Source organism: Chaetodon trifascialis, chromosome 23 (assembly GCF_039877785.1).
Source record: "Chaetodon trifascialis isolate fChaTrf1 chromosome 23, fChaTrf1.hap1, whole genome shotgun sequence".
In the NCBI taxonomy this organism is placed as follows: Eukaryota; Metazoa; Chordata; class Actinopteri; order Chaetodontiformes; family Chaetodontidae; genus Chaetodon; species Chaetodon trifascialis.
Window position 1 is genome coordinate 19,532,440 of NC_092078.1, and position 72,089 is coordinate 19,604,528.

The 72,089-nt window shown below is 40.9% G+C and overlaps 2 protein-coding genes across 3 annotated transcripts; both read right to left on the reverse strand.

The window, feature by feature from the left end:
- Nucleotides 1–9,912: 9,912 nt before the first annotated feature.
- On the reverse strand, nt 9,913–44,717 carry ap1s1 (adaptor related protein complex 1 subunit sigma 1). The gene is made up of 5 exons (XM_070993495.1): nt 44,538–44,717; nt 30,711–30,889; nt 24,230–24,338; nt 12,039–12,176; nt 9,913–11,136 (listed from the first exon to the last, which is right to left on the reverse strand). The coding sequence occupies exons 1-5, from the start codon at nt 44,538–44,540 to the stop codon at nt 11,089–11,091; spliced, it is 477 nt and encodes a 158-aa protein (XP_070849596.1). The 5' UTR covers nt 44,541–44,717; the 3' UTR covers nt 9,913–11,088.
- Nucleotides 44,718–45,870: 1,153 nt separating this feature from the next.
- On the reverse strand, nt 45,871–52,761 carry LOC139351601 (coiled-coil domain-containing protein 106-like). Of its 2 annotated transcripts, XR_011603581.1 has the most exons (4): nt 52,402–52,695; nt 49,474–51,699; nt 49,253–49,325; nt 45,871–49,135 (listed from the first exon to the last, which is right to left on the reverse strand). XR_011603581.1 is itself a non-coding variant. In XM_070993557.1 (3 exons), exons 2-3 carry the CDS (start codon nt 52,562–52,564, stop codon nt 51,389–51,391), a joined length of 474 nt encoding a protein of 157 aa, XP_070849658.1. In that variant the 5' UTR covers nt 52,565–52,575; nt 52,699–52,761; the 3' UTR covers nt 48,837–51,388. The 2 variants fall into 2 exon arrangements, 1 of the variants encoding a protein (XP_070849658.1); XM_070993557.1 differs by adding an exon at nt 52,699–52,761 and having other exon boundaries at nt 48,837–51,699; nt 52,402–52,575.
- Between the last annotated feature and the right edge of the window lie 19,328 nt (nt 52,762–72,089).

A 72,089-nucleotide genomic window follows, 5' to 3' on the forward strand; every position in this document is an offset into this window, starting at 1 on the left:
GTGGTGAGCATGCAGAGGCCATGGCGGTCGAGTGCATTACTTATTGTGTACTTTGAAACAAGAAAACCTGCTGATTCCAGGTCTTACTGAAGCTCTTGACAAGTGGGGTTTTTTTTTTTTTTTTTTTTTTTGGTATTTGTAGATTACTTGGGTTGTTACTGACATCTGGTGAAAAATCCTTTTCAATAGCCCCATTAGAAATATGTTTACTGACAAAAATGGTAACACTGGCTTTTCTAAAGTGCAGCCTTACACTGTATTCTGGAAGCACAGGCTAAATGTTATGAAAATTGACATCTAACTCCACCACTGTTTGTCATTTTTTCTCATCAGCACCCATTGGGGCTGCATTTTCAAGTCCTGGCACTAAACCTGGAAATTTAATTGAATTAAATTTTCTGGCAAATCTTTTATCAGCAAAATTGACACAAAATGGAAGAGTTATACAGCAATATCTTCTTCCAGGTACAAAAAATGAGGTTATATCTTTCAAATCTCTGTGTTGCTCTCAAGATGTGACTTGCATCACGCTTGTAAGCTTGCAGGTGTTACATTGCCTCAATCAGCTGCCAATTGTGACTAGCAGGTCTAATTAGTGATACAGTGCTTTTGCCCTGAACCACTATTGTTCTTCTGTGCGCTTCTTCTTCTTCTTCTTCGCCCCTGCTGTGTTCAGGGCAAAAGCACTTAACCACTATTGTTCTTCTGTGCGCTTCTTCTTCTTCTTCTTCTTCTTCTTCTTCTTCTTCCGTACAAATTTCGGTTCGCTACTAGTCCTACAGTTTTGAGAGTACTCAGGCGAATTATATATCAAAACGTGCGGCTCAATCGGGAATGGTGTGCTATTATTTTTCTCGACAGAATACGCGTTCGCGTCGTAAGACAAAAAACGCATGAAAAAATCCCATAAGAAATGAATGGGACGAGCCGAAAAATGCCTTTTTCAAGGGGCTACTACTCCGGCATACGTTGACATAGAGACGCCATTCTAATTTTAGAATGTAGACACAAGTCTCGTCTATTGGTGTATTAAATCTCATTTTGATAGGTCGTATAGTTTTTGAGCAGTCGCCGTTCAATTACCGTGAGCGTTTTGGGAGAAATTGTGAGTTTATAATGAGTGTGTATTGCACGGAATGTTCGCGCTAGAGTGGAGGGGATTGACTGCCAGAGTGGAGAGAAGGTCTGAAAATTGTCTGAAACTTTCGTCTTTCCACGCCCCTCCAAAGCACAAATTTCACTCTACGCACGTCAAAATTTCCAGTTGTAGTGCCGCTTGCACTGATTCTCACAATGTGCCCGGCTAAGGAAGGAGAGCGCCTCTGACCTCGCCCATAAGGTCCAATACAAATCAAAAACAGGAAAGACAGAAACCAACCGTTTTTTAACTCGCTCTAAAATCTGCATTTTTGAGGCCAGCGGAAAAAGAAAGTGATCAGCTTGTACAGCAAAGCTGTGGCTTGTGGCTCTCATGGTGAAAAAATTTCTGGAATAGGAGTTTCGGTCTTCGCGTGAGAAGCGTTTGTTCGGGGGGTGCGCAGAGGCCAAATTCAGACGTTTCTCAGACTCTTGCAGACCAAAGTGGCTCGTCACCATGGTGACCGGTGGCCTGATCTCAAGTTGCCGTGGCAACCTCTGAGCCTAAGTGCCTCTCCCACACACACACACATAATGCAGCTTTAGCTGCAGCTGTGCAGGTGATTCAAATGAGCAGCTCCTCATTAAGCTCTGCAGTGGCTTGCTAACCAGCCACAGCAAAGCTGAAATGTAATGTAATGAGTGATGTTGGCCTGTTAACGTTAGCCACAATGCTAACATGCTAATGCTAACATGAGGTCCTATGAACTTGTTGGTGCATGGAGGTTTGACTATTGATGTCGGGTTGTTGTGCTAACATGCTAACATACGTTAAAATGAATGTTCATTGCGTTCTAATGGTGGTTCAGATGTTTTTAATGTGTTATTTGACATGCTAATGTTAGCATGCTAATGCTAATATGCTACCACGTTAAAATGATTGGCAAAGGCATTCTAATGGTGTTTGCTACCTTCTCAATGTGTTTTTTGACATGCTAATGTTAGCTTCGCATTGTGTTTTTAGTACTGGACACTGACCTCTGTCAGCAACACAGCCCGGCGTTTGCGCAATGTATCACTCTCCAAATTTCCTGCCGAGGGAAATTTGTCTAGTTATTATTACTTTTCTGCCTGATGGAGCTGCTTCCTTTTGTTGAAGGACACTATGTAAATTTTAAAATGTGCTATATAAGACTGCTTTGCCCTGCGATTTTGTCTGCTTTCACTTACATTGAAATCACATTAAGTACAATACAACTGATAACTTTTTTTAATTTATTGATGGACATGTCAGTGTTGTTCTAAGACAGACTTGGAAAAATGTGTACCTATCCCTTAAGATCCTGAAACCTTGTTTTTGTTAGTGGTTCAACTTCTCATTTTGCTGCAGTGATGTGGAACTGTAATTCAGATTTCATGTCAGGACACAGTGACATTGCTGGTGGATGTGGTTATGGGTCCAACACAGCACGCTTATTGGTGTAGATGGCAAAGTATGTCCCTCACTGGCCAAGTGAGTTGCACCATTTGTTGGTTGAGTACTGGCCCAATGGCCCTTGCTCTGCCCTATACTCATTGGGAGTGGGTATCGGTATGTGCTACTTTTAAGGTATCAACTGAAATAACCCCACACCAAGTAGCAACAAAACTTTGTTCTGTAGGAAATTGCAGGATACTGGCATTTGATTCTATTTTGTCCCCAGGTCTAGAGAAAAAATACTATTGCAGCAGCAACTCCTGCAGTCTGTGGAATTGGACAGAGTTGTCAGTTTAGTGCTGGGATCTCGCCACTTGGATGAAAGGCTTCAACCAAAACCCTGACAAGAACCCAGGACAAAGTACAAAGGAATACCGCCAAGATCATGTCAAGCTTTACAAATCACACCTGAGTGTCAAATTTGGTCTAAATACAAATTTTGGTTTCCCTTAAGATGTGAGTTACAAAACCCATGTCACTGCCATGACATCATGAATATAAGAATCAGCACACCTCACTCCTCTGTTGGGTGGTTTGCTGTTTGCGTATCTGGCAACCAGATTTTACCTGCAGAAAGAAGACATGGATTAACTGTTTCTTCAAGAAGGATACTTCTATGCCTCGAAGGAACACTGTACGCACTGGATGGACTAAAACATACGTTAATTGCTCCAAAAGCGATCTCAAGTAGGTTAATGATAGTGTTAATATAAGCATCATTGTTGTATAATGAATGAATGAAGGCTTTATTTCAAGCATGTAAAAGCAATGTAAAACAGCAGAATCAAAACAAACGAAACAATATTAGCATGTTCGAAAAGGAGTAGGAAGGAGCAAAAGCTTATTTAATCCTACCTTTTTAATTTTTTTGTGACCACATAGGGCTCTACTTTCGATTACGCCGCCACCATGGCGCAGGGTGCATACCCCGCGCAGTGGTATTTTCGTGCAGCGCAAACTAATCCATTAATGTCACTGTGCCAACCAGAAACATCCTACAGAGCATATATACTGCATCTATCTCAGAACACTCGAGAGACAGAGAGAGGCAGACACACGGAAAAAACATAAGGGATGATCATTGTCCGCTGTTACCCACATCATTTCAAATACAAATGTTATCTTTGTAATGCTTGAGGAGGATGAGGAGGAGGAGGAGGAGGACGAGGATTTACCATCTGTGGACCTCATATTTAGTCATGAGTGATGTCAGTCTCCTCCTGGGAGAAGTTTGGGCGTCGGACACTTTCCTGTGCGGGCTCAGTCATCCTCAAAACTTGCCATGCACCTCGCCAGCAGCGTTTTTAAAGGTGAGGCAAGGAGCTGGTGTGATTGGTGAAGATTAGACTCGGCTGTGTCAAACCCACTTTTGTTGCGCTGCTGGGTGGGACTGAGATGAGAAGGGGGAGTAGTTGCGCCGGCAGCGCAGTGCACGAAAATACCAAAGTCTGCGCTGCCATGCCCCATCAGCAAAGCGGATGGGCGCCGGCGGCAGAATTAAAAAATAGAGCCCTATATGTTTGTACTGCTGTTTGAACTTGCTCATTCTTGGACTTTACAGATGTCATTTAGATAAAGGATGAACCATTTTGGACCCAGTACTGAACCCTAGGGGACGCCACAAGCAATGTTCATGTATGAGGAAGTCTCCCAACTTCACAAATTGTCTCCTGTCCGTTAAATAACTCTTCACCCAGTGCAAAACTATCCCCCTGATCCCATACCGTTCCAGTTTATTGATTAATATGTCATGACTGATAAGCTTTTCAGTATTGTGAAATTAACGGACTACCGAGTCCTATTACTGATGTCTGAGAGACCTCATTATTGCAGTTGCTACTTTTCCTTGTGTACTCAGCAAGCTATATTGATTGTTATGTTGTGTATTAGTTTTCTGGCATCGCCATAGTAAATGAACTGAACTGACTTCCCACACCGAATTTCTGTATGATAAAGAGACTGTTATTGTGCCTTTCTGAAGCAATTAAGATCTATTTTTGGTTCGTTTTGAGCATCAGTGTTTACTGACTGAAGGATTATTGAGTGTTGGTCCGTACTGCTGGAGTTAAATAAATACTATCGTACATTTAAAGAGCATTCATCTGTGATTATTGGTGCATAGGGGTTGTGGTACCAGCCGGTTGCAAAGGTCAGTGCTCGGATTCAACCCTTCACTGTGTCACTAAAATTGGCTTTTTAAATGAACAGCCATTTGTAAGACTGTATCCATTGTTTGGTTGTTGGTCCCTGATCTCAGGGTGCTGGCCCGTTATTATTAATTCACATAAATAATTTTATTGATATTAATATCTCCTACCTACCAGATCCTAACATCACTATGCCGAGATGCAACCAAAAACACTTTAAAGCATGGCTGTATTTGTATGGCGCTTCTCTAGTCTGACGACCACTTAAAGTGCTTTTATAACAAGTCTACATTCACCTGTTCACACACACATTCGTATGGTGGCTCGCTCATAGTAAGCTACCTGCTTATTACAAGCGTTACCCATTCAAACACACACACACACACACACACACACACACACACACACACACACACACACACACACACACACACACACACACACACCAATGGCACAGCATCAGGTGCAATTCTGGGGTTCAGTATCTTGACAGGGATATGTCAGCATGTGGACTGCCAAGGCCAGAGATCAAACCACTCCACTTTGCTTTTTCTTTACAAGTCACCTTTTCCAAGTCATCAGGAACACATTGTTTATCTTGAAATCTTTTTCTTTATAAATTACATTCACACATTGAGTCCCTATAGCCTTTGCGCGTAAAACATTAGATTGAAAAAATGAGTTTCTGCTTTCCTACACTATCTGCCCCACTACAGCTCTCTCAACCATGCACTGTTTCATTTTCTCTTCCTTGAAGGAACCAAACAACTTTTAACTAAATTTTTAAAATCAAAATCTTCATTCACTTTTTACATGGATTAATTTATGAACAAGACAATCACCAAACTGATTAAGACATTGCATATGATGAGTTGATTGAGCAAAGACAGAGTTCAAACTGGGTATTAAAATCTTATCCAGTGGGAAAGAAAAATATTATTTAACACACATGAAAAGAATGCCTCTTTGAAAGAGAAAAGGGGCAGCAAAGGTCAAGGTTAATGATAAAACATTTAGAAGCAAAATAATTGCTTGATTTTTTCATCAGCCCACTCAAAAAAAATTCAAGTCGGTGCATGCTAAACTTACCAAACAATGTGAGGGCGTCAGTATTGTGAGGGAATTTTCTATCACAGGCCTTCTGTGGTAAGGCGCCCAAAAGTCTCAGGGTTGGACAACACAGAGGCCTCAGACAGAGACACATTAACGTAATATTTGGAGGCCATTCTAGCAGACAGTAGATAGGAAGTCTCTCCTCATGAGGTAGCCAAGGTCTTACAGATAAACTGTATAGACTGATATCGGACCAATTCAAGGAGGAATGCTCGAGGAGACATTTTAAGAGAATTAGGTCAAAAGTGTCCTCAGTTAGAGGGATGGATGTCAGGGCATACGTAAGTATGGTATGAGCTATTGTTTGGGCTTTGACTATCCAATAGAGTACCAGAAATGTAGAAGGAGGGTGCAGAATATCCATAATAAGGAAATAGTTCAAGGAATAAAAGGGAAAACATGTGACATTGGGGGTATTAATACACCCCATTAGATCAGACATCTTCAGAATTTGGTGTGGCACTACCTTGGTTCACTTGTGGACATTGTGTTGCTCATCAACTTCTCCTTGATGCATCAAGCCTGCAATAAATACCTCTGCATAACACATCTGAAGTCTCCTGGTGAACTCCCTCCTTCAGCTCACAAGAATTTCCACCACAAGTATGCTTCAAACAAAAGTGCCTGTCGGCACACTGAACATCTGGATGCCACTTTCTGAAAGCTAAATCAGGGAGCTATGTCCAATTTTTTTTTTAATTTTCTGAAACAAACAACCTATGCCCACCTCAAACAATTGGCCAGATGCATGGAGGTGTTAAGTAGGAAGGGTTTGACATTGACCTCTATCATTTCATGTGTACAACAATACAAATGGCATCAAAAACAGACTGAAAGTGCAAGCTGTCATGGCATCATGTATCATCATGCCAAGATATGCTACAGAAACAGAGAGATGACAGAGGCGGTGACTGCAGGCTATTTATCCTGCCCTCCAGTGTGGGCAGTGAGAAGAGCTAGAAACATGTTCGCTTTTAGACGTAGTCGGAGAAGTACGAACTAAATTGTTTGAAGCATTCTAGGACTTCAGGGCCACAGAAAGAGAATCAATTTTAACTCTGAGATTGTCAAAATTCTGAGATTTTCTTAAAAGTCTATAGAAAGAACATAAAGATTTTTAATCCCATCCATCCATCCATCCATCCATCCATCCATCCATTTTCTATACCGCGTATCCCTTTCGGGGTTGAGGGGGTTGCTGGAGCCTATCCCAGCCGTCAACGGGCGAGAGGCGGGGTACACCCTGGACCGGTCGCCAGTTGATCGCAGGGCACACAGAACCATTCACACTCACACTCACACCTAGGGGCAATTTTACAGTCACCAACTAACCTAATGAGCATGTTCTTGGTCTGTGGGAGGAAGCCGGAGTGCCCAGAGAGAACCCACGCATGCATGGGAAGAACATGCAAACTTCACACAGAAAGGCCTGACCCGGGAATCAAACCGGCAATCTTGTTGCTGTGAGGCACGTGCACTACCTGCTGCGCCACCGCGCAGCCATTTTTAACCCCATTTCTCAGAATATTGGTTGAATGGTTGAAAGTGAAATGTGGTGAATATCTCTGCTTTATATAAAACACAATATGGTATATAAATTCAGCACATACTTTAAATATGTACCAATCACTTCAGGAGAGGCTACCGGCAAGTGAAACGACTGGTAGAAGAGGGTGATTACAAAAACAGATGAAACAGATAGTATACATGCATTCATTGGTGTAGCATGTTTCTGCCCATTTGGCGCTCTTATGCTTGGCAGATTTGTTACGTTTCCTTTCGTTTGATATACTAAAATCTGTGGCATAAACAAAAAGCAATCTTGCTTTTCATTATGTACATCGAGCCTCCTCCTATTTTTGGAGATACTTACACAAAGTTTCAGCCTTTTTTGGTCCTCCATCCTTCTCACATTTCTTCTTCTTCTTCTTGCGGGTACTGTTTGAGTGAACGACTTCTCGTCACTAGATGTTGCAGCTTATTTTTTTTACATACTGCCACCTTCTGTAATAGACATGTCTGTCCTAAACTGACAAGAAGTTAATGCGATATTGCCATGAAGTGGTATTGGGTGCATCTATATTGGAATAGTTTTACGAATACAAGTACATGAGCACAGTAATAGACCCAATACTGGTATGAATGCATCCCTTATGGGAACCTTTGTTATTAGTGCCTAGTGCCACTGAGCAGCAATTAGTTCAGCCAAGCATTTTCTGTTATGGTGGACCAGTCCCACACATTGGCTTGGAATCATTTTGGCCCATTCCTCCTTAGAGAACTGTCTCAACTCAGTGATATTGCTGAGGCAACGACTACAAACCTGTATTTTGTGGAAAACATTTTCAGACTTTTGCCTGTGCAGGTGAAGTACTGTTTGAGACATGAACTTTGTTCAAATCAAATGACAGTTTACAGTTTACAACAACGCAAGCACCACTTACAGGAAAAGCCTTTATATGTGCCTTTATAAGATACACCAAGCTCCTCTGTCCTTCTGTCCCTCTCCATCCACACGCTTTCATGTCCTACCATGGCGTGTTACTAACTTAGCTCCTTCCCCGGAGTCTCTGTGCTTTGTCGTCTTGCAGGTTCCCATGGACAGTGGCTGAATCTGGATTGTGGATTGCAGCTGCGTCTCCTGCCTTGGCCCTGCCTGACATCCACTGCAACTGCTACTACATCCACTGTCACTGTTACTGTGACTGCATGTCTGTCTCTCTCTCTCTGACTGCATTTCTGTCTGTCTGTCTCACTCTCCCTCTCTTGCTCTTCCTCTCTCACCCAACCACTCGAGGCAGATGGCCGCCTTCCCAGAGTCTGGTTCTGCCCGAGGTTTCTGCCTGTTAAAAGGAAATTTTTCCTCGCCACTGTCGCCAAGTGCTTGCTCATGGGGGAATTGTTGGTTTCTTTGTAGATAAAAGAGCTTGGTCTGTACCAGCTCTATATGGAAAGTGTCCTGAGACAACTTCTGTTGTGATTTGGCGCTATACAAATAAAATTGAATTGAATTGAATTGAATTGAATTGAATGTGTGTTCTGTACCTGTCTAAAATTCAATTTAGTCTAATAATAATAATTCTAATAATTATCTAGAGAAAATCCAAGTGGGATGTGATTCTCATTTGCACTTCGTTAAATTGCATAAGACAGACTTGATATTTCCATCTCATCTGGTAAATCAGTCCACTGACAGTACATATTAATGGCTCATATGTAAGCAAGAGTTTGTGAAGCAAATCTCAAATGTCTTTGGTTCATTATTGACAATCCACAATGCAGTTTTTCACCCTGTGCCTGTTGTGTTAGGTAAGATGTGCCAATCACAAATACAGGACTGAATATCAAACAGTACAACTATGCCTTTATGAGAAAATTCAATAGAAATTACTTAAACATCAAGTGCATTCAGATAATTAGAATAATAGGCTTTATGTATATGTTTTGACCGCACCTCTGGATTATGTAGTATATACACATATAGAGCGCAGAGCCTGAAAACACACTAAAATTCTGTTTTCTTACGCCCTCAATCCTATTGGTTGTGATTATCCATCATAACCACCTTATATATTCATTGCTGAAATCTGGAGACGCAATGCCTCCACATGGCTTTAATGCATGAGGCATCAACACAAGCCATCAAACATCATCTATAAACATCCATTTCATATTTCAGACCTACTTCCTGTTTCAAATTTGACAGTAGACCTTAAAGTGGTTGTGTGCTCATGCAGTTTTACAACACTATGTATGACAATATACATTTCAGTTTCAGTCAGTTTCGGTTATTCCTCTAAACTGGGTGATCACATGATATGATTAAATTGGGGACCTGTTAAGTTGGCAAGTAGTAGGAACAAGAGACCAAACTACAAAGAAATGTAATTTAAGTGAAATTACCCTTTACACAAGAGAACATCAGTTTGAACACAGCTTTAGCTGTCATGACTTGAAATGTGTGAGAATGAGGAAATCCATAAAAACACAGTTCAGTGGAGGAACAGACATTCTGTTAGTGGTTTTCACATTGCACATTATGTTATTTTCCCACATACATAACCAATAAGAATAATGACAAATTCTGTGAAAAAAGGATTGCATAAACACAGCATTTTAATTAAGGTCTGGTGATCTATATTTTTCTGATTGTCACCAAATCTGATGTGCTTAGCCAAACCAACACTGAATGTCTCTACTAACAAAATTTGTACGGGATATTCCTGATATATTGAATTCCTCTGTGCCACAGGGCTCCATTGTTGTTCAAATACTATCAAAAACACATCAGTGAGCCATATTGTTGCAGTGTTCCTTAATTACCATGAACACACACTAGTTTTTTTTAGACTCAATCCCCACATACACCATCCTGCTGCCCCAAATACTCACTACAGCACATAATCTGCTGCAGAAAATAGTCCCAACAAATGCACTTCCATTTCCTCCTGTTAAAGTTTGGTAAAAACTACAATGTCCAGCTGTTTTAGGAGATTGCTGAACTGTTGTTTTGTTTTTTGTTTTTTAAATTGTTAAAAATAATTTTGTTTTGTTTTTTATTTTTTTTTATCATTAGCTGTTTTAAAATATGTACGATCCTATGTGCTTGGAGCTGAGTACCACAGTAACAGTAGGGAAGTCACAAAGGAATGAGAGATGGACTAGCACATGGTTTATATTCGGTCTTTTCAGGAGAGTTGTTGTAATTACAAAAAATGTAGAATAAGATTAGACTTGTCATTTTGTCATTCAAGTGTTTTTCTGTCCAACTGCCCAAATCTGTGACCAAGTCTCAGTCCACATTCACTACCTGACAAACCATGACACGGTATGACTGTTTGACTAGCTCTTTGCATCAATCAAACTGCCACCCTCACTGTGACTCTAACATCAGCATCCACTGTGTGTGCTTATTTTAACTCTCTGATAAGCAAAGCTGGATTGAGCCCTTTAAAAATCTCAAAACACAACCCACCCAGCAGCCACACATGTAAATGTATCTGATTTCCTCTATTCCCATGCTAAGATCACACACACAAACTTAGACACAAAGACAGACACACCCACACACAACTAAAAGGCTTGTCAATGCAAGGATCCGTTCTTCATGAAGTGTCTTCTCCAGTTAAACACTGTACATCAGTCCCCAGAGCCACAGATACACAGAACCAATGCTCAGTCAGTCCAAGCATGTTCAATACCAGCTTCTGCCCCACCCCCTCTCATCCAGCCCTCTGCCTTATTATCTATAGTCTCTCAGAACGTTGCTGTGTACTACGCCAAGCCCATTTCCTCCAAAACACTCCTGGGTGACTCATCCTCCTGTAAAGGAAAACACAGATATGTTAGAATGAGGAAGTCAGTTACACTTACAAAATAACAAATAGACACATAAACACATTTTTCAGGGCTGCAAGCTCTCAGGGGTACCGACATGAGTCACTACAGTTAGACCTTCTTCAATCACGTACATTATGATATTATGCAACCCTAAAACATAAAGTCACATTCAGTGTTTCTGATGCATTAATTTATTTGTGGTGGCCCACCATAATATTAACACTGACAGCCACATCCATCCATCCATTTTCTATGCCGCTTATCCCTTTCGGGGTCGCGGGGGGCCGGAGCCTATCTCGGCTGTCAACAGGCGGGAGGCGGGGTACACCCTGGAACAGTTGCCAGCCGATCGCAGGGCACCAACACACAACCATTCACACTCACACCTAGGGGCAATTTAGAGTCACCAATCAACCTAATGAGCATGTTTTTGGTCTGTGGGAGGAAGCTGGAGTGCCCGGAGAGAACCCACGCATGCACGGGAAGAACATGCAAACTTCACACAGAAAGGCCCAACCTGGGAATCGAACCTGTGACCTTCTTGCTGTGAGGCATGCGCACTACCTGCTGCACCACCGTGCAGCCTGACAGCCACATAGCGATTTTTTTTTCTTCCATTTTTTTACGTTTTAAAATGGTTAAACTCGTATTTCATTGTAGACCTGTGTTTCCCATACTTAGACAACCCTAAAATGCACTAGAGAATTAAGTAGAATTAAAATGGTGAAATAAGAAATAACCCAGGGCATGGCATAATTCCTACCAGATTTCATGGAAGTATGTTCCATCTTGTGATAACCAGCTAATTGATAAATATAGAAGCAAGACAAGAAACCCAAACCCTAACCATCCTTGGTGGAGGTGAGAGGTGAAGCCCAGGTTACCTCCTGCAGTAGGTCTGCTTGTTCAATAGCCTTGAGGACGCTCTTCTTAGACGTGTCCTGGATCTCTCCTCCCATCAGGAACTCATCTAGAATGAAGTAGGCCTTCTCAAAATTAAAGATGATGTCCAGCTCACACACCTGCACAAACAAACACAAGCTGTTTTCTACAGCCAGGGAAATATGCTCTTGAGCGTGGAACTTCTCACTTAACTCTGTAACATTGTATAAACACTAATAATAAAATTGAAAATAAAGTATTTTTCAAAAAAAAAAAAAAAAAAAGCATTTATCCTTTTTCGTTTTAGTATTCTTCAACCTTCAGTCATCCTCCTCATCTAGTTCCTCATCATTATCTTTTGCTTGGCTGATAGTAGTGTTGTTTTTGGCGGCCTGTTCTAATTTTTGTCTTAGTCTAGTCTTTGTGTCAAGCTGTCATTTTAGTTTTTATTAGTTTTAGTCACGTTCATACTTTTTTTAGTCTAGTCAAGTTTCAGTCAACTAAAAGTCTGAGCATTTTAGTCTTATTTTAGTCAGAATTATCTGTGACTATTTTTGTCTAGTTTTAGTCAACGAAAACTGATGACATTTTAGTCTAGTTTTAGTCAGTGAAAATTGTATTTTAGTCTCTTTTTAGTAATGCAATTCTATTTAACCCAGTCAATATAGTATCTAGTAGTATAGACGAAACCAAAATTTTCTTTCAGTCAAACCCATTTCACAATTCAATATTTCAGGCAGCCGCCATGAAAATGAAGAGGACGACGACAACGAACCGAGCACAAGTGCTAGCGGCTACTCGAGAGGTGCCACTGAAGTATCCACAGCACCCACTAGCACCAAGTGCCGCAAAGCAGTCAGGAAATATGACTCCAGTTACCTCAAATTTGGATTTAGTTGGCACGGGACCGACGAAGAGCCAAGGCCCCAGTGTGTGGTATGTGGTGAAGTCCTCAGCAATGAATCCATGAAACCAGTGCACCTCAAACGGCACCTTTTAACCAAACACACAGCACTGAAAGATAAACCATTGGATTTTTTTCTAAGAAAGTGGCACGAGCTGAAGAAGTCCACAATGCATTCCTGTGTTACATCCACAGCCAAAGCATAGGCACCTTCAAACTGTGCCAGCCTCCGTATAGTGAAGCCACACACGATTGGCGAGCAACTGTGTCTGCCATTAGCCAAAGAAATTACACACATCATGTGTGGGGAAAAAGTTGCTAAACAGTTAAACTTGGTGCCACTTTCAAGGGCACAGTGTCACGGAGAATACGGATCATGGCAGATAACGTTAAAAAGACAATGACTGAGCGCATGTTGCAGATTTGGCTAATTTGCTTGTGTACGTCAGATACGAGTGCGATGGTGCAGCTCAGCGGGATTTTCTGTTCTGCCAACCACTGGAGACCAGAACTACAGCCGATCACATATTCCAGCAACTGAACACCTTCATGCAAGAGAACGGACTCGATTGGAAAAAGTGTGTCGGAGTCGGAGACCAATGGCGCCAGGGCGATGACAGGCCACCACAGCGGAGTGGCAGCCCGGATTCAGGAGGTGGCACCTAAGATGCAATGGACACACTGGAGCATCCATCGGGAGGTGCTTGCAGGGAAGAAGACGCCTGATGAGCTGAAGTCAGTGCTTGACTTTATTCTTTTTTTGACTTTTATATAGAACATTTTGTCTCGTTTCGTTTTAGTCAACGAAAATGAAGAGACATTTTACTAGAGTTTTTGTTTTGTAAACCACATTTAGTCTCGTTTTTATTCCTCAATGATATCACATTATATATTTAGTTATGTCATGTGATAAAGGTTTGTTGACGACGATATTTAGTCATAATTTTCGTTGACGAAAGCAAAGCTGAGAGACACTGACTTGAACCTCAAGAATGACTTTTGGAGACAGGCTTCACGATTAGAGCTCCTGTTTTGTTAATCAAATGTATATCCAACTTTGGAGTGTTTCGACATTCCAGCCCCGGCAGCCTCTTCCTCGCTTTTCTAGTCAGAATCATTTTACTGCTGGATCCTTCTTGAGACCCCTTGTCCAGTCGGCCGCTTATTTTACTGACAGCGTGCCTTACCACCATTGAAATGATGTTTATGGCAGCCAGTTTTAGTGATGATAAAACATTTTTTTCATTTTGAAAATACAGATGCTAGCTTTGGGTGACCCTTAATAAGGGGAGAGTGCTGCCCACTCCATTTTCATAATAAGTCAGATGTCGACAAGGATTCAGCCATTGCTGCATGTGCATCATTTTGTCACAGAGGTGGCAAAGGTTTCTTAAGGTATGAAGTGGAACTTCACAATAGTCTTCCTAAGGTAAAATTTAAGGGTTAAGTGTGTTTTGATCAGTTTTAGTCTGAATATGAATGTTTTCAATCAGTTTCTTGACCACAGGTCAGTTAGTAGGGTTAAACTACTGTGTCATGACGCCACCATACGTCCCTTGTATAACCACAAATCTCAAGAACAGCGTGCATGTGTCCCCTACCAGCTGGTGCCTCACCGCCTGTGTCGCTATAGCAGTAGAGGTGATAAATCTCCACCTTTATATCCGCTGAATCAAACTTCAAACTTTGATTCTTCAAACTTTCTCCTGGTTTCATGCCCAATATAAAAGCCATAGGTGAAAAAAAAAAAGGGTACATGACTTTGATCTCCATCCATCCATTATCTATACCGCCTATCCCAGCTACAATGGGCGAGAGGCGGGGTACACCCTGAATCGGTCGCCAGCCGATTGCAGGGCCACATGCAAGGACAAACAAACATTCACACTCACACTCACACCTACGGACAATTTAGAGTCATCAATTAACCTAATGAGCATGTTTTTGGTCTGTGGGAGGAAGCCGGAGTACCCGGAGAGAACCCACGCATGCACGGGAAGAACATGCAAACTTCACACAGAGAGCCTGACCCGGGGATTGAACCGGCAACCTTCTTGCTGTGAGGCATGCGCACTACCTGCTGCGCCACCGTGCAGCACTTTGATCTCCAGTCTGAATTAATTTTCTCTTTTGAAAATAAATATATATAATATTGTAAATTATATTTATCACTAACATTTATTGACCCAGCTGCTTATAGTTTTTCCAACTATTAAAATCTGTTTTTCACCCTTGATGGCTCAAAATGCTTTGCAACTGTGCTTTGTAAAGCGTCCAATCAATAGGGTCTCCATCATAACCCTGTTGCAGATGGGAAGCTTTGAGTATCCCGGTTAGATATTTATGTATCTATGGCTGTTTTTAGCCATAAAGTACCTCCACATTTGAGTTTTCAGTATAATTATATCTTTCGATCACAGACAGATTGCTGGCTGTTGAAAAAAGATGAATACTTCTTCATCAACACCTTAAAACTCTTGTTAAAGAATTCTTTGCCAGCATTGGTTTGTAACTTTTCAGGTCTGTCTTTTAAATTAGAGGCAAAGGCCTTACAGCCTTAGAGAATGGGATTGAACGATACCCAAAATATCTTCTAGTCTACTGACTTCAACATCTCTGATAAAAAGTTGGCTGACAGATAACTACATGTTCCTCCATATATGTGTCTTCTACAATAATTACCCATTTTCAATCATTAATGAATTCCCTTCCAGAAGTCCTCAGCTTCTTCCAATGCCTTGATCTAATGTATTCTACGATCAATAAGTTATTTATTTTTATGATTTTCTCTCTGATGCATCTCGTCATTTGAGATGGCGAAGAAAGGCCTCGGAAATGCCATGCACCCTGAGAACGCTGTAGAAGAGGACAATTGCCATTTGGCTGAGGACAGTGGAAAAGGAGGATGATACATATCCCACTAAGGAGTACTATCCAGGCTCCCAGACTGGACAGACTATGACGGCATGGGACGAGACAAGTATGTGGACTCCAAGCCTGCAGTGATGATGGGTGGTGTAGAAGGGTAGGAGCCATTCGCTGCAATAGTAGGGAGAGTCAGAGGCTCTCGCGTGCTTCCAGCTGGTGGTGATGGTAGAATAAAGGGGGAAGACATGGTTTTTTCACAGTCTGTCAGCTGTCTCTTGAGATCTGACTCCTTAGGAACAGAGCCTTAAGCTTTGCTACTTTTTCACCTATGATTTTCAACCAAGAGTAACTGAAATAGTCGACAAGACAATTTCGTCCGAGTGTTCCTTTCCTGCAGAAAACCTGACGGCTTGACTGGTCGTACTATCTGGGGTCGAAATTCCACTCCTGCAGGATTGTTTGCGTCTGTGTTTCTGTTGTTGCAGGTTCCTTTTCTGTGGATGTGCGAGTTTGTTTGTTTGTTTGTTTATTTGTGTCTGCTCAGCTGTTTGCTTCTCCAGTGCATTCAACACCATCCGGCCTGCCCTGCTGGGGAGAAAGCTGGAGGCGATGCTGGTGGACCCTCCCCTGGTTTCCTGGATTACAAACTATTTGACAGATCGACCACAGTATGTCAGACTGCAGGACTGCGTGTCTGACACTGTGGTCAGCAGCACTGGGGCTGCCCAGGGAACTGTTCTTTCGCCCTTTCTGTTCACCCTGTACACCTCGGACTTTCAGTTCCTCTCTGAGTCCTGCCACCTGCAGAAGTTTTCGGACGATTCTGCAATTGTTGGCTGTGTCAGTGAGGGGAAGGAGGAGGAGTACAGGGGCGTTGTGGACTCCTTCGTCGAGTGGTGCAAGACTAACCATCTGCATCTCAACACCACCAAGACAAAGGAGCTGGTGGTGGATTTCCGCAGGAGGAAATCGGCCCCCACACCCATTTCCATCAACGGTGTGCCTGTTGATGTTGTGCAGGATTACAAATACCTCGGAGTACACCTGGACAATAAACTGGACTGGGCCAAGAACACTGAGGCTGTCTACAAGAAGGGCCAGAGTCGACTCTATTTCCTGAGGAGGCTCCGGTCATTCAACGTGTGTAACATCATGCTGAGGATGTTCTACCACTACTACTGGTTCTACTGGTCGGTGGTAGCCAGTGCCATCTTCTATGGTGTTGTGTGCTGGGGCAGCAGGCTGAGGGCAGCAGACACCAACAGGATCAGCAGGATCATAAGGAAGGCTGGCTCTGTCCTGGGGGTACAATTGGACTCCTTGGCAGTGGTGTCTGAGAGGAGGATGCTGTGTAAACTGCATAGTATCCTGGATAACAATGCTCACCCTCTCCACAAGGTGCTAACTTCGAGTAGAAGCACCTTCAGCAACAGACTCATTCCCCCCGGATGTAACACTGAACGCCAGAGGAAGTCTTTCCTTCCTATGGCCATCAGACTGTTCAACTCATCTACCTCTGGCCGCGGGAGGGACTGTAGAGACTCTGTGTCACCTGTCACCTTACCATTATCTTCACTGTCACTTTATTCAGAGACTGGGTTCATTATTGAGAATAATGACATTCTGTCTTATTGCTGCTGTATTTTATTTTTATTTCTTATTTTTATCTACTACCATATTTTATCACTGTCATCACTTTAAACAATCACTCACTCACTTTAATTCTTGCTCATCACATCACTTTATCACTTAATTTTATTCTACTGTGGTTACGCTGCTACATGTTTAGACTGTACTTGTTATATTTCATTTATATTCAATTTTCATATTTCAGTTTATATTTCAATTCATGCAACTACTGTCACAGTGCGTATTGTTGTATATTATATATACCTACGTTAACTGTCTTTTGTTGCATTCAGTGTTGCATTTAGTGTGTTTAGTTACTCCGTTATTCTTCACCTTATTCATGCTATATTATTCTAATTGTGCCTTGCACTTTGTTGCATTTAGTTGTGCGTTTTATCTATCCTCTTACTCGTACTACTTCTCCACTTTGTATCGCAACTGCTGCACAGCAATTTCCCTCGGGATAAATAAAGCTTCTTGAATCTTGAATCTTGATTGTTGCTCTAAGCCAGAGTAAGCCACATCAGTTAATACCACCCAGTCCGATGATGTGTACATAGATTTCACAGTGAGAGGTCCAAAAACTTCCCCATCCTCCAACTAGTATAAACAGTTAATTTGCACTATTGTTGAATATGTACCCCAAGACACAACCCGCTTCTAAAGCCCATTCCTCCTGAAGAGTATCAGCCGAAGGTGTCTGGATCCGGCACAAATTCAATATTTGTTTCTTGAGTGTGTCCCCTGGTGTTGGTTCTTGAGAGCTTGTCACAGGCATCTCACAGATCACCAGAGAATTGGCTGTTCTCTTGGTCATGGTTAGATTTTTCAGACTAAAAAATGGTCTCATTTTCACTTAATCCAGTCATTGTTTTGGAAAAACTCTGCCCATGCCCTTTGGTTCATGCTAACTCCACCCTCTCCTCCCTTATTGCTTCACCATAACTCCACTGTCTCCTCTCTAACTGATTCACCATAATTCCATCCTCTCCTTTCTCATTGGCAGAGAAATGGGGATAGAAAAGTCAAAAGTCATAATCCATCAAACTCACATCAAAGTCCACATTCCTAGTGACACATAGTGTTTCATTTATCTTTCTATGAGGTTAGAGGCAGAAGGTGAAGGCTTTGCCATGGCCCTCAGAGTTCTCTGACCTAAACATTGTTGAAAATCTATGAATAGACCTCAAAAGAGCAGTGTATGCAAGACAGCCAAAGCACCTCACAGAACTTGAACCCTTTTGCAAGGAAGAATGAATGTTGGTCTTATGTAGTGACAGCATGCTCAAACTTTTGCTTCAGACTCTTTTCCTTTTTTGTTATTTTGTGCTATTTTATTTATTTATTTATTTTATATTTTTATTGGCTTTTTCAAGAAAAAATAACAGCTCAACATAGAAGGACTGTACAAAAAAACAAGTACAGAAATAGACATGGTAACAAAAACAAGACAAAACAAACAAACAAGCAAGCATTTACATTTTGCAGATACGTTGTGGAAGTTCATTACATCTGGGGAGCTTTTAAGAAAAGGGGAATTAAAGCCTAGTTCTAATATAGTCCAGGAAAGGCTTCCAATTTTTCTCAAAGTTAACCGAGGAGCCAACTGTGGACCTCAACTTTTTGAGTTTATGGAACTGTATAATCTCCCACAGTCACTGAGTCCAGCTCAGTGGCTGAGGGTTTTTCCAATTAATAAGAATCAGTTTTCATGCGAACAAATTTTGTTATTTTCAGGTTGGTTCCAGAAAGATTTTTATTCTCTCCCACTATGCCAAAAATGGCTATCATGGCTGAACCACCATTTTGAAAACTTCTGATAGTGTATTAAAAATTGAGCTCCAGTAGGTATGTAAATTAGGAGCCAGAATCAATGTGCCAGCGGCTGCATCAGGTCGCACTGCACAGTCACATGCGATGTCACAGCATTAGTTCCCACTCGCGGCATTATTTAGAAGATGCAGCTGCGGTAGGTTAACGTTAACGACAGACAGTTGACACAGAGAACGGGACCAATGGCCGACCAGCTGGTTGGTAAAATAAATATGTAGTGAACTCAAATCAGAGCGTCTTCGTGTCTGGAATGGATGTATTCTTGAGTCTATAAGGTAACAATATAATAATAATAAGACAACCTTATTTGAATTGTGAAATGGGTTTGACTAAGAGAGAATTTTGATTACATCTATACTACTAGATACTATATTGACTGAGTTAAATAGAATTGCATTACTAAAAAGAGACTACAATTTTCATTGACTAAAACTAGACTAAAATGTCATCAGTTGTAAACTAAGATGAAAATAGTCATGGATAATTCTGACTAAAATAAGACTAAAATGCTCAGACTTTTTGTCGACTGAAACTTGACTAGACTAAAAAGAGTATGAACGTGACTAAAACTAATAAAAACTAAAATGACAGCTTGACACAAAGACTAGACTAAGACAAAAATTAAAACAGGCCGCCAAAAACAACACTAAATGAGGCCATGTTGGGCACAGATTGAGGCTGTGTGCACCCCTTCTTGGGCTCTTTTCCATTGCTCCACTGTCAACGTCATTTCCAAATCACCCTCCCATGCAGACTTTATAAATTCTAGTGATAGGCTTTGTTGATCGGACAAGAAATTATAAATGAAGGAAATAGCTCCCCTCTTTGAGGGTTTGAAAGGGGTTTCCAAAAGGGACTCAGACAGATTGGGATAAGAGAGTGTGTTCGTTTTAACATAACTACGAATCTGGAAGAACTTGAATAAATGTGATTGTGGTAAATGAAATTTCTTCCGTAATTCTAAAAAGGTGGGAAATATTTTATCTATGAATAGAGCTTTCATATTGATTCTGCCATTGCATTTCCAAATGTCAAAAGAATCATCCGTAATGAACGGGGATAAAAGGTGGCTTGAATAGACAAGAGCAAGCAGGGAACCATTATGCCAACCATACTGTTTTCTCACAGCAGACCATATTTTCAAAGATTGGGTTACAACGGGGTTGTTCTTAACATAGTGCAATGATAAAGGCATTAGAGAAAACAAGAGGGCAGTCAAAGATGTCAAACCACAGCAATTATGTTCCATTTGTGCCCAAAAAGGATTCTCGTCCTGCTTATCAAACTGAACCCAAAATGAAAGCACAAATATTACACGACCAATAATAAAACTGAAAATGAGGTAGTCCCAACCCTCCACCTGATTTCGGCTGCTGTACATAATTCTAAGTATCTTTTTATTCCATATGAAATTAGAAATAATTTTGTCAAGGTTTGTGAAAAAAGACTTCTGTATTACAAGAGGACTAGTTTGAAATAAATAAAATAAAATAAAAATAAATAAAAATTTTGGAAGGCTAAAGTTTAGAATAGAGTTTAAAATTCTCCTCCTTACTTACAAAGCCATAAATGGCCAGGCACCTTCTTATCTTAAAGAGCTCATAGTACCTTATTGCCCTACTCGAACACTGCGTTCCCAGAATGCAGATCTACTTATGGTTCCTAAAGTCTCAAAAAGCAGAACAGGAGTCAGAGCATTTGGCTATCAAGCTCCTCTCCTGTGGAACCATCTTCCAGTCTTTGTCCGGGAGGCAGACACTGTCTCTACATTTAAAAGTAGGCTTAAAACTTTCCTTTTTGATAAAGCTTATAGTTAGGGCTGGCTCAGGCTTGTCCTGGACCAGCCCCTAGTTATGCTGCTATAGGATTAGACTGTCGGGGGACATCCAAAGATACACCAAGCTCCTCTGTCCTTCTGTCCCTCTCCATCCACACGCTCTCATGTCCTACCACGGCGTGTTACTAACTTAGCTCCTTCCCCGGAGTCTCTGTGCTTTGTCGTCTTGCAGGTTCCCATGGACAGTGGCTGAATCTGGATTGTGGATTTCAGCTGCGTCTCCTGCCTTGGCCCTGCCTGACATCCACTGCAACTGCTACTGCTGTTATTACATCCACTGTCACTGTTACTGTGATTGCATGTCTGTCTCTCTGTCTCTCTGTCTCTCTCTCTCTCTGACTGCATTTCTGTCTGTCTGTCTGTCTGTCTGTCTGTCTGTCTGTCTGTCTGTCTGTCTGTCTGTCTGTCTCTCTCTCTTGCTCTTCCTCTCTCACCCAACCGGTCGAGGCAGATGGCCGCCCACCCAGAGTCTGGTTCTGCTCGAGGTTTCTGCCTGTTAAAAGGAAGTTTTTCCTCGCCACTGTCGCCAAGTGCTTGCTCATGGGGGAGTTGTTGGTTTCTTTGTAGATAAAAGAGCTTGGTCTGTACCAGCTCTATATGGAAAGTGTCCTGAGACAACTTCTGTTGTGATTTGGCGCTATACAAATAAAAAAATTGAATTGAATTGAATTGAATTGAATTGAATTGAATTGGAAGGACACTAATTTTTATAGCATTGGTTCTACCTGCCAGGGTGATATAGAGATGGGACCACATTTCCAGATTATGAACAGTACGTTCAAGCAGCGGCTCAAAGCTTGCAGCAAAGAGACCAGCCATACTCCTTCTCACCACCACACCCAAATACCTAAAAGAGTTTGTCATTATTTTGAACGGGAAGTGAGAATATGAGAGGCTCTGTGCAGACTTGATTAGGAAAAGCTCACTCAGAGTGATTTCATTTGTAACCAGAAATCTCACCATATTCATTTAAAATAGACATGGTGTTCGGAATAGATTTGTGGGGGTTTAAAAGCAAGTTGTCTGCAGGTTGAGAGCAAGGACCACCAGGTAGTAGAGGTTGTAGTCGATCTTGGCCTCCCAGAGCTTTGCCTTTATTCCACTGAAAGTAGCCCAGAGCTTGCTCACCTCAGCCAGCAGGTCTGGGTAGATGTGTGTCTGTGTGCCCCGGTAGGGGAGGGAGCCCTTGCCTTTTGTGAGACCCACAATGTTCTCATTTTGTGCATACCAATGCAGCTGAACGATGAATGGTCTTGGTCGGGCTCCATTTTTCGGTTTTGGCACTAGCGAGCAGTAGGCTTGGTCTATCTCCACCAGGGAGGGAAAGTTATCTTCTCCCAGGACTTCAGGAATAAGCTCCGCCATAAACTTTGTGGGACAAGCACCTTCAGCCCCCTCTGGGATGCCGACAAACCTCAAGTTTTGGCGCCGACTCCGGCTTTCGAGATCAAAACATTTCTCCTTCAGTCGTTTCAGCTCTTAATGTTTCAATTCCTCGAGGCACCCCAGCTGCTGAATGCGGTCTTGAGCGTTGGTGAGGATATGTTGGTTTGTTCGGTGACCATCTGGGCTTGCTCCTGTCTGTTTATCTCCTCTCCCATCTCATGGTGAAGCCCATGAAGGCTTGTTGATGTCTCTGACTGTAAAGCCTCCATTTCTTGCCTCAGCTCCTTGTGGAGGGAGGAAATTTCTGCCCTGAAGTCTGTCAGGATAGCTTCAAGCATCTTTGCAGAAGAGTTCACCTGTGAGTTGCCTAATGTCCTTTGCTAATTAGCTTGTTAGCTTAGCTGTTTTGTTCTTTTTTTCACGCTTGTTGCCCTCTAATTTGTTTTTTTCTGGTTGCTGGAGCTGTACATTTGTAGGATCAAAGAGACTGCTGACTGTTTAACCATGGTATGTCAAAATAGATCAACTGTAAGTGAATAAGTGCATATAATAATTGAAAGACTCCTCCTTGAACCGACACCTTATCGTGGTGGAGGAGTTTGAGCACCCGAATGATCCTAGAGGCTATGTTGTCCGGGGCTTAATGCCTCTGGTAGGGTCTCCCAAGGCAAACAGGTTCTAGGTGACCGGTCAGACTAAGAGCGGTTCAAAAGCCCCTTATGAAAGAGAAAAAAAATCAAGGAAGCGTACGTCACCCAGATTGGCGTCACCGGGGCCCCACCCTGAAGCCAGGCCTGGGGTTGGGTGCAGCGGCTGCAGTAATGCGGTCACTGTACCGGTCTGTCGTGGTGAAGAAGGAGCTGAGCCGAAAGGCGAAGCTCTCGATTTACTGGTCAATCTACGTTCCTACCCTCACCTATGGTCATGAACTTTGGGTCATGACCGAAAGAACAAGGTCCCGGATACAAGCGGCTGAAATGAGTTTCCTCCGCAGGGTGGCGGGGCGCACCCTCAGAGATAGGGTGAGGAGCTCTGTCACCCGGGAGGAGATCAGAGTAGAGTCGCTGCTCCTCCACATTGAGAGGAGTCAGCTGAGGTGGCTCGGATCCATCGGTGGATGGATGGATGGATGGATGGATGGATGGATGGATGGATGGATGGATGGATGGATGGATAATTGAAAGAAAACGGGAGCTGTCAGGACCTACGTCTGTTCAATGTGGAAGCTCATCCCCCGCCCCCCTTTTTTTTGTTATTTTGATGCAGTAAATGATGAAACTAAAAAAGTAATATTTGTATTATTACATTAAAGAAATGTGTCATTTTTATATTTCATGACTTTTGGAAATGAGGTCATCTTTCACTCACTTAGCTCTGGTAACAGCAACAGAAATTTGGACAAAGGGTACTTTTGCATGCCACTATACACAACATAAAAACAGTCATTATTGTAAATGAGTCCTCTTCCACCTCCTCCTGCATGCTCTACCCAGGTGCAACAACTGACCTATAGCATATTTCTAGTAGGTGAGAACATGTCAGGCATGGACTTTCTCCTGTTGTGTGCTAAATGTGTGAAAGGGCAACTCAGGACCATGTCCACGCCTGATTCTCCAGACATTGCCAAGAGTTCACATGAGAAAACAGCTCCAGCTTAGCGGTGTGAAATCAGCTAAAATAAGAGAGAGCAAATACATCAGGAACAACACAGAGAGATTCAGAGATCTATGACTTACACTGCCAAAGTACTTATCCAGCAGCTCTACAAATCGGTGGATGACTTCCAGTGTGATCAGCTCATTGTCTTGTTCTTCAATCGCACAACAGAAATAAAGGCTGGCATACCTGCATGAGACAAAAACAAGTCAATGTAATTACAACTAACGAATTATTCTCTGTGGCAGAGTTGAAAACAAGACTATAACACATATTTAACAAAGTAAATACATGCATGTATATGAAGCAACAATCACTGTGTCTGCATGACACCAAAGTTAAAAGTGTTAAGCTGCAGTTCATCCATTTGCCACTAGATGTAGCAAACAACAGGTAAAGGATTTTACTGTTGGATGCTACTGGGGGACATCTACAAATACTTGTGTTGGACTGTTTTGACCAGGAGATTTTACCTCTCAAACTAACAATTACTACATTACTCAGACTGCATTATTAAACTTTAAGCCTCAGTTGTTATTGACACAATGTGGAGAACAGCAAATTTTTCAAACCTACAGTATATCTACTAGCTCATATTCCTACTTTCAAGTTTACATAAATACTACTGTGAAATACTCTTCGCTTGTTTCTGCAAACTATCAAACTATCAGCTGCTACTGCCAATCAGGTTGTTGCTTTCTCATTACGAGGGGGGACCCAGCTTCCACTACTAGTGTAAAAATGTACTTACCTAGATAAATGTAAAAAGTAAACGTTATCGTGTTACATTTTGGAAATTACTGGTGATACATTACACTAGTGTTAAACTGTAGACCACCTACAATTACAGTCAATGTCCAACACTAGTAGAACATTACATCATGTCAATCCCTGGTGTCCAAACCAAGAATACATTCTATCTGTATAAACAAATGCCAGTGCACATCACTGACTATCAGTTATAAGTATACAATGGTCCTTTTCTATGTAGCTTAACTAGAATTAACCTGAAAAGATAACAAAACTCAGATAATTAAACACAAAATGACCAACAATAAATAAAACTAGACAATTTTCCCTTGGGAAATTTTGAAAGGGCCACGAGGGCTACTGCCAGAGTGTGTACATTATGATGAGATTCTTCAAGGATTTCAAATAATTAATGCTAAGATAACATTAGCATGTCAAATAACAAATTAAAAAGATCTCAGACACCATTAGAATGCATTTAAGAATCATTTCACTGCAGGTCAGCATGTTAGCATTAGCATTACTTCATTGCTTGACTATTTTCAGTTCATATTATAACCAGTCCTGCCAGGCTCTCTGTCCCACTATAACCAGTCCACCTCTTTGTCCCACATTGCTTCTTAAAGTTTTCAAACATTTTGAGCTGAATAAGACTGTATGAAAACCATTATGTTCAAAATAAAGCATTTTAAATTAGGGCTGCAACAACTAATGAGTTTAGCCCCTGATAAAGCTAACTCCCCTGATATCGTTATTTGAAAGCTAAGGCTTGATAAAGCTAACACCAATGATGAAGCTTGATCCATCACATAATGGAGACAAAACACAAGCTACGTTAATTTTTAAATTAACCTGCAATCATTTGATTTGTCTGTCAAAATCAAAACAGAAAACAAATTTTACAGAGAGGGCAGAATTTGCTGACACTAATTCCAACACCATAACTGAAAGATAAGACAAGAGATTAGATTTTATTTATCCCATGGTGGTCAAAATTTATCTGTTACAGCAGCAGAATAAAAAAGGAGAGGTAGAAAAAAGAACAAGTATTCAATTCAATTCAATTTTATTTGTATAGCGCCAAATCACAACAAAAGTTGTCTCAGGACACTTTCCATACAGAGCTGGTACAGGCCGAGCTCTTTTATCTACAGAGACCCAACAATTCCATCATGAGCAAGCACTTGGCAACAGTGGCAAGGAAAAACTTCCTTTTAACAGGCAGAAACCTCAGGCAGAACCAGGCTCTGGGTGGGCGGCCATCTGCCTCGACCGGTTGGGTTAGAGAGGGAGAGCAAGAGAGAGAGAATGAGACAGACAGAGAGAGACAGACAGAAATGCAGTGAGAGAGAGAGAGATAGACAGAGAGAGACAGAGAGAGACAGACAGACAGACAGACATGCAGTCTCAGTAACAAGTAGAACAAAATAAATAAAAAAGATACAAAAATGAAATCAACAATAGATAAAAAGACACAATTATATGCAGAGAATTAAAAAAAATTGCCAAAATACACACACACTTCAAGACACTACGCACGCACACACAGACGTGAAAACCTTAGTGTTAGTCTTAGGGATGCATCGATCCGATATTGGTATCGGTATCGGTCCCAATATTGAAGAAATTTCTAGATTGGGCATCGGTGACAATGGACCCGATACACGGGGCCGATCTATTCAGTCTAACACTATGCTATAGGCGCTGTGAGTGGCGTCATGCGCAAGCAACATGCAGTGCTGAAGCGCACATAAAGTGGACCACATTGTTTTCAAAATAGAGCGAGCGAAAGGATCGGCTATCTGGAACTTTTTCAAACTATCTCAGCCTACAAACTCGACAGCTACTTGCAATACCTGCACAGTAAATGTTTGGAGGGGCAGTGGCAAAACAGGTTATAAGTTATAACACGACCAACTTAATCAAGCACCTACAAAGATTTCACACCAGGGAGCACGCTGAGTTCATTGAACTGAATAAACAAATAGGAGGCGGTATGACGCAGCTAACTTTGAAGGAGATGAAGGAAAGAGGTGAAAATTTTAAACCTAATAGTGTGCAGGCAACAAAAATCACGGAGAGGATGTCCCATGCCACTTTTAAGTTTAACTGCACACTGGCTGGATGAGAGTTACGTGCCACACAGGGCAATGCTCAATGCTGCAAACTTCCATGGTTCACACACCAGCTACGCAATCGCAGCTACCCTGAAGGAAATGTTTGACGTACGTCGAGTAAAGTCCACGTGATTCTGAGGGACAACGCCAACAACATGCGAAAGGCGATGGACAGCATGAGAGTGCGTAGTTTAGGCTGCGTTGCACATACAATGCAGCTGGTTGTCAACGAGGGACTTCTATCAAAGCGCACTGTGAGTGATGCCGTTGCAAGTGGGAGACAGATTGTTGCACACTTTATATTCATAATTGCACTAACTGGACCAGTTACACTTGTTATATTTTTTTTACATGTTGTTTGACCAAGCTAGAGAAGCTATTGGTTTAAGACTGTACTGTACTCGTGCATAGTTATTGAATACATAACTCCGTGCATTTATCTGTTTGTTTTTAAAAAACAAAACAGGAAAGAAATGTTTAAGTCAAGTCTGATGCACAAAAGAATGATCCCAGTCTTTTTCACACAATGAAACATACCATTTGTTAAGTAATTCAGCGCTGTTTTTCTGGATCAGTAACGGATCGTTATTGGCTGATTACTAAATCTTAGGTATTGGTATCGGAGGTGAAAAAAGCAGATCGCGCACCCCTAGTTAGTCTGGGGCCCCTTCCTGCAAAAGTCAATCACCATCTCCTTTGTCTTGATGGTGTTTATGTCCAGGTGGTTCAGTTCACACCATTTGACAAAGCTGGTGATGACTTTCCTGTATTCCAATGCATTCTCCTGCAATACATGTCCAACTATGGCTGTATCATCTGAGAACTTCAGTCAGTGTTGTGTTACAAGTCTGATGTGTACAGGTTGAAGAGGAAAGGGGACAGCTCTGTAACCTGCGGAGCCCCCATGGTGCAGACTACCACATCAGACACACAATTGTGAAGCCTCACATAATGTGGTCTGTTTGTGACGTAGTTAATGGTCCATGTAGCCAGGTGGCAGTTTACTCCAGCTCCTTCCAGCTTTGCCGTGAGCAATGATAGCTGGATTGTGATGACAGCACTGGAGAATAGAGTTGGGTGGTATCCAAATTTTGATATCGTCAAACCTTCCCCACATTTTTCCGGGGTATACGGTGTTACCATTACTAATTAAAAATCACTTTGCAGGGCAGCATGACACGCGTGCAGTTCAGACCATCAATGCTCAAGCTAAGAAGTACCAATCCTAACTCGTAGTATATAGCAATGACGGGGAGAAACTCAGCTAAAAGCCTCTACCAAGCATTGCCACCCAAACAAAAAATAATTCATACCCCACGAAATGATACGTGCATGTAATGAAAACACAAAAAATAGCGCATGTCAATACAGCATCTGCTGATTTCACCACTTCACGCAAACCACAAAAGCCCGGTATCATATGAAAGCAGAGAGTCTTATGATCACGAAGATGTCTGCCTCTTCACTGTGCGATGAAAACTTGGCGAGCTACAGCCAAAGTGGTCAAAAGTTATATTCTAGCTCGAAAAAATGCTGCTAATGTCTCCTCCTATGACTCTGTGTTAGTTGGAGATCAATCATGAAGGTCCTGGTTGTTTACACAGAGAGGAAGGGGTTTCTAGAGTGGATGGAGTGCTAACCTATCTCTGGGGTTACTTACTTCTGGATTGTCATTGGTGTTTCTATGGTGAATTTGGGTGGGTCGCTGAGCTATTGACCGGCGTAACCACGCAGTTGGTTTCACCGCTCCGTCTCATGAACAAGCAGAGTGCTCACAGAGGACTCTGCTGAGCAGCCCGAAGTGTTATTTTACTGTTTTATTTGCATTTCAACTGAGTCTCTCCATATGTTTGGACGAGACAATGGTACTCTGCCCAGACGCGCCTAAATGAGCGCCTGGACATACCTGTGTTAAAACACCTGTAAAACTGCTCATGTTCTTTTTTTTAGTATGGAATTTTGCACAGTCACCTTTTTCTCAAGTAAAAATTCAACCAGATACATTGAACGGAGTGTGCTTCATTTTTTGTTATGATGATGCTCCAATTACGTTAGGCCCCTATAGAGCTATATGTGAACCTTTTTTTTTTTTTCTTTTTCCTTTGCAATGGCGGTAATGAAAATGATACCGTTGCTATTTTTAGATACTGCGGGATACCTTATTACCAGGTTACCGCCCAACCCTACTGGAGAAGGAAAAAAAACATGACCCGTACAGTGCTCCCAGTGTTTTCGGGTTGGGAAAAAGACTGGTGAATCAGGTAGAAAACTGCATCTTTCACAACAATGCTATGTCTATATGCAAACTGTAGGGGGTCAAACTCTCTGCTCACCAGGTGTCGGAGATGGCTTAGTATGATCTTCTCCATGGCCTTCATCAGTTGAGAAGTTAAGACCACTGGCCTGAAGTGACTGGGCTCTCTACTGGTGCAGTCTTTGGGACTAGGTCCACAGTTTTCCACAGTGCTGGAACTCTCTCCAGACCAAGGCTCAGGTTGATGATGTGACAAATGACCCTGCAGAGCTGATCTGCATAATCCCTGAGCAGTCGCGGTAGGGGGAAAACCAAATCTCTTGAAAAACAGATTCAGCTCATGTGCCCATTCCCTAATTCTGGGGAGATGCTCCTCCAGCTTCCTCCTGTCACTGTCTTTGCCTCTCCCTTTTCAGCACCCTCTGCACCCTTCTGAGCTCATTTGTCCCCTGATCTAAAAACCCTCTTTTCATTGAGCAGGGCTTTTAGTTTTGGAGGCACCCAGGGTTTGTTATTTGAGAAACAGCATACCTTCTTGGTAGGCACACTATTTTCCATACAGAAGTCCATGATGCAGGTTGTTAAATTGTCAATGTCCTCCACGAGTGGACTGCACAGCACTTCCCAGTGTCAAAGTCAGTCAAAGTCGGTCAAAGCAGTCTGTCAGTGTCATACTCACATATCTTATGGTTAGCGGTTGTTTATTCACTATACGTATGTAGGCAGGGAGCAGAAGAACCAGATTGTGATCAGAGTGGCCCAGCAGGGGTTGGGGTGAAGAGGTGTAAGCATCCTTTGTGGTTGCTATTTTCTCTGGTGTGGCATTTCGCAGACCCAACGTATCCTTGTTCAAGATACTGAACCCCAAAACTGCCCCCAATGCTGCACCATCGTTGTGTGCATTCATATGCATGTCACTTTGGATAAAAGTGTCTGCCAATGACTAATTGTAATTGTAAGGTAGAAGACAGGGAAGCATGAGTCACTGGAGATGAGGAGGAGGGACGGGGGGTTGGGAGGTCTGCAGCTGTGAAAGTGTACTATGAAGGAACTCACAGAGTGCTGAAGCATTGGCTGACAGGGGAATATACACCATTATTGCAATGACATGAGAGTAAAATGCCTGAATGCTAACAGCTAGCAGCTCTACGTCTCTACTGCAGCTTTGCTCCTTTACACTGATGTGCTCTGGGTTATATCATTTGTCGTTCACAAACAGACCCCACTCTTCCTCTTACCACTCTTTGTTGCTCTCCTGCACGCTCTCGGCAGTTGAAAACCATCTTAAGTAACATGCGATATTGTATGTGAAAATGGTAAAAAGAGAACCATATTAAATAAAGTACCTCATGAAAGAATAACTGACATGGATATTTCTGGAGGACATTTCAAGCTGCCCAGCAGAAAAGATTGCAACAGTTTATGATTTAGTGTTTTTACCTTTTATAGACAATCTTGAGGTCCCTCCATTCTAGAAAGCTGCACATCTTTGGTTTGCGAGCGAGCACTATCTGCATCAGCTCCCTGACCATCTTCTTCTTGTCACGCTCAGCTGTGGCTGTGTACCACTTCTGCAGCCGCAGCTTCCCCTGCCGGCTGAACAGCAGCATGAAACGCATCTATGCACAGACAGGGACGGAAACAATTAAAAATGACAGGAAAGCATTAATGACAGGGCCAATAACTCAGGAAATGTATTAATGGTCCAATAAAGGAATTTCAAACAATGACTACAAGTGGTGGCAAAGATGTTGTCTTTTTTATTGTTCATCAAATGCAAGTGCTTAATATCACATAATTACACCTAAATGTAGGGCTGGGCGATAAAACGATAGCGATATGTCTTGCGATAGACACGTCATCAATATCAATAAAAAATGCGTTCAATAAAACATTCGATAATTTTTTTTCTTCGTCAGAAGAAACCTGAAGTTGCGAAGCAAGGTTGGTTGCATGAACAAAGGCACTCTTTCTTAGGTAACCAAGCAACGTAGGGAGTAATCGCTAATCAGTGAGAGAGACGCTAACACGCCAATCATGTAACATTATCAAGTTTGGTTGCGCCATCTCGTTGTCTTGTGTTTGATGCTTCGTGAGGAGTAGGTTAAAAAATAGAAAGCACTGCAGAGAGCGAAGAAATTGTCAATAAAACAGGGAAAGTCAGCTCACCAGTATGGAGTTTTTTGGACTTTATAAGTCGGACCGTAGTCAGACCAATGTGGTCTGTAACTTATGCAAGACTGTCGTCCCCACCAAGACCGGTAATACCACAAACTTATTTAACCACCTTAGCCACGCTCACTGTTTGGAGCGCAGCTGTATTCGCCAACATCCGCCAACCGCAGCACCACCGCACAAGCAGCTGACCACCATGCAGAGGTATCTGCTTCAGTGCCTGATGACAAATCATCTAAAAGGCATGAAGACATAATGGAGGCAGCGGCATATCATATAGCTAAAGACATGCTTCCGCTGAGCACTGAGGAGAAGCCAGGTTATAAACCTTACACATGCTTTTTTTTTTTTTTTTTAAACACACTTGCAATAAAAATATAATTGAATAGTTCATGTATGTTTAGAGTAAGAAGAGTGACTAAAGTTGTTCATATGTCTAGGCTGGTTATATAGTTCAGTCAATCTTACTGTACTGTCTATCATGTTTGTTTGTTTGTATGTTACAGATGTCAAGTCTACCTCAGTTTCTGTTATGTTTACAAAACACTGCACATATCTGAAAACATTTTATTCAGCAGAAGGTGAATCAGCTTGTGAACTTCCTGCACTAAACCTGCAGGAAAAAAGTTCTCAGGTTTCTCTCTGTTTACATTTTTATACTTTTTTTACATTTATTATTTGAGTATATTATTATTATTTGATGTATTTTTCTCCCGGTCCTTGAAATTGAAATTAATGATGCTTATGTTTTGTGTTAATGTTTAAATAATGACCGTGGATCTAGTTGAATGTGATAACAATGTGTAGTGGGCAGTGGAATAACTGTTGGTTTCTGTTTGTGATGACTGCTGACTGAGATAAGAGATGAGATTAAATAGATCCTGGAATTTAGCCTGGTCTGGAGCAGGCTAGCTCCACAGAATAAATCTCCATGCTAACTTATCCCATAACATATCCCACTTTCCGCTATCCTGCTTTTGTGCAACCGGATCACGGATAAGTTGAGCCAGGATAACCAACACATCCCGGCTTAATCCCTTATCCTAGTTTTGTGCAACGGGCCCCTGGGATTAGAATGAATACAGTATACTGGTTGTTTTGTGTACACTGAAAAAAAGACCTTGTCTTTTTGGAAAATAACACAAACACAAAATCTTCATTGAAATGCCTTTAAGTTTAATTATTTTTATAACAAAAAGTGCAGGGGCCTTCCAGCAACATTTCTTAAAACTCAATCAAATGAATAAATAAATAAATAAATAAATAAATAAATAAATAAATAAATAAATAAATAAATAAAACAGCTCCCTGAATTTTTGAAACATCAACAAAATAAACTGACCTGAACTGTTCTGAAATTTGGGTCTGAGTTAGTACTCCCAATTCAGCAGCAGGAGACACGCCAGCACCACAGTTTTCATATCTTCGAGCTTGGAAAAGCGTTTCATTACACACGTGAGTTGTAGACGTGACGGTAAATTTACTGATTGAAAATAAAACACACGGAGAATTATCTCCTCGACGTGTGCTCTCTGCCTGACTCATATCCCTGGAATTTACAAGTGACAGGCAAAAAGACGATCATTTAACACTAGTAGTTACGTTGCTGCGTCATAGTGTAGTGAGAGGACGAGCGCTGAGGGAGAGGCGACTGTAGACAAACAAAGACACGTTAACGTGCAGTACTGTTCAACTTATAGGCTAGAATCACCTCCGGTGTTGCTTATTGATAAACCAGGAGCCACCCCACGGGCTGAGACACGTTAGGAGATTTATTATTCCCACAAAGTAATGGTAACCGAAAGGGCCTATATTATTGTTGTGCGTCTGACCACAGCTATAAAGCGGTTGCAGCAGGTATAACGTAACGGTGGGTCATCATGAAATATGCCTTGTTGAAGTTGTGAACAGTTTCATCTCCAGAGCCAAACAGCGGAATTCAGCAGGGTTTCCTCCCTTATACTTGCTATAGTCTACCTACCGGTATGTCGTTATGCCTTTTTTTTTTTTTTTATTAAGTAAGGAGCTTCAGGTCATGTTCACTTGGTTACGTCTTTTCCTTCTTTTTTTTTTTTTTTTTTCGTCATATGCTTGATGTGATTAGACAAGTAGGTCGGTGAAATATCAACTCTGGGCTTGCATGTTATCACTGAAATTGATCATAAGGTTGTAGTATTTTTAAAACTTCATCATTTATTGCAACTTCGAGTGACTCTGTTGTCTTGCCTCCGCTGGATCACTGGAGCAGTCGTCTGCTTCTCCTTGTATGTGGCACTGCATGTAGAGGCTTCAGTGTTGATTGGCTGTCACTGACTCACTTGTGCCATGTAGCCAATCAGTGAGGGCTGTGGGCGGGACTTTGTTACACAGCCAAGAATGGTGACTTCAAGCGTAGAGATGGCTGCATTGGAGCCAAAGGAGAGTTTAAAAAGACATTAATTAATTTTATCGGTTATCGGTGGAAAAAACAGCCGATGCAGATGATCAAAAAAATGCCGAATATCGGCCAATATTATCGGCGAGGCCGATAATTGGTCGATCCCTAATTCATAGTTCCTGGCTGTCCACTTCTTGTGTGCTTGGGCCCAACGACGCCAGGATAACCTCTGTTTCTCATTGATCACGGGCTTCTTGACAGCCTTGTAGGACCTTAAGCCATGATCTAAAAGTCAGCCACGTACAGTGCAGGTGGAACACTGGACACCAGTTTGGTTTGACCACTGCTGCTGAAGCTCCTGTGATGTCGTTCAGCAGTTTTCCCTGCACATGCGGATCAGGGTGTGGTCATTTCTTGCTGAAGAAACCCTTGGACACCAAGATCTTGGTTTGTCTTCCAAGCTGTTGGTTTGTCTGTATTTCTGCAGAGTGTATCCAACTGCTGAAGGACTGCTTTATATAGACATGAAGCACGGCAACAAAAATTGTGTCTTTTAATAAAAAGCATGACCTTCATTAGTGGATCACTGGTGCCAAAATGACCCCATACTCAAAATTTCTTTTGTATTTTTATGGAACCAATCAATTTTTAGTTTTTAATGGCTTTTTTTAGGATTTGTTTAGTATTTTGCCTGTGACTGTACTAAAAGAAATTGCACTTGAAAACCTAAGAGTGACTCTTAATGCAATATTCCAGAAATGCATGGGGTGTCTGAAAACCTTTTTCCACCACTGTATATTGACTGTGGTTAGTTATTGGTTTGATGAATGCTTTACAATACAATAATGTGTGTTTTAGTATGATGGTACAGACAAAACACTTTATGTATCCAACAATTTAATATTCAGTATCTGTATAATATGTGACCAGCCACGAGACACTCTGTCAGTCAGTCAGAGATGGTCAGGATTGGCGTCAGTCGGACCGCGTCGTTCTTAACTCCACCGACGCTGGCTGCTCCCGGGAAACTCTACGGAAGTATTTGATCCTCCTTGAGTCCCGCTGCTGATGTTCCTGACAAAGGAGATCCTTCTGCTACCGACGGACTTCAAGTCGCGGGGTTTATTTCACTATCGGTAATTTGCTGCGGTAAGTTGGCGTGCTCTCGCTCTACTCTCCCACTGGCATCTCTCTGCTCCGTTCATATGTTTATTTCTATCGGTCTTTTTCTATGTGGAGAAAGGGGATTGGATTATTATGCGGCTACATAAGTAGCCATGTGGTTCCCTTTTAATATGCAGCTGATTGGCCGAAAAAAAACAAAAAAAAAAAACAGAAGCACGTGACTGGCCGTGAATAGCCAAAGAAAGCCGGTCTGCTAATTTACTGTTGAATTGCCACACCCCTAACTAGGACAGAGAATTTCCAGTAAAACAACCCAAATTCAAATACAAAGTTTATGGTTTTAAGGCCCCCAATACTGTTATTTGAAACATGGAGTGGCTTCTTCATGATTTCAACTTACATATTCTGCAAAAAAAAAATTAAAATGACAGTTTTTTGTTTTTTTTTTTAAATCGATTTTTCCTTGTTTACACAATTTGTGCCGGGCCAACTTGTTGCTGGTTTTCTCGTGGCGGGTCACTGTCGCTGTGTGTCTGTAGTTTATCTAGCGACTAGAAGTGACTCTTGTCTTGAAAAGTTACCCATCAGTGGGTTTTATGTTTAATACGCAAATAGTGTTTTAAGTAATGTTTGTGAGTGCCCTTATAATCTCAGACTCAAACGCCAATAGTTGCGTGGGTGCTGAAACTTGATCAAATTTACCTTGATCAGCCACAGCCCATTTATACAGATGTAGCGGCCTTGAAATTCCCCTAATCTCGTGCTGGGGCCCTGGCGGGTCTGTGACCGGTCCCTGCTCTGCAGTAGGCGGGTTCGTGACTGTAATGAGATCCCCCGCGATGACGTCATCGGCGCGGGGCAAACTCGTAACGCCCCTAAGCTCCATTTGCGGAAACTACCTGCACTTGCTCGATCAGTCCACCAGGAGGAGCAGTCATTATAATTGGTTACTGTGTCAGCTTTGCTGAGTCGTTCATTAGATCTGCACATAGCCTCCACTGCTGTAAGAAAAACTGCTTGTCTAGTAGAGCACCCTGTGCAGTTTTTTAAATATAATTATGCTTAATCATCCACATTATTGTAGTGCTCGTTCACAAACTTGGATCTGCTCATCTGCCAATCCTGCCTTTTCCTCCACATCTCTCTCCACCTTTGGAGAGGCTCCCAGCGTATCTCCGCATGCCGAGTGATTTGTGCCCAGAAAATTAATCATGAATGACAGAAGTTGTGCGTCGCGTTTTTCTAGCATTCTGAACTGCTTAACAGTTAAATGTTTAATACTCTGCCTGATTCGCGGAGCCTCTCTGCTTTTCAGTTGGTGGGTTTCCTGTTTGTAGCGCATTTTAGATTTGCGGGTCGCTATTTGATGTGGTTACCAGCAATACGCAGAGTCCTGGATGTGTGTGTACTGTATATTACTGGACAGAAATCATTTACAGTGCGCTGAAGGGGGAGGGACGGGAGGATGAAAAGCCAATTTCAGCCTGTGATCTGTTAATGTCTGACTGAACAGCCTCATGGAAGTGATATTTTACAGTTCTACATATTTTAATCTAACGAAATTCATTAAAACAAGTCACTTGGTGCTTTCAAAGTCATGTCATTGAGCTGAAAGGTTCCACATTTCGTTCGCCTTCACAGGCGGCTGCGGAGCGCAGCAGACGGCTCGCACTGCGCACTGTGATGTTCAGCATCATAGGCTTAATATACTGTAGTTAATTATCACTGATCTTTTTCATCACTCTGTCTGTGTGACTGTCTGTGTCCTCCTCTCTGTGTCTCTGTCTCTTTTTTCATACTGTTCACACAATGAATATAAACAGTAACTATTAAAAAAAAGTTATAGTCGCGGGAAAACATAGTACTCGGAAGCACACCAAGAATGCATTTTTTTTACGTCAGGCGTTGTGCACGCGTGTTTGATATTAATATTGTGCCGCTGCACGTCAAATAAATGTTTTTTTGGGAAACAGAAATGTTCAACATTCATCATCATGTTAGACCAGGCAGACAGGTTCTTACTACAACATCAACTCTCCCTCCGCAGCCAGCGAGCCTCATCCCCCGCACGACACCTACATTCAATCATGAATAATCCTCATGGGCCAATCAGACCAATGAAAAAAAACAATGTAGTGGGGCATAAAGGGCCAATGTAGATGGGCCAATCTACTTGTTTTTATTGACCAATCAGTTAACACACACACATGAAAACGGCCAATAAACAGTGAAATCAGTATCATGAGTATTTCTCAGATGATGATTTCTGTATCTATCTAATCCGTGGCATGCAATATTTCACCCCGATTTTGGATAAAGTATAAATCCAATTGTTTCATTGTTTCATATTTTGAAGTACTGCCACACAAAGCTGGTGGCAGACAGCATGTTATGCACGTAAATAAATAAATATAAAGGCGACTAGTAAATTGACATTAGACATTGAAAAGTTTGTGATCCTTCTCTAGGCTGTGATATTTTGTTGATTTTTCATAATTTCCGGAGTAAAAAATGCATTCTTGATGTGCTTCTGAGTACAAAGAAGATGCACATGATTTAAAACGCTTCACACTTAGACATCAAAAGCAAACACAGTTTTGCATCACAGAAGTTTACATTTCAGCTGTTGTGGCCAAATCTCTTGTTAACTTATAAAGCTCTTCCGCACAGTGTGACATCTATTTTAATTATTAGAGAGCTGCTCTAATGGCCACTGATAGACAGTCCATCCTATTCTATAAACTGTTGGTGGTTTGTGAACTTCACTGCATTTGTGCATTTGAAGCGATTAACTCCCGGCACATTTCAGAGCTGAGTAAACCTGTAGTTTCACTGACACATCGCGCATCATCACCACGGGCGTCATGATGTTCTCCTGACTGTCACTCTGTCAGGCATGTGTAGTGTCGAGCCGGCTGCGTTGTTGGCTGAAAAGTCATTATTTGCATTACAGTGTATCCTTTGTTCTAACTCAATGGATGGTCGCCAGCCAAACAGGCTCCCAGCCCCCACTGTCCCACAGACTAGCTATGGCCAGTAAAATAGGTGGAGGGCTGAGGGGAGAGCGTACCTCCAGTAATTAAAAATCAATTTGTGCCACAGATATTAATATTGTGTCGCTGGCTACTTTATAGACTTCACTAAATGTTTCCATTACACTTAATTACATTTATGGATAAGCCAACTTTCCCACCTCCCTCATGCATCAAAATGTATATTATCAGTCCGACCAGGAAATCTTGCAATCGCAAAAATTAGCGCATATTCAACCAATACTAATATGACTGTCTACTGGCCGCTTCCTGGTCTATTTTTGCCGAGAGCCGCGCGCCTGTTGCAGAAAACATAGGCGAGCCCTGGAATCTCCAGATGACGCGCTCTGCTACTGCAGCTCTGTCTCTGTTCCAGCGCATGTAAAGTAAAATTAGGTCATCATTTTTGTTGATAATTATCAAAAGCAAACTCTATGTAAACAGATGGAGCCTGTTTATTCTTGGAGTCACAGGCTGTTTTGTAAAGCTACATCACTTTTATGACTCAGGAATGATTTTGTAACTTTTTTTTTTTTCAAAGTTATGTTTTGGGCTTTTTGGCCTTTAGTGTATCGGACAGCTGAGGAGCAGCCATAAAAGTGGTTCAGGAGAGGGAAGATGACATGCAGCAAAGGGCTGAAAGAGGAAATCGAACCCGTAGCCGCTACAGAGAACTTCATACATGGGGCGGACGCTCTACCAACTGCGCCAAATCTCCGCCACATGATTTCGTAACTTTGAGCTGATGCTTCTCGACTGTTTCTGTAATGTGAAGTATGCTTATTATCATATAGGAAGTGATTATATACAACTTTTTTACATGAGTTTGTTTTTTTTGATCGCAACAATCACAAAAAAATTCATACAGTATATTGTAAGAGAAAAACTTAGGAATTTCCTGTTTGCAAATCGAAAATATGCATTAAAACAGGCTGATGGAAACACACATTTATGACTTTTTTAAGACTTTGTGCGAGAAATATTTCATAAGTTGATTTAAATAATCAACGTAAAATAGTTGAGTAACTGTGACTGCCTAACTACAAATAAGCCTACTAAAGCAGATGAATGTAGTAGAGTAAAAATCTTTGCCCTTGAGATGTGTTCCTGTGAGGGACACACCATCTCCTGGTGACACCCTGCAATTGAATGAAGAGGCGTGTTTATAGTGGATTCTGGGCACACCCCCAAGAGGAGGGGGGGTAGCTGGCTGGCAGCCGGCTGGGAGCTGGATGGCCTCTGGCTGGGAGGGGAATTTCGAAGCTGCTGCATCTGTAGACTTTATCTTATCACTAAATTATAACTATAACAATTAATAGTTCACATTTAAACAAAATCAGACAGGATTTTGTGGAAAAATCATACATTCAGTTCACAGTTTTAATAAGCCCAGTACTGTTTTTCAATATACTGACTCCTAATTGTTGATTGTAAACTGTTTTGGAATTTTCCCTTGCGGGACAAATAAAGGTATATTGAATCGAATTGTCTTCATAATATGCATATCACTCATTGTTACTGCACCACTGATTTTAGCACATGATGCCTCAATAAATTTCTATTTATCAATAGCCAATGTGGACTTTATTCCAGTTATGAATGATGTGAATGATATAATGCCATAATTACAATGGCACTGAATTATGCCCTCTTCCTTTATATAATTTTTTATTAGTTCCTTTTTCAATAGACATTCTGAACACAACTTTTGTTAAGTTTAGCTGGGTGACAGACCCAAGAATTTGAGGAAAATTTTGCGATAACAGAACTGCAAGAGATTCTTTAATGTGGCGCTGCAGAAAGCCAGCCCACTGACAGCCTTGGCTGTCTTTGTCAATCGCATGGCCCTCACCTTGTCAGCTGTAGCAGTCTGTTGAGTCTCCCATACAACTGCACAGGACTGAGGTCAAAGTGGGCTGACATTAAACTCACTGTTTTAATTTTATAGTCCACACAACCGTCAACCCCTCAGCTAATACCTGCAACAACAAGCTCTGAGAAACCTATTGTAACTATTGAAACCTATTACACACACACACACACACACACAAACAACATGTACTGCAGCTAGAGGAAACAAACCCAGTAACCTTACATAAACTGATGACAACCTACAATATAAGTGCATTTTTTTCCCCAAAGGCAAAAACTTGAGGCAACCCTGAATGAAACACGTATTGTGGTGATGCTGAGATGATTACAGCTTTAATAAAACTCTACAGCTCACACATACTGTACCACCTACTGGTTATCCTTACTTAGACCTGCCTGCTACCAGTCTTCCACTCTCTGTGGTCTTAATGACAAAGCGACAATATGGCAGGTGTGACTCATGTTTGTTTTAGAGCAGCTGGATACTTGGAAGGAGGATATATAAATATTGTCTGAGGAGTTATTTTAAAACAATTCTATTTGTTTAGTGTAAAGGCCTTAAGTGTGTTAAGACCTTAAGTTGACCAAAAGCTACTGTACTACAGTCTGTCACACTGAATTAAGGCAAAAATCACTATAAGACACATTACATGGCCAAAATTATGGTGACTGCCAAACATTTCAGCCATATGTGACAGTTTAACATGGAATTCTGACAGCATCAGCATTGATGCTATGACAAACTCAACTCTTCTGATTTCATGCTTTCCACCAGATGTTGGAACCTGCCTGCAGGGATTATCTCTTATTCAGACACAAGGGCATTAAAGAGGTCTAACACTACTGTTAGATGATAAGTTCTGGCTCACAGTCTGCATTACATTTTTTTCCCCAAAGGTACTGGATGGGACTGAAGATAGGGCTCTGTACACAGTGTTCAGGCCAGTCAAGTTCTTCCAAAGCAAACTGGGAAAAACATGTCTTAATGGTGCTGGTTTTGAAGGCACTGTCATGTTACAAACAAAACTGGTTATACAAAGACAGGCCCACTGGGGATGAAAAATTTTAGGGGCATATGTAACTAAACTCTTCCTTTAATTATTTTCTAGAAATTATGCTATGCTATGTATTTTTGCTCTACATAGTATTAATACGATATGATTGTACCCAGCATAATTACAAATTTATCTTGTTTCTACATTATTAGAATAGGTTGTTTGCAGTCACTTGACATTAAATTCACACAGAAGGCCAGAAATGAAAGCTGCAATGGATGAGATCAAGGAAAGTTCTTACTGGACTAGTTATGAAATTATGAGAGAAAGGTACACACAGAAAATCAGAACATATGGTGGATGTGATCTCTACGTTATTAAGAGGAGCGATGTTTCAGCTGAACTGGAAGTTTTGCTGCTACTGAGGCAGTAGATATAACAACTATCTGCTCATTCAGATGTTGTTCTACTATATAAAACGCGTGAAAGTGGAGACACAAAACTTTGTTAGCGGTTGGGTCCACAACCACAGTACCAAAGTGCTCTGGGATGACTGTTGTTTCATTTTTTTCAAGGGTGCATATCTTTTATTGTCCGGTGGATTAACTAAGCAGCAAACTTTCAGCGCTGCTGTGCTGTCATGTTTACGTGACAGTTGTTTGCTAGGTTAATCATTCACAAAACCCAGTAAAATGCCACTAAAGAAAGACATGGATTGTTGCTCAACAAGACAGGGTACATTATTTACGTTTACCTGTTTTAGATGAAACTATTAACACCAATTTAATGTGGATTACCCTAGCAGCAAACTTTCAGTGGTGTGGTGCTGAATGACATTTATGTTACGGTTGTTAGGTTAACCACCTGTAAAGGTCTGGTGAAATACCACTAAAGACATGGATTGTCTTGAAACAAGACAGGGTATGTTATTTATGTTCAGCTGTCTTATGTGAAACAGGCTGATTTAACAAGTGTTATTTGTGTTGCTTGTAGCCATGATTTTAAATATATCATTAAAACAATAGCTGACAGTTAACAAGGCATTTTTTTCAGCTGTTTTTCATTCAATTTCTTGCATTTTCCACCCTTATGAACAACTGCATTTGGTACTCAACAAAAGCTCCTTCTGGTTTCTTGATTTGATTGATCTGAGCAACCGTAAACGATGCAAAACATAGGCATTGTGAGTGTATGTTATAATATTTTGTATGCAGAAAATCACGTATGACCCTCCACCTGCAGTTTGCACAACAACAAAAGTATGACGTGACATTAGGGTTGGGCGGTCATAAGGTATCCCGCGGTATCTAAAAATAGCAACGGTATCAGTTTCATTACCATCATTAAAAAAATGCTGCGTATGGGGGCTAACATAATTGTAGCATCATAACAAAAATGAAGTCTACTCCGTTCAATGTATCTGGTTGAATTTTTACTCGAGAAAAAGGTGACTGTGCAAAAGTACATGCTAAGAATGAACCTGAGCAGTCATACCTGTTTTAACACAGGCATGTCCAGGTGCTCATTTAGGCACATCTGAGCAGAGTACCGTTATCTCATCCAAGCATACAGAGAAACTCCTCTGCTGAAAACAGTTTTTCAGCCTTTTTCTGCTTGCTATTGTTCTTAGCTCTCATAAAAGGACGAAATGCAAATAAAACAGTAAAATAACACTTTGGGCTGCTCAGCAGAGTCCTCTGTGAGCGCTCTGCTCATTCATGAAACGGAGCAGTGAACCTAACTGCATAGTTACACCGGTCAATAGCTCAGCAACCCACCCACATTCACCATAGACACACTAATGATGATCCAGAAGGAAGTAACCCCAGAGATAGGTTATTGCATGAAGAGCACTCCCTCCACTCTAGAAACCACCTCCTCACAAGCAGGACCATAGAGAGACCACAGAGTCATAGGAGACATTAGCAGCTTTTTTTCGGGCTGGAATATAACTTTTGACCACAAAACAGCGAAGGTAAAACATACTTTATGGTTTAGCGAAGTTTTTTTTCTGCTACTCTGTGGCTGCTAGCTCGCCGAGTTTTCGTCGCACAGTGAGGAGGCAGACATCTTCGTGATCATCAGACTCTCTGCTTTCATATGATACTGGGCTTTTGAGGTTTGCGTGAAGTGGTGAAATCAGCAGATGCCGTACCTTTGACGTGCATTATTTTCGTGTTTTCCTTACATGCGCATAATTTCGTGGGGTATGAATTATGTTTCGTTTGGGTGGCAATGCTTGGTAGAGGCTTTTAGCTGAGTTTCTCCCCGTCAGTCTGGTATGCTACAAGTTAGGACTGGTGTTTCTTAGCGTGAGCACTGACCGTCTGAACTGTGCACACGTCACACTGCCCTGCAAAGTGATTTTTAATTAGTCACGGTAATACCGTGTACCCCCGAAAAATGTGGGGAAAGTTTGACGGTATCAAAATTTGGATACCGCCCAACTCTACGTGACATCATCTGCAAACAACCTTTTGGATAAAAGAATTCAGTTTCCTGTTGTTGGGGTCTTCCCGGGATTTAAATCAGTCAGTTACAGTTACAGTCAACTTCTTCCTCACTTTAGCTTTTCATTTTAACTTTAGTTTTAGAAAGCTGCCGATTCAGTTAACATTTATTAAGCTATCATATTATTTTTATTCTTTATAAAACTAAATATATTATTTTATACTTAACATTACTCAATAATTTTCAAAAGTGGCAATATTGACAAGCTACTGATAAGTCTCAACTACTAGTGTTTTTATACCTGACTGATGATTGATACGGTTGACAGCTCTGCACTGTAGCGGAGTCTGTTTCAGACATATTTAATCCGCTTTGAAGAATTACAATGATGGCACTGCCTGTTGCAACCTGTCTGAGCACTTTGATCGTTAAAAAAAGAGACTTATTTTTAAGTGTGATGTCTTCTTTGTCATCTTTCTTGCAAAAAACAAACTTCTAAACTGAGAGTAAATGCCATACATATATCTTAACTCAAACAACAGTCAAGCGGTCTTGTCTTTTCACCAACTTAGAAAATTAATGTCAATTAGTTGCATCTGAGTATACCTGCCAGCTACAACTATCATTATAGACGGTTGAATTACATAGAGCATTAGTGGCCATTTACAAACACTATATGGCCACATACTTGTGACGATGTAGTAAAAATAAAAAAAGTAAAATAAAGTAAATAAATCTTCACAGTGATTCAAGAAAAAATATGAAAAAATCTTCGCACGTAACAGTTACTGTGCCTTCTGATATAATCAATTCACTATATTCAGGCTGCAGTTTGGTAGGCAGTTACAGAAACGCAGCTGAGTAACTGCCAGCTAGTTAACGGACACTGACTAAAACAGAGGGCTACACTCTTTACCTGCGACGACGAAGCTCGGTAATTAACCTCATTCAAATTTTTAATGATCAGTGACATCCTCAATTCTAACATTACTAAATGTCATTTAGATAGAGCTAAAATTACACAAGCCATACGCTGATTCACAGCACTACAGTGTGACAAGCCTTTTCACATCTTGTGCTATTACTCGGCCTGTTAGCTTGCATGCTATGCTGACAGAAACCAGGTGAAGGCAAGCGCAGGTGGACACTTCCTGATATCACAACTGTTAATGCCTTGCCAGCATTAGCTTAGCACCTAGCCCCTGCCTTTGTTTTTTGCAAAAGAGAGGCAGTAACTCACCATTTTGTCGAATTTCTGAAGTTACTGCGACGTTAAAAGCGAGCTCTACGTCTACACTGCCCGGCCCAACGTAAACGAATACACCGCAGTTAATGTTGACAATCCATGTCTCTGTCACAAACTGTACCACTGAAACTAAATTCAACGTATTCCCTGCTAGTGAGCAGTTCCGCCTCTAGTGAGCATGTGCAGTGGTCCATTTTAAGCCCTGAGCATTGTCTGCCAGGTAACCCCTGATTTTGTCCGTTGATACCGGAATGTCCGCGTTACATTTTTAATTGCATTGCCAGAAATTAATGGAAATTTATTTTGAAAGTAGTAGTTGTAGTAGCATGTTGAAAAGCGCTGCTCTTCACATTAAAAACTTTCCTCTTACTTACTTCACTTGGCTTTTGTTTTCCCCCATATAACTCTTGTGGTAAATAATTTGTGGAGAGAAGCATATGATATTGACTTATGTTAATAATGGGAATTTCCGGCCGATTCTTATGGCTCAGCTCTTTTAAAAGACCAAGCTCTTTCAGCTCACAAATGGCTCCTCAGATTTTTTGTTGCTTAAATTATTACCAAAAATAATGTCAAATTATGTGTAAAATGAATTGAAAAATGAAAAATGAACAAAACATACATCATATGAAATGTTTCTTATTTATATGGCTTATTATACTCAACACGGAACACAGTGCTACAAAAAATACTTTTAAAGTACAAAATCAAATACCCATCTCAATTTGACAAAAAGATCCAATCTCTGATTGTGTGTATAACATCTATAAACTTTTAACTATTTACAGTGAAACAACATAGAGAAGCTTAGAGAATCACACTCTGCAACAGCAAATTCTGGCCTTTGGAATAAACTCTGTGAGTTCATATTAACCCAATGTGAGTTTACATGTGAGACCATCAAATACACTTATATTGTTAAATTTTTTTTTACTTTACTTTACTTTACTTTACTTTACTTTACTTTACTTTACTTTAATAGATTATTTTTAGTAGATGTGTCATGCACCAACTTCACCAAAACAAATTCCTTGTATGTGTAAAATCGTACTTGGCAATAAAACTTTTTCTGATTCTGATTCACTCTAGGACAGTGTTAAAGTAACTCCTTTCTAGGAGTTGATCTTTTAACCCTTTTCAGGAGTTAAAACTAAACTTTTGTGGAGTTAAAACTATATCTCATATGACTATATCTCATAAAATAGAACTTGAGTTAATTTTAATGTCAGCTATTTTATATTGTTAAGATTCAACACTTAAAAGTATGTTTTATTTAACACTGATGGAGTTAATATTTCAAAACACTGCAAAAACACACCATATTGTTCAATATAAATCTTTGTTTAACAAATGTGCATACAGTGTGTTCAACAATCCATGCTGCATACTTACTGGTGTAACAAGTCACATATTGATTAAAGTGAAAACAAGTGTAAACACACATTTCAGTAAACATTCACACTGAAAACACTGTAGAGATAACAATCCATGCTGCACACATCTGTTTGTTTGGCTTTATGGTGCCACGCCATCTCTGCATGGTGAAGTGCAAGTTTGGTGACATTTAGTCGGGAAAAGAAATATGGACGCAATTAAAATGCACAGCACAGTGGGGTGAACTGTATGTAACTGTAAAACTGTAATGAAAAATAGAACATAACCACTGACAAGTAATAACCTGCAGAGAAAAGAATAAGATCTCTGGCATTCACCACTGGATGCAAAGTGAAAAAAGCAACATTCAAACACATGATGCCAACAAAGGAGAGGAATGCATCCTAGACTTGAGAACTTTTGATCCTCACGTCAGAATGCACATTCTTCCTGAAGCTAGCAGTCTACTTACTTGTATAACAAGCTAAATTACATTTCGAATAAACCAGTGTAAATGTATTTCAAACATTCAAAGTGTATAGCTGCACCTTTAGCTGCACCTTTAACAAATTATGCAACAAATGAAATGATACAGTTCTCTGACACAACATAAAATGTGAATTACACTCATAGAACATTTGGGCATCAAAAGATTTGAAATGTCTTATTCTATCCCTGTCTAGAACTAGTATCTTCCTTGGGATTTTTTCATTTACTTTGAAAGCATGGAAATGGTCATGGAAACAAGTTTCATGCTCAATCAAAACAAAAAAAACTTTGCCGTCATGCAAAATGATACAGGTTATTTTGCTGAATACTGGATTGTCTGCATCAGTGCCTGTGCAAATGAAAAGACTGACACGATACTCAATGCCACACTTCAGCCAGTTTGTCAGTTTCACAGTGGCTTGCAAATCAATGTTTAGATATGCAGATATCTTATGTATATTCTAGTGTTTCAAGTAAACACAGGTTGCCTGGACCAGACTCAGTTTTTTTGAAGTCATGCATTCTCAATGATAAGCTACTGCAAACTGATGTTTCTTCACAATGCATCAAATCTCATAGTTCAGATGTGAATGAGTCGTCCAATTTTTTTTTTGAATGCACCTTGGATAGTGGACCATGAAATGATGTTTTGGAATCAAGTTGTTTGATGGGTAATGTTCTTTGAAAAGTTGGTGATGTTCAATAATAATAATGTGCTTTAAATACACAGTCATCCCTTTGGTGATGGAGTATGAAAACACAATATTCGTAATGTTCAGCAACAACAGCAATAATCACCAGTGCAAGTCATCCTCTGGTACCAGGTCACCAAATATCAAATGTATGTTTGTGATCAAACACAGTGTTTGTGATGCATTTAACCCTATTCCTCCACCATCAAGCTTAATGTTATGTTGTGGCTATCTGGAAAAGAAAAACAAGTCAACAAGGCTTTTTGTCTTTTCCAGATAGCCATAATTAAAAGCATACATCCTATTTAAAAAACTTTCTTTAGAGATTAAATGTTCAGTAAGAATTTGACTTCATATTGACCAACACCTTCCAAAATATCATGCATGATGTCAACAACGAAACTTTCTGCAATATTGAAATATTGCACTGTATTAAGTATGCGCTTTCTCTTGATGCCAAATGAAGGGGTTAATTAGGGATGATCTGCCATCATTCAGAACTGGTGATCTTAAAGTCAAACATGAGTCGCCTTCTCAGAAAATTGACTGAGCTGAAGATTTATCAGTTAAGCACAATCTACAGAAATAGTTTGCACTAAATGACTCCAAGAACTCAAGAATTCTAAGCATACCTACCCCCGGGAAGAACATGCAAACTTCGCACAGAAAGGCCCCACCCAGGGATAGAGCCGGCAACCTTCTTGCTGTGAGGCATGCGCACTACCTGCTGCGACACCATGCTGCCTCTCGGTTAGGCATAGGTATATATTATATTATACACATATATAATAATACTATATAGAAATGATAATTGTAGACTGATAATTCTCACAATTTTCACACTAATCAGGTCCAAATAGCAAAGAGAAATTAAAAATGCATGTCATGCAAAAGTTCAGATCTTTCAACTTTATGTATGCCTTTTTTTTTTTTAACCTAGAAGATTCCCATACTCAAAGTCATCATAGGGCAAACTTATTACTTGAAAACAAAGCATGACTTTTGAAGTAGCTTCCATCACAGAAGTCCTAATATTTGTCACTCTGAATACATGTTTGCATTAACTCACGAATATTTTCATTCTTGCAATAGCACTGGAGTGTTTTCAGTACAGGAATATATATGAACTTTTTATTGATTGAAACTTGCTCACAGGTTCCAGTTATGCTATTTTGTCTAGTGTCATAACTTACTCCTAGGTGTAGTTTAACTGGCTGTACCACATCCCATTTTTCCCTGAAATATTTCTTCCATTTGTTATCAGCATTCAACTGGCTAAAAGGATTGTCCATGTTTTTAAACAACTCTTCTACAGCTGATCTGGAAAAATTGTCAGCTGGGAGAAAATTCAGTACTTGCTCTTGAATATTATGTTGCTTTCAAGATCGTGGAAAGCAAAAATCGTAATCGACAATATAATTCAATTAATCTCCCAGCCCTAATATAAGGAGAGTGAGTTGTGGAGGTGGTTGGTAGTGCCTTGACAAACCTTGTGAAATTTCACCAGACGATCGATAATAATAATGTAATCCTGTTATCTGAATTGTTAATAGGTCTCCATAACTAAAATTCCAATTGGCATCCGTCTAAGTCTCAGCTGCTGTATCCTTCCTATAGTGACGTTCACCTGTGAGACAAAAGAGAATCAATGCAATCCTCAGAGGAATGCTATGCATATCAAACGAGGAAAAGATAACAAATAAAGAAGTCCTACCACAAGCGAAAACAAAACACATTAGAGACATAAGAACATTTAGTTACAACTGGAAAGCTAGAGGGAAAAAGGAGCAGATTTATACAGAATAACAATGATAGATGGACTAACATCATTGCAACAAAGAAACTGTGATGGGTGGTTGGACATGGCGTGGCACTTGATCAATTGATTATTAAAAAGAAGAATGGGGAAATATCAGACATGCTCCTTTTTAGCTCCACTCGGTTATGGGATGTAGATGTGGTTTTGGATTGACGTTGCACAGTCTTGACATGCCACTCAAAAAAGTTTTTGTTGCTCTGAATGCCATAGAAATGTTCCTGAAAAAAAAAGTGAATATGTGAATCATGAATATACACTGATTATACACAAAAGACCAACAAACCAAAATTTAACTGCCATTATTATTTCACACTACGGCTACAATGCAAACTCACATACTCATGCTCCCTTTTTTGAGTATGCGACACAATCCCAAGGGCATGAAACTCCTTTGTTGCTTTAGTTCTCCTGCAAAAGCAAAAGTATTTGTGATATGATTCTTGATTTGTTTATAATTGAGAATTTCATGTCATTGACGTCAAGCCTTTTACCCTTCCTGTTCATGCATGAGCTACAACGATGTTTTGTATTTGCTTGCTCCGAATATCAGACATACCTTAATACTGTCTCTTTCCGAGTCAAGACACAAATCTGTCAAAACATCTGTGCAAAAAGAAAACAGAAATTTATAATCTCTTATCCATAATCTGTATAGATTACAAAACACACTTCTTTGACTGTTATAAAAAAGATATCCTCATCCACCTCTATGCCTTGCTCATTTGTGACTTTTAGCACTTGTAGTATAATTTTTGGTAACCCCTCCTTTTACGTTCCAGTAATTACCAGGTAATTACCTGGTAATCAGATGTATTTACGAAGTAATAATCAAGTAATTAAACGTAATTACCCAGTATTTACCATTTTAATACCCAGCATTTACAAGATATTTTTTGACTACTACCAGGCATTTACCCAATTTTTACCCTGGTAGATGCGCAGTAATTGTATATTGTAGATTTTAAACCCGGTAGTTAAAAATATTTACCTGATATTTATCTGGTAATTACCAACAAGTTACCTGGTATTTACTAGATATTTTCCTGACAACTACCAGGTATTTACCCAATAATTACCTGGTCAATATCCTGCAATTGCATATTGTAGACTATAAACCCACTGAATGTGTCTATATCTGACTTTGTTAGGGTGATAATAACTGAGATATTTACCTGGTAATTACCAGTTATTTACTCAAAAAATGATCACATATTTACTTGGTAACTACCACTTATTTGCCTGGTAGTTACCTGATATTTACCTGGTAACTAGTAGAACTAGTTACCTGGTATTTACTAGATATATACTGAAAACTACCAGGTATTTATCCAGGAATTATAGATTATGTATTACCAATCAACCTGTGAAGTGACAGTGAGGATAGTAATGACTCTGATATTTACCCAGTAATTACCCAGTATTTACCTGATAACTTGCAACTATTTACTAAGTAATTACTTTCTAATTCATGCAATTTACCCATTAACCCCCATGTATTTATGCAGATATTAACTGGTATTTATCCAGTAATTAAAAATGTATACCACGTACAATGCAAAACATTACCAGGTAAAACCTTGTGAATTACCCTGTAAGGAAGGTGGAACTGTACTGTAAAAGGAAGCGTGGTTTGTTAAATGATATTACCATGTACTTTCCTGGTAACTATAGATTATAATCCTCTACCACCCATCAGGGTGTGTAGTTTTGAACATGGTAAACTCCCATATTTTACAGAGAAGTTACCCTGTAAGAAAGGTGGAACTGTACTGTAAAAGGAAGCGTGGTTTGTTTCCATGGTATTACCCTGAACTTTCCTTTACATAAAGATACAATGCATTTTGTTACACTCCTTCACACAACCTGTGACAAATACGCAAAAACAGGTGAACTGTCAATGAGACTAACTTTAGTCCTCTTAATCTGCAAAACAGTGAACTTGAAGGGAGTAACTTCAATACTTTTAAAGTGCAAATCAGTGGCATAGCTTTCAAGTGTACTTATATTTCAAAACAAGTAGGACATGTTATAAAAAAGTGCAAAAAATTATATTTATAAGTTATAACAATATAACAGTTGCATCTTGTATGGAATCTAACACCAAAAAAAGTGTCAGGGTCAGAAGAGGTAGAAATAATCGTGACAAAATAAAACTTTGCTGATCCAAAGTGCAAACTGACAATGCCTACTACAAAATAAAACGAGTAAGGTTGACAACATCCTAGTGGAAATGGCAGGGAGTGGCTAGTCAACAGTTATTGAAGGATATCAAACTCTAAGGGCAAAGATAAAAGATCTTTGAAGAAAAGAAACCAGGGTCCAACTACCCACTAAAAGGTTTTTGGATACAAGAAATTTGGTTGAATCCCCACCAGATCAAACAAAAAGACAGTGCAGTAATACATTAAAATAAATGTTTTGGTTTTTTTTTTAAATGACATTGAAATTACTGCACTTTAGAGCTTGATCCCTCACTTTGGCATTTTATATTTGATAGGGAGCAGCTCTGTGGCCTTCCTCATTTTCTGCAGGGGTTTGTTGGCATCTACAAATGCCTTGCATAATTTTGCATAGTTCGCTAAAGTCTGTTTTTCTTTGAAGAGGGGCAGCTCCACAAAGTCTGTGCCCTCTGTGGCTATCATGACATCTGCAATGACCGCAGTCCCTGCAATGGTGTTCCTGTCCACTCCGAGTTCTTCGCAGGTGTTGGTCATGCTGCAGTTTCGCCTGAAGACTTTAAAGACCACTTTGTAACGGTGGACAACATCCTCTGGGCTCAGAACTACAAAACAGATCATCAAAAGAAAATATAAATTAACACTGTGTCATAATTCCAAATATATTTATAATCCTGACATGACATGAAGATCAGGGGTTAAACCAGTCATCTTGTGTCTGCAGTGCAGTACTCTTTGTCACTCCATGGTTAAATTGATACAGTTGTGGATACTCTCTACATAGTTGTTTGGTAATAGGGCCAGCCTTGACTCTGGTAAATATAGCCTATATAAGATTGTGTTTGGGTGGAGGGGAGAGTATTACCTTAGCATTATGCCACATCAAAAAAAAAAAAAATAAAAAAATAAAAATCAATCAATACATGAGCATGCTACACTGAAATTATGATGGAAATATGACTGCAGTGTCACAATAAAAGATGCTTCCACTAACATGAACATCTTCTGTAACCTTGCTAGGTCCATGCGACAGGAGTCTGAAAGCTCTATGCAAAAAGCCATTAGCTACTACGTCATCTAGCTTCAATGTAATGTGATCAAAATAAATAAAAAAAATTAAACTTTTGCCTTCAATGTATAAAACAGGGTGCATTTACCAAATTTTGGGGGCATTTAAAAAAGAAAAATAAATAAATAATATGTGCATAATATTGCTGAAGTGTAATGTAAAGAACAGTGCTGTTTGTATGTGCGTTGTTCCAGAAGCAATAGAAATGTGAGCCATCTTTTTCGAGATGATGGGTTACCTCTCTTTCCAAATGATGAGGGTTTTTTGGATTTGCTCTTCTTCCAGTCATCATCAAAGGAGTCTGAAGACCGATGTTTTTTGTGTTTCTTCTTACACTTCCTCTTCCGATCCTCATAAGAGTCGTCTGAGTCAGAAGAGTCAGAGGAATCCCTATTCCTCATTTTGCGTTGCCCTTAAATTTAAAAAAATAAAATGTTAGAAGTTAGCAAATCTATGAGTTTGAGTATGAGTTTAGCCTCGTAAACCAGCCTCTTCCGGAAATACATTTCATTTCACTTCACAGGGAGAGTCTGACCTCATTCATGGCCTGAAACCCTCAGAAGGCCGAGCCAATTAGCGTCACCGCTCAGATTGACACAGCACATTGGCCAATCAGGGACCGACTGGTGCAAAGCCCCGAATGAAAACGTCACTACACTGCGCGACTCTTACCACAACAAACATGGCGGAGCTATCTAGCAGTAACGTTAACGTTAGCCTAAAAGCAGCAATAAGTGAAGTTATTACTGAAATACAGTCAATAACAGCAGTAAACAAGAGCAAGAGTCAGCACTTGAGTTTCTTGACGGAAAAGACGTTCTCGCTGTTTGTGCTTTTGAAACGCTGATTGGCTGAATGGGGTTGTCTGTCAGCGCTACTACTCCCGCCCACTCCATATGCTTACAGGGGGAAAGAGGCCAGACTCTCCCTGTGAAATGAAATGTATTTCCGGGAGAATCTGGTTTACGAGGCTAGTATGGGTTCTCCTTATTATCATTATTATTTTCATTTTTCACATGAAAAGAACAGCAGCATCACAAAAGCAGGCAAAACAGATAAGCAGTTGATGGGGTACAGTACTTAATCACGTCACCCCACCATAATCAATATAAATATTTTTCTGATTTTGTTTTAAAAGATTTACTTGTAGTTGTCGTAGGTAATTCTAAAAATACAAAAATATTTTGGGGGCAACCTTGGTCCCCACAGTCTAAGGGGGCTTTCACACCAGAGCTGTTTGGTCCGGACTTTCAGACTTTCCCGTTTGATCCGAACCTAAAGTCCAGGTGTGAAAGGTCCGGACCAGAGACGGAGTCTCTGGTCCGACCTCAGGAGGTGGTCTCGGTTCGGACTATCCTGGACCAAGGTCCGCTGCTGCGCAATGTGAAAGCATGTTTTTGGAAGGTTCGGATTATCGGACCAAATATAGGACATAACGTCAGATTTGCCTGTCTCGCTCACTTGCGCCGGAAATGTAGCCTAAACAAACAGAAAAAAAGGAAAGATGAGCCGCGGCAACATTTGGGTGGAGGCGGAGATCAAATACTTCGTCCAAATATGGTCAGAAGGCATAATTAAAACTGAAAATAGTTCACCAAAAAAAAAAAAAAAAAAAAAAAATTCAGTCATTATCCACTTAACCTCATGCTGATGAATACTCTGAGTAGGTTTTTAGCGCATTATTAATACTCATGTGTGAATCGCATGAACTGCAGAGTATTCATCAGCATGAGGGTGAGTGGATAATGACTGAATTTCAGTTCTTGGTGAACTATTCTTTGAACTTGAAAAAAACATGCTGGAACACTGACACTTTTCAGGCTTTTTTGGAGAGGATGAGAGAGGAAAAAGCAGACGCACACTGATCCACAAGCCAATCAGTGACAATTATAAGCAGGCGCAGCCCTTGTGGGTAATGACGTCATGACGTAGGTAGATCCTTTGGTCCGCTGGCAAAGTGGCAATGTGAAAGCGATCTTTACTGGACTAAATGGAAACAATGTAACAAAAAAAAAGTCTGGACTATTAGGTGTGAAAGCGCCCTAAAAAAATGATTCTCTCTCCTGTAGTGCTGCATGCAGGGCTGACGTATTGCGGCAACCAGACCTCGTAGAGACTCGCGAATGGCGTGGTGAATTTGGGTGAAAAGATACAATGGTTGCAGTTGCAGAGATACGTCAGCCCTGCATCCAGGACTGCAGAAGAGAGATAGCGGTCAGCGGGGGTTTAGGGATTTCAAGTCACTGACTAAACACTCTTTCAGTGATTGCTGTCAGAATATAGAGCCATTTAAAATGTATTTTAACACGAAAACATTGCTGGATGTTCCTTTAACTAATCATGACTCTTTTAGATTGTAGTTACAGCCTTCCATGTTGGTTTTGGGAGGAACAGTATAGATACCTTTTGATGTTGTGTGGGCGACCTCTGTGTGGAGAGCCTTCTCTTGGTTGAAGTCATGCTGCTCTCTTAGGAATCGCTTCTCCTCTTTCAAAAGACGGATTTCTTCCTTCAGTAGCTGGTTCTCCCCTTTTAATTTTTGAAAGTCACCCTTTAACTTTGCTATGGTTGGTGCCTTTGTTGGTGCTTTTGTTGGTGCATTTTGTTGAATCTCTTCACCTACAAATAGTGCAAAAAGATGTATTAAATACTTATTATGTTAAGATTATCTTATTTCATTGTGTTCACTCCCAAATTAGTGTTCAGTCATAAGCTGCTCTATTTCATTTACACTTCTAAGCTTTGTAGGTCCCTGAATACCCAGGTATGTGAACTAAAATTAAGATTAAAAATCCATTTACGGGGTTTAGCTCGTCTTTAAGAATAGAGTTCCTGACAGCCTGATGCCATGCAAACCACTGTATGTACAACAAAGAATGAATAAAAAGCCCTTAGTTTATGGTTACGACTGGCTATGGGGAAAACTTAAAATGGTTTATCTTACCATCATTGTCAGACTGGATCAACAATGCAGGGTTCTCCTCTGGTGCGGTGTGCTGGTTTCTTTTGGTTTTGCATGTGTTCGGCATGACTATAAGGGGTAAAAGAAATAAAGATAATTTTTTCAGAAAGTAAAAAGACATTTGTAAACATTGTCAAGAGAATTTCATCAAAAAACCTCCACTTTTAAGTAGTAGTGAAAACAGCCAATCTACAAGTTCACAACGCATGTGTGTATTTAATGTCTCTTCTGTATGAATAGAAAATTCTCAGCTATGATAAAAAAAAAGTCTCTCTGAGAAGTCATAGGTTTAATGTATCTCTAGAATGTAATAATATGTAAGGGATAATGTCTAGTTCAGAGGTTGTTCATGACAAAATGAAGCAGTTCTCTCAGCTCTGGAAGCTGGGGGTGTCTGCTGCAGGCACCGAAACCCCGGCCACTCGCTGAGCTTTGACAGGTTTCAACTGTCAATCAAATAACGACGCTAATGCGAACATTGTACCCGAGCAGTAACGGGTTTGCAGGGGTGGAAGTAATTAATAACAAATACTCAAATTACTGTAATTAAGTAGTTGTTTGGGGTACTTGTACTTTTAAGAGTAGATTTTCAAGTCTGTACTTTTACTTGTACTTAAGTACTCAGTAATCCATGTAATCTACTTAGTTACTTTTAAAATCATGGTGGAGTATTGAGTACAATTTTAATTAATATCCAAACCTTTCATCTGCATTTTTGTAGCAAATAAGGTGATCTGATCACAAACTGACCAATGAAAACCAGGACACATGGACGAAAAACTAAACAAAACTAAAAAAGGATGCCAATGATTGATCTTCAGTTGATTTTGCATTAAGAATTTAACCAGTTAAAAATGTACTTATGGATATCAAGTAAACTATATATTAAGTATATAATTAAGTCTATAATATAATCAGTAATTGTGGCAGTAACTGCACCTTTGTCTGGCGGAGACATTTATTGAATAAGGAAGTAAAAACTTAAAATTAGAAAAAAACAAACAAACAAACAAAAACAACCATTCAAAATGAGGGAAAAAAACACTTGTTTTGTATCTTATCAATTATTAATGATTAATTGATTGTCAGCGTTTTAACTATTGTTAAAGTAAAATACACAAAGTTTGTAACCCTAGCCTGGAGAAGTCATGGTGACATCACCGGTTAAAAGTAACTAATACTCTGAGTACTTTTTTGACAAATACTTTTTAGTTTTTGTAACATATAGGAGTCAAGGAGGAGCCATCTTTAATCAGACTGAACCGTGTTTACTGGTGCATCTTCAGCATATACAGTACAGACCTTGTAACCGTATAACACCACCTAGTGGTGACTCCAGTACTACAACGTAATACATGACATCTCCCTTTCTTTGGCTTTTTTTTTTTTTTCCATCTTTCAGTTAATAAACAGGTTAGAACTTAATAGCATACATTTCTGCTTTCTTTACTTAATAGAACACATTTCTATCTTTACAGTTTTTTTTTTTTTTTTTTTTTAACAGTTCTTCTCAAATAAAACAAGGTAGAACTCAGCACAGTTTCTGTTATTATTCCTTGTACCTCAATGGAACTCTTATAGGTCTACCAAAACGAAACCCAAAAACGAAAACCAAAAAGTTTTTTTACGAGCAGTGCTCACAGTCTCTGTTAGCACTGATGACTTTGGTGTTTGCGGTGGAGACCTTACAGGCACGTGACTTTCTTGGTAGTCCATTTTTCCTGGTTCAGTCCCTGCCAACTGCTGTCCACTCTCCATCAGTGGCCACGAGTCGTGAACACTTTCCACAATCTCATGTTGTGTTTGTTGTGGAGAACTTGACATTTCTTTGGTTTTCAGAATGTGTCTCCTGTTTCTTCTGTAGATTTGCTCGTTGTCAGTCTGTAACAATGTACGACCTTGGTTGATCAAGTCTTTTCAGTATGACAGCAGGTTGCCAATGTTTTTGCTGTCTGATTCTCACTCTTTCTCCTACGCCCACCAGGGGAAGCTTCCTTGTTCCACGGTCAAAGTAGCATCTCTGCTTCTCTTGTCTGTTCATCAATCTGCTCCGGACATGTCTGTACACACCAGGCTTTAACAAGTTCTTTGACACAGGTATTTTAGTTTTCAGCTGCCTTCCCATAAGGAGCTGTGCAGGGGAGTACCCAACTCCATCCAATGGCGTGTTTCTGTACTCTAAAAGAGCAATGTACGGGTCCCTGCAGCTCTCCTTTTTCACCGTTTGAATGGCTCGTTCTGCCTGTCCGTTTGACTGTGGAAACTCTGGACTTGATGTTGTGTGTTTGAACTCCCAGGTGGTTGCAAAGTCTCGCATTTCTGCACTTATCAGCTGAGTCCCATTGTCAGAAAACAGTTCATCAGGCACACCGTGTCTGGCAAAAATAAACTTGAGTGCTGTAATGATGTGTTTACTTGTAGTACCACTTAATTTTGAAATCTCTGGGTACTTTGAGTAGTAATCAACACACATGGTGTACTCTGCGTTGTTGAAATGGAAAAGATTGATTCCAACTTTAGACCACGCTCTTGAAGGAACCTGATGTGGTACCAAGGGCTCTCTGGGATTGTTGTTTTTATGTTTGTTGCACACTGCACATTTCTGCACAACTTCTTCAATTTGTTTTGCCATTCCTGGCCAAAACAGGATGTCTCTTGCTCTTTCTTTACACTTCACAATACCCATATGTGCCTCATGAATTTTCTCGAGCATCTCCTCTCTCATCTTTGTAGGAACAACCAGTTTGGAGTTTTTGAACAGTAGACCATCCGAAAACGTCAGCTCCTCTCTGAAAGTCCAGTACTTTTGGATTGTCTTTAGAACTTGGCTCCGTGAGTCAGGCCATCCACTTTGCACTGCTTGTCTGACTAGACAAAGTTCCTCATCCTCTTTTGTAGCATTATTGAACTGCTGACTTTTTTCTTCTGACACAGGCAACTGTTGGACTACGTAGCTCACATCCAGCTCGTCTTCTTGTCCATCCTGTGTAGTGTGTCTCAAACTGGCTCTGCTTAACGCATCTGCAATGTGCATTTCTTTACCAGGCTTGTATGTCACATGCAGGTTGTATTTCTGTAGTCTCATTAACATTTTCTGCAGCCTTGCAGGAGCTTTGTGGAGTGGCTTTTTAAATATAGTCTCCAATGGTTTGTGATCCGACTCAACTTGAACACATCTGCCAAACAAGTACTGATGAAACTTTTCACACCCATACACGATTGCCAACAGCTCTTTTTCTATTTGAGCATATCTTTGCTCGCACCCTGTTAGCGTCCTTGAGCTGTATGCTACAGGATGTTGTTCTTGTAGGATCACTGCTCCCAGTCCACCTGAACTAGCATCAACTGACAGTGTGACAGGCTTCTCAACATCATAATATTGTAACACAGGAGTGTTACTCACCAGTTCCTGTAGTCGTGTGAAGCTTTTTTGTTGTTCACTCTCCCAGTGCCAGATGAACACAAAGAACACAGTTGACAGAAACATTTTGAAAAAAAGTCTTTAATGAAATCGTGACACACACATTAACAAGGATCAACCAAGGAAATTCAGTGACTACTGTGGAAAAAAAGCAAGGAAATGTGCAGAGGGGTTCACTGATAAGAGTCTCTGGGTTGGGCCATGCCGCTGGTCCATGGTGCATGAAAAAGAGTCTAAGGCCTCTGGAAATGCTTCTTTGCTGCCTCTGGGTCATACTGAGTTGGCGTCTGTCACTTTGAAGGGGACTCGATGCGAAGCCTCTTGCGGTGTGTCGCCACATACTTTGGGTCGCTCTCCAGCCGATCTTGCAGTGTCTGGCAGAGTTTGGAGAGCTAGGACACTCCTTCTTGCTTCCAGCATCTGTAAATACAGGTATTAATATAATATTAGTACTGCTAAGAAACAATAACACATGATAACATATGTGAGCATGTTTGTCAAAAACAATGCAGATAATAAATAAAATTCAGCCCATTTTTACATTGTTGTTTTTTCTCTGGACCCCTGCCAAATCTGACCAGTGATGACATGTTTAGCCGCATGTCATCATTCAATCGCTGGCTGTCGAGGTGGTGTCCAGCAAACGGTGTGGGCTTCATTGATAATTGGCAGACTTTCTGGGGAAGACCTGGTCTGATTAGGAGAGACGGCATCCATCCCACTTTGAAGGGAGCAGCTCTCATCTCTAGAAATCTGACCGATTTTATTTATGAACCTAACCCCTGACAACTCAGAGTTGAGACCAGGAGGCAGAGCTGCAGTCCTACACGCTTCTCTGCGCTTTCATTAGAGCAGTTACCCACCCAACACTCCATAGAGACTGTGTCTGCCCCCCGACCACGTAAAATAAGTAAACCAAAAGTACAGAGAAGAGGAGTTAAACATAAGAATCTAATTAAAATTAGAACAACCTCTGCAATAGTACAACAAGATAGGAGAATTAAATGTGGACTCCTTAACATCAGATCTCTGTCCTCTAAAGCTGTTCTAGTAAATGAGTTAATATCAGACCATATTGTTGATTTATTTTGTCTGACTGAAACCTGGCTGTGTCCTGAAGAGTATGTGAGCCTAAATGAAGCTACTCCTCCGAGCCATAGTAATACCCACATTCCTCGAGGCAGCGGCAGAGGAGGTGGAGTTGCAGCCATTTTTGACTCAAGCCTTTTGATCAACCCTAAACCTAAACTCGACTATAACTCATTTGAAAGCCTTGTTCTCACTCTTTCTCATGAGAAATGGAAAACAGTGCAGCCACTTTTATTTGTTGTAGTATACCGCTCTCCTGGTCCTTACTCCGAATTTATAGCTGAGTTCTCGGAGATTCTATCAAGTTTAGTCCTTGAAGCAGATAAAGTAATTATTGTAGGTGACTTTAATGTACATGTCGACGTTGATAATGACAGCCTAAGCACCGCGTTTATCTCAGTATTAGACTCACTTGGCTTCCGCCAGAATGTACATGAACCGACTCACTGTTTTAACCACACCCTTGACCTTGTTCTGACATATGGCATTGAAATCGAAGACTTAATAGTCTCCTCACAGAATCCTCTGTTATCGGACCATCATTTAATAACTTTTGAATTCATATTACCAGACTACCAGCCAGTAGGCAAAAATTCTTATACCAGACTCCTGTCTGATAGTGCTGTAGCTAAATTTAAGGATATGATCCCATCATCATTTAATTCTATGCCATGTCTCAATACAACAGAGGAGTCTTATGCTAACCTTAGTCCCTCCCAGATTGACTACCTGGTTGATAGTGCTACAGGATCGTTGCGTATGACACTTGACTCTGTTGCTCCCCTAAAAAAGAAGAAAATTAAACAGAGGAGGTTAGCTCCATGGTATACTCCTCAAACCCGCAAATTAAAGCAAACTTCACGGAAAATAGAAAGGAAATGGCGTTCTACCAATTTGGAAGAATTTCTGTCTGCCTGGCAAGACAGTCTTAAAATATACAGGAAAGCCCTCCGCAGTTCCAGGGCAGCCAATTACTCTGCACTAATAGAGGAAAATAAGAACAATCCCAGGTTTCTCTTCAGCACTGTAGCCAGGCTGACAGAGAGCCATAATTCTATTGAACCATGTATTCCTTTAGCTCTGAACAGTAATGACTTCATGAGCTTCTTTAATGATAAAATTCTAACTATTAGAGACAGAATTCATCGACTCCTGCCGTTAGCAGGTACTGTTTTGTCTTCAAACACAGAAACCGTAGAAACTGTTACTCAGTCTGTCGCAGTTTTAGACTGTTTTACTCCTGTTGATTTTCACCAACTAATTTCAATAGTCTCATCATCAAAATCATCTACCTGTATTTTAGATCCTATCCCGACTAAGCTGTTTAAAGAAGTATTACCTCTAATTGACTCTTCAGTATTAGACATGATCAATCTCTCTTTATCAACAGGCTACGTACCACAGTCCTTTAAAGTAGCTGTGATAAAACCGCTACTGAAAAAGCCTACTCTTGATCCAGGGGTTTTAGCCAACTATAGACCGATATCCAACCTTCCCTTTCTCTCAAAAACTCTTGAGAAAGCAGTTGCCAATCAGCTGTGCGACTTTCTAAACAATAATAGTTTATTCGAGGATTTCCAGTCAGGATTTAGAGTGCATCATAGCACAGAGACAGCACTGGTTAAAGTTACAAATGACCTTCTAATTGCATCTGATAAAGGATTTGTCTCTGTACTAGTCTTATTGGATCTTAGTGCTGCATTTGACACCATTGACCATGGCATCCTATTGCAGACACTGGAACATTTCATTGGCATTAAGGGAACTGCGCTAAGCTGGTTTAAATCCTACTTGTCAGATCGCTCTCAGTTTGTACGCGGTAATGATGACTCCTCTGTGCTCACTAAAGTCAGCTATGGAGTTCCACAGGGTTCTGTGCTTGGACCAATTCTATTCACCTTATATATGCTTCCTTTAGGTAAGATTATCAGGAAGCACTCAATAAATTTTCATTGCTATGCAGATGATACCCAGCTATATTTATCAATGAAACCGGAAGAAACCAGTCAGTTAACTAGACTACAAGCATGTCTTCATGACATAAAGACCTGGATGACCTGCAATTTTCTGATGCTAAACTCGGACAAAACTGAAGTTATAGTAGTAGGCCCTAAACATCTTAGAAAGTCACTTTCTGATGACATAGCAGCTATGGATGGCATTGCGCTGGCCTCCAGCACCACTGTAAAGAATCTGTTAAACAAATTTCAAGGACTGCCTTTTTTCACCTACGTAATATCGCAAAAATCAGGCATATTTTGTCTCAAAATGATGCAGAAAAACTAGTCCATGCATTCGTAACTTCCAGGCTGGATTATTGCAATTCCTTACTATCAGGCTGCCCAAATTCGTTGCTGAATATTCCCCAGTTGCTCCAGAACGCTGCAGCACGTGTTCTGACAAAAACCAGGAAGCGAGATCATATTTCTCCAATACTCGCCACTTTGCACTGGCTCCCTGTAAAGTTTAGAATAGAGTTTAAAATTCTCCTCCTTACTTACAAAGCCATAAATGGCCAGGCACCTTCTTATCTTAAAGAGCTCATAGTACCTTATTGCCCTACTCGAACACTGCGTTCCCAGAATGCAGGTCTACTTATGGTTCCTAAAGTCTCAAAAAGCAGAACAGGAGTCAGAGCATTTAGCTATCAAGCTCCTCTCCTGTGGAACCATCTTCCAGTCTTTGTCCGGGAGGCAGACACTGTCTCTACATTTAAGAGTAGGCTTAAAACTTTTTTGATAAAGCTTATAGTTAGGGCTGGCTCAGGCTTGTCCTGGACCAGCCCATAGTTATGCTGCTATAGGATTAGACTGTCGGGGGACATCCAAAGATACACCGAGCTCCTCTGTCCTTCTGTCCCTCTCCATCCCCACGCTTTCATGTCCTACCACGGCGTGTTACTAACTTAGCTCCTTCCCCGGAGTCTCTGTGCTTTGTCGTCTTGCAGGTTCCCATGGACAGTGGCTGAATCTGGATTGTGGATTTCAGCTGCGTCTCCTGCCTTGGCCCTGCCTGACATCCACTGCAACTGCTACTGCTGTTATTACATCCACTGTCACTGTTACTGTGATTGCATGTCTGTCTCTCTGTCTCTCTGTCTCTCTCTCTCTCTCTCTGACTGCATTTCTGTCTGTCTGTCTGTCTGTCTGTCTGTCTGTCTGTCTGTCTCACTCTCTCTCTCTTGCTCTTCCTCTCTCACCCAACCGGTCGAGGCAGATGGCCGCCCACCCAGAGTCTGGTTCTGCTCGAGGTTTCTGCCTGTTAAAAGGAAGTTTTTCCTCGCCACTGTCGCCAAGTGCTTGCTCATGGGGGAATTGTTGGTTTCTTTGTAGATAAAAGAGCTTGGTTTGTACCAGCTCTATATGGAAAGTGTCCTGAGACAACTTCTGTTGTGATTTGGCACTATACAAATAAAATTGAATTGAATTGAATTGAATTGAATTGAATTGAATTGAAAATTGTGAAAATAAAGCGGCATTCATGGGACTCTTACCCGCTTCCTTCTTTGTCTGCTGCGAGCTGAAATCTTCACAGTTGCTGCCTGAACTGAAAGAGCTGGCTGGGCATACCTGAAGCTCCTCCACACCATCTCATAATATGTCTTACAGGCCACTGGAAGAAAATATATATTGGTTTGAAATAATTACAGGCTTCAGTAAAAACAACAACAAGAAACAACAGAAATGGTTTAAAAGACTGCTGTCCACACCATCCATGTCTGGACTCCCAGTTAAAGTTGCTATCAAATATGACGTCACGGTTTCGTTGTGGGGCGAGTTTAGTCTGTAAAACACAAAAAGTACAGGTCATGCAACGTTTACGTTTACTTATATTCTGCAGAAAATTTCCTGTGTATTTTATTAACTTACCCCTGCTCAGGTTCATATCGCCTGTTGTGTCCGTCACTATTGTGCAGATGTCGCACCTTTTCCTTTAAAATACAAAATACATTGTAATGTTAAATGTAACGTGAACGATTACCAAACGTTCGGAACGTAGTGCAATAAGAATAATAAAGGTTTGGCGCCCTAAAAACTGCACAATGTGGTACTAAATGCTAACGTTACTTACGTAACTTACGCACCCGTCTCTTCGTCTCCGCAGCTGCAGTTCGGTCGAGGCTGTTCCTCCAGAGCTGGCTTTTAACACGGTCATTCTCCTCGCCAACTGCGCGATCAGCTGCGTTAGCAGCCGAGACAATCCACTGAAGACGCTCAGCAGTCTCTTCTCTAAATTGTTTGGACTTTCTGGATATGGTCGCTCCGCAGCCAGGCCGTCCACTCGTCGCAGAGGACTGGCTTCTGGGATGAACTGAAGACGACGTCCGGCCATTGTATGAACAAAGTTAAAGTTTAGCAGGACCCGAAACGTAACTGTTGTAATCCAAGCTCGATTCGCGTTCACAGACGCACCGAGGTCGTTTTCTGCTTGTTAGCTTGAATAATAAAGTAAATAATAAATAATAAAAAATGAATAATATCGTAAAGCAATAATAATGTAAAAATCATGCAGGAGTATGCAGTCTTGTTCTGAGTACATTAATGACAATTAGAGATAATAGAATCAAATCCAATCACGCCTCTACGTGTATGCAAGAGCTATATGTAGGAGTGTGTTAACCCTTAGCGTCTCTCATGTGTATTCATGTTGTGCAAGCAGCATTCGTCTCCATCTTCCTCCATGTCGAAGTCCAGTTGTGCTTCAGCGTCTCCCTGTTCAAACTCAGAGGGGGAGGAGGAAAGCATGGAAACAGCCTCACCAGGATATTGTGCCAATTGATAATGAGGTGGTGGTGGAAATTTATCATTAATGGCCATAGTAATACATTTTAGACAGAGGTGCCTGATGCATGGTATACAGCAACATCCACATAAGGTGAAGACAGTTACTGCAGCAATGAGTGACATCAAAATAGAAGCAATTAGTGTCCTCCACTTGCCAAAAGTAGCATCAAACCAAGTGGGCAGGGTATTATCAATTCCAGAGTCTTCTGCTAGTTCTACAGATAATGTCCTGAGGCCAGTGAGGGCTCGGGTTAAAGAGCCATCTGGGGCTGTGTTGTTAGGGATGAACACACAGCAGTCCTGAGCAAAAAGAGCACACACACCACCTTTTTCAGCCAGGAGAAAGTCAAGGGCCATTCTGTTTTGATACGTCATTAGAGAAGTCGCAGCAAGTTGTTCATGCAGGCCGGCAACGGCGTCTCTAGCCATGTTGTTCAATCTCTGAATATTAAAGTGGATGTAGTTGATCCGATCAACATTCTTATTTATTGTCACCCACCAAAAGAGAGAAGATTCAAAACCTGCTGCAACTTGATTAACCAACTTATATTCATCAGGTACACCTCTGGGAACGCCAATTGCATGTATATAAGTGGGAGTGTTGTGGTATAGGTCATAGGTCATAGGATAGTACATGTTCCGACCCAGTGTGGAGGCAATGTATTTCTTAGTAATTTTCCTCCACAATACCAGTACACATCTGCACGCGCATGGGAAAGCAAAGTAACATTTTTCCAATCAGTAACATTAATCGTAGTAACACACCAGTCATTCGGGATGTTTCCAACAACAGAGCCCGTAAGATCTGCTCTCACTAAACAGGTGTGGTTATTTCTCACAGGGGTGAAAATTGGGGGGACCATAAGTGGTTGAGACAGTGGGTAAGGCCTCAAGGTGTTTACAAGGGTCCGTCGGGTTGTCTGTCATGTGCAGATGCAACATGCAGTAGGTTTCTTTATCAGAAAATGGTGAGGGAACTGTTAATAAAGCCGGTTGAGGCGAGGAGCAGACTATGCATTCCTTCTTAGTGGATACCTCGGCAGCATTCTGAACCCAGTCAAGCCAATAGTTTCGGCAGCATTCTGAACCCAGTCAAGCCAATAGTTTTTCTGTGAGAATCCAGTCTCAATCAAAATTTTGTCATGCATGGTATAATTTTTAATGTTGAGTTTAGTTACTGTTGTGGGTTCTGTTAAAAGAGGTGTCGTAATCTCGGCGTCTGCAGTGGCTGATTGTTGAGTTATTTTGATAGTTGTCAAAGGATCTTTACCTGGCACGTCTACCCCTAACGCCAAATAGAAATAATCATCGAGTGGTGGCCAGGGCAAGCGGGAGAAAGTTAGATTCTTTATAGTGATAATCAGAGGATTTTGCCTAGTTGATGAATCAACCTGGTGATCTCGAATGATGGTGATTTTGTCTTTTAGTTCTTGCCAGATGTGTGAGATGGGATTGAAAACAAATTTCAAGGACTGCCTTTTTTCACCTACGTAATATCGCAAAAATCAGGCATATTTTGTCTCAAAATGATGCAGAAAAACTAGTCCATGTATTCGTAACTTCCAGGCTGGATTATTGCAATTCCTTACTATCAGGCTGCCCAAATTCGTTGCTGAATATTCCCCAGTTGCTCCAGAACGCTGCAGCACGTGTTCTGACAAAAACCAGGAAGCGAGATCATATTTCTCCAATACTCGCCACTTTGCACTGGCTCCCTGTAAAGTTTAGAATAGAGTTTAAAATTCTCCTCCTTACTTACAAAGCCATAAATGGCCAGGCACCTTCTTATCTTAAAGAGCTCATAGTACCTTATTGCCCTACTCGAACACTGCGTTCCCAGAATGCAGGTCTACTTATGGTTCCTAAAGTCTCAAAAAGCAGAACAGGAGTCAGAGCATTTAGCTATCGAGCTCCTCTCCTGTGGAACTTCCAGTCTTTGTCCGGGAGGCAGACACTGTCTCTACATTTAAGAGTAGGCTTAAAACTTTCCTTTTTGATAAAGCTTATAGTTAGGGTTGGCTCAGGCTTGTCCTGTCTGTCTCTCTGTCTCTCTCTCTCTCTGACTGCACTTCTGTCTGTCTGTCTGTCTGTCTGTCTGTCTGTCTGTCTGTCTGTCTGTCTGTCTGTCTGTCTGTCTGTCTCACTCTCCCTCTCTTGCTCTTCCTCTCTCACCCAACCGGTCGAGGCAGATGGCCGCCCACCCAGAGTCTGGTTCTGCTCGAGGTTTCTGCCTGTTAAAAGGAAGTTTTTCCTCGCCACTGTCGCCAAGTGCTTGCTCATGGGGGAATTGTTGGTTTCTTTGTAGATAAAAGAGCTTGGTCTGTACCAGCTCTATATGGAAAGTGTCCTGAGACAACTTCTGTTGTGATTTGGCGCTATACAAATAAATAAAATTGAATTGAATTGAATTGTGGCAGTGTGACCGAAAGGTCCAGTGTTCCAATACACATAAGTCCAATTTGGGCACCATGAGCGGCCCTGAACAGGCAGCCCATGTGGGAGGATGCACATGTAAACATCATACTGTGTCCAACTAGCAGGAGGGTGAAGTCCACATACTATTGCATCACACAGATCAAATTTGAAGGACTGAGGGGCCGGATTGTGAGCTACAACTAATTCAATGTTAGTTCCATACGTGTCCCCCTTTATGCGTCTTTTGATTCTAGTTTTTGGTGCAGAGTGGGGGTGTATAAGAGTTGCAGAGGGGACAGATAAAGCTTCAAGCTGCTGACTGTCCCACCACAGGATGGGCAATATGGTTGTGACTACTAATGTGGTTAATATAGCGACAGTGAGTCGGGTTCCAAATCCAATTCTTCCAGAGTGGAGTCTTTTAGAAGGCGTGATCCACTGAGGTTGATCTAAGTTAACCATAGCTTTTCGATTTCAGCATGTCAATCATCATTGTTAGTAGATGAGGACTCTAAGTCAGTGCAAACCTTCAGTTTTGTGGTCTGCCCCCATGTCAGTAAAGTCAATTACTATTTCTTTCCATGGGGCATCAGGAACTGGATAGCTGCCTAGCCCAGTTTTGAGGGAGATCTTCGGGTTATACTGATTGCATATTTCATAGGACTGCACAAAGTAGTTGGTGATGTCTTTAAGATGCGGGTGCCACCAATGTTGTGAAATAAGAGCTGTCACCTTTGAACTAGCACAGTGACCCCTGCTGTGTGCCTCTTGACACAGTAGATTTAGTAGTCCAGCCGGAGCTACTATTTTTCCCTCATGATTTCTCCAGAGCCCTAGAGAATCTTTGGTGGCTCCTTTTTCACTCCATGCTTGTTTTTCAGATGGAGCAGCAGCCTGTTGAAGCTCCTTGATATTTTGAACACATAGATCTCTATGTGGCTTGTCATCAGGAGCCTTTTGAGACATTTCTTTACTCACATTGTATCCTGCTATCTCTTTTGCTGCCATATCTGCAGCATTGTTGCCTCTTACAATGTGGCCATTTCCTTTTTGATGTCCTCTGCACTTAATAACAGCAACCTGTTCTGGTTCTAACAAAGCATAATAAAGGTCAATTAACTGATTCAGATTTTTAACAGGGGTGCCAGCTGAGGTCATAAACCCTTTCCTTCTCCAGTGACACATGTCCACATGCACAGCTTGAACCGCATAAGCCGAATCAGTATAGATATTCACAGTCTTGCCTTTTGCCACTTTACATGCTTCGGTGATTGCAATTAATTCCGCCATCTGAGCTGATGCTGGTTGTGCAACAGTTTGCGTCTGTTTTGTCAGTAAACCAGTTGGTGTTTCTTCTACAACGGCATATGATGTTATTAATGTCCCTGTTGGTGTATGATGACTATGACCATCGCAGAACAAGATCATTTGAGCATTTTCAATCGGCTCTTTATGTAGCGAGGAGTGCAGCCGCATCTCCTTATCTGTCTCTGCCACACAATCATGATCCTGTACAGTGTCCATTTGCTGAGCCATATCAGTGCCTTCACTAGTGAAATGAATGTGAGGTTTGTTAAGCAATTGTTGTAGGCCCAAGATTCTGTTTGCTGATAATGTGAACGCGTTAGAGTCAAGAAATGCTTTTACGCCGTGTGTAGTATGCACTATTGTCTGGTTGCTCATGGTGATGTGAGACGTTTTCTGTACTGCTTTCCCTAATGCTGCCACATGTCTTACACATGTAGGGTGCCCTTTTTCCACGTTATCCAATTTTGAACTGTAGTACATCAAAATCTTTCTGTCTGTTGCACTTCTATTCTCCCCCTTTTGAAACAGAACAGCATTGACAAAGCCGTTCTTTTCATCAACATCCAAATGGAAAGGCTCTGAGTAGTCGGGAGAGTGCAGAGAGCAGGCACTAGATAATGCGGCCTTAACATCAACAAAAGCCTTATCAGCCTCAACTGTCCATTGCAAAGGAGAGTTACAGTTTGTGTAGCCAGCCTGTGTGATCAGTGCTCTCAGAGGTGCTACTAAGCCAGAGAAATCAGGGATGAAATTTTTGCTGTACTCTCATCTGCATGTCCTTGACCCAGTTCACAAATCTATCCCTGCCATTGTCTTTTTCTTCGGGCATAACCTTTTTCTGCCATCTAGTCAAAGTTGTGTGCAACACCGACCCCAGAGAGCCGGGTTTACATTTTTCCCAATTGTCAACAACAGATTGTGCCATATTTAAAAGTTTTCACACGTGTTATCAGAGAAGGAGAATGACGTAGTGCCCGAGTGAGGACCCGATCAAGAAGCTTCTACACACGGTCTAGTACTATGTGCACTTGATCGCTGGGGGTTTTCCCAGTCTTGTTCACTCGTTTTAATTCACCAACCTCTGTAACACCTTAGCTGAAAAATCCCCTTTAATCTATTCCAATGCCCCCCTTTTCAGGACTACTTGAGATCTGTGTCAGAGCAGGAATTCTCGATCAGTCTGTACTTCTCGATACGCTGTCACTCACACAGTGAAATCAACCTCGATCAAGTAGGAAACCACCCCACATTTATGTGAAAAATAACAAACATGTCCCGAGGTCGCGCTCTCGGAATTTCTCGCGAGACCATTTTTGTTGCGTAAATGAAAAACATGCTGTTTGCTTTTGTTAGGTACTTTTCTAAATTGATTTTCTAAAGTGACATCATCGAAAATAAAAAAAGAAAAGTTACTTTAGTGTATTCCCTTTTTATTCCCACTTAAAGAATCATCAGTGGACTTACTCTGCTGGAATTTTGCAAGCTAATCACACAAGCATTGTTCATCTGGTGTTGTGGTGGCAAAATGCGAAAAATTGTGACCAGTGTCCAAGAACTGTAGATGCTTTAATTTTCACAATTTTGATTTAGCAATTTAAGTGGAAAATTAAAGACCTTTGAGAGTCAGGACACTTATCTTGTATGTAACCTATAAAATTATTTAAACACACTTTTAAATCCTCATGAAAAAAAAAAATCTTTGTATTCTGTAGGCACAGAACACACACACACACACACACACACACACACACACACACACCCACCCACCCACCCACCCACACACACACACACACACACACACAAACACAAACACACAGAAACACAAAATCCCAATTTTCATTTGTATAGCTTTGCAGCATTTACATTTGCATTTTAACACCTCATGGTCACAGTGGCTGAGGGAGAACTTCCACGGCAATTTAAAGTGACGGAAATTGACGGAAATGTGACTTTTCATGCAGAGATACTCTTTGCATTCCATTAACACATGTCTCCTGCTCATCACAGCTTCTACAGTTACTTGTAGGGTGTTTACCAACTATTCTTAATGTGTTGTTCAGCCCTGTATGTCCCAGCCTGAGGCGGATGAGGGCCACCTCCTCCTTCCTGCTCCTGCCCAACACCCACCCTCCCCCCACTTGCCTCTGTATACTGTAAAAATGTCTCCCTGTGTCATTTCTGTCCCAGTATTCCTGCCACACCTTCTGCATATGTGTTTTAATGATTGATTTCCCTTCAGTTCTGCCCAGCAGAATGTTGTTGTTTATTGTTTGTGCTTTGACTGTTTGTTTTGCCAGTATGTCCACCTCTTCATTGCCCTCAACCCCTGCATGAGCTGGGACCCACACAAAGCAGACTGTTCCCCCCCTGCTATGGAGTTGATGTAGCAGTTGATGTATCTCCATAACTAGGCCTTGTCTATATGACTTCATTGTTTCAATACTTTTAGGGCTGCATAGCTGTCTGATGCTATTAATGCATGTACATTACTGCCTTCCTTCAACCACTTTAAGGCAAGTGTAATAGCTAAGAGCTCAACTGCATAAACTGAGGCATGATCTGTAGCTCTCTCTTTAATTGCCAGTCTCTGTTCTGCAATGTAGACTGCTGCCCCTGTGTGCCCAGTCTCTGGATCCTTTGACCCATCCGTAAATATCAATAGCTTGTTTGCATAGTTCTGTTCAATATATCTTTGCACAATAACTCCTGTACCACTTTGCCCTGATTTTTTCTTTAGTTGGCACTGAACACCAAAGTCCACCATTGGCTCCTGAAATACCCAAGGAGGAATGTCTGGCAAAGAACTACTCGACACATACTGCATATTACATAAACCAACACTCTCAGCTTTTATATTTCCAACCCAGCCCAAGCTCCAAAAAATTTGCCTTGCTGTACTCTGAACACTCCTCTAATATTGCTTTTGCTGGATGAGACCTTTTGTGCCCCTGCAGATACACCCAGTATGCCAGCATGAGCTTCACCCTTCTTATCCTCAGAGGCTCTTCCCCCACCTCAACTTGTAGAGCAGCCACTGGAGAGGTCTTAAACGCCCCACTACATATCCTCAGCCCTTTGGCCTGTTCCACATTCAGCTTCTTAAGGTGACTCTCTGCTGCTGACATATAAGCCACACTGCCATAATCTATTCTAGATCTCATCATAGCTTGATATATGTTTAACAGAGACTTCCTGGTTGCATCCCAATCTCGTCCTGCCAAACACCTCATAAGGTTATTAACTTTCTTACACTTATCTCTCACTTTTTCAATATGCTGCTTCCAGGTAAGTTTTTCATCAAACAAAACACCCAAAAACTGAATAACTTTGACTTGTTCTAGTGTTTGACCATATAGCTTTATTGACACCTCTTTATGTCGCTTAGCAAAGCATATTGTCGTCCGACTCCAACTTGCAGCCAAGTTTTTTTTTTTTCTTCTTCTTCTTCTTTTTCCTGTTTTATGGCGGGTGGCAACCAGCTTTATGGAGCATTACCGCCACCTGCTATGTGTGGACCAGAGATGGAAGGAGGAAAAAAAAAAAAACAACCCTAGACTCTTTTAATCAGATTAGTTTCTTTCATAAAATGAACGAAATCCCCTAAGCAACAGGCAAATACATTTTTTAGGCTTAGCTCTCCTATGCCCTGTTTCATGACTTCTTGCTTTAGTGTTTCTCTTGGCAGTGGAGAATTACATGCTCTACTGATTCCTGTACCTGGCAATATTCACACAGTCCTGGAGGATGTTTGTTTATTAAATGAAGTGTTTTATTGAGTTTTGTGTGTCCAACCCTCAACCTTATATGATGTTTTCCTCTCTAGTACTTCTTTTCACTGTCCTCGGTGTACCCACTTCTTGTTGTATTGAATAAAGGTGTCTTCCTGTTGTTCCAGTGTCCCAGTTATGCTGCCATTCTTTAGTGATGTTTCTTTTGATTATTGCTTT

Excerpts from the sequence above, each read along its gene's own strand:
- LOC139351601 (XM_070993557.1), bottom strand. The coding sequence starts at position 52,564 with ATGAGGAATAGGGATTCCTCTGACTCTTCTGACTCAGACGACTCTTAT. Across the intron at positions 51,700-52,401 it reads CTCATCATTTGGAAAGAGAG|TTCTGAGCCCAGAGGATGTT; the intron begins GTAACCCATCAT and ends TCTGTTTTGTAG.
- ap1s1 (XM_070993495.1), bottom strand. Across the intron at positions 24,339-30,710 it reads CTCAAGATTGTCTATAAAAG|GTATGCCAGCCTTTATTTCT; the intron begins GTAAAAACACTA and ends TGTCTCATGCAG. Across the intron at positions 12,177-24,229 it reads TGGATAAGTACTTTGGCAGT|GTGTGTGAGCTGGACATCAT; the intron begins GTAAGTCATAGA and ends TTGTTTGTGCAG.